Source organism: Telmatherina bonti (genome assembly GCF_933228915.1).
Source record: "Telmatherina bonti genome assembly, chromosome: 17".
Lineage (NCBI taxonomy): Eukaryota > Metazoa > Chordata > Actinopteri > Atheriniformes > Telmatherinidae > Telmatherina > Telmatherina bonti.
In genome coordinates, this window is record NC_136615.1 from 25997416 (window position 1) to 26069504 (window position 72089).

Genomic DNA, 72089 nt, shown 5'->3' on the forward strand with positions numbered 1-72089 from the left:
ACCGGCTGTGTGTGTGCACGGAGATCTTCTCCTGCATGAACTGACTGCCAGCAGGCTGTGTGTCTCCTCAGATGCAGAGGGAGGAGTGTGTGTGTGTGTGTGCGTGTGTTGGAAGGGGGGGGGGGGGGGGGGGGGCAAGAAAAAAAATCAGCACCGGAGCTGTCCGCCGCTGTCTTGGAGGAGACTCCCCTGCCAAAAAGGAGGGAGCTGCTACCGACTGTAATTTTCTCTGTGAGACGGAGCAGGAGGATAATAAACTGCTTTGCCATTTATCTTCCCTGAGGGGGCTCCCGTCGGTCGAGGAAAGGCGAACGGACTTCATTCCAGCCAAGTCTTGCCATGCTGGACGGCCGGGATTGAGACAGGAAGGATAAAGTCTCCAATAAGTCGCGCTGAGCAGCAGTCTTCCCTTTACGGTGAGTTGACATGGACACATCTGGTTCTCCTCATCTGGAAAACAAGACATAACAGCCTGCAAACTGGCAAGCGGAGGAAATGCTGCTTTAGGTGCAGTTTTATGTTGCTTGCACGGAACTAGATGGATTTGCAAGGGGAGCCTCGTTACAGATGCTTGAAACGGAAGAATATTTAGGTCAGCATCCTTCTGGGGTGTGGATGCACGGTTGGTATGAAAACTACAGGGGTTCTGGCTGTCATCCCTGCTTTGCTTATGGTACACCTTTCTTTTCAAGGCTTATGGAGAAAAATCAGCACAAACTATTCTTTTTTTTTTTTTTTTAAAGATAACCTGTCAATGCACCACAGGTTTCTGATGACCTCGTGCAATGAGATCCATGCATGTGGGAGATTTGGCTTCATGATTTTAAATTGGCACACTTTTTTCTTGCTCTGTCCACTTTTTCTCATTTTAGTTCCAAAGCGAGAAGCGGCTGTCCATTAAGCCCTTCAGCAGTTTGTCTTTGTTATCATCTTCTGGCCCTTGCAGCTTCACAAACAAGCCAAATTTGTTGTTAACCTTGGAGTGAGTCCTGCCCCTCATCCTTTGACAGATCCCTGCAGCCTGAGCTGCCTCACTGCTGCCTGCTCTGTGCTCATTGAAAAAAAACAAAAAACAAAAAAAAAAAACACTCAGAGCTTTTGGCTGGCACAGACTCCCTGCTCAGCAGTGCCTGAATGCCAACATGATGTCTCCAGTCTAACGATGCATTGAGATTTAAATTCCTCCTCCATTCAGTGGCTTCTCTTTCTTTTTGTTTTTGTTTTTTTGCACTGTTCAAAAGCTGAATTTCAAACCCTCACATGTAATTGCTGAGCCCTGAGCATGCTTTTTTTTGTGAATGTTGTTGTAAAAGGGTTAGACAGCAGGCAGTGAAATGCAACAGGGAATAGTTTTTTTGTGACACAGACTGATATATTTTATCAAGAGCAACAAGGAATCAGATCATTACAGGACAAGAGCAAGGAGACCCATCCTTCAGCCTTCTTTCGTTTGATCAATGCAACTGTGTGTCCGAATGCACCTACATTTGTGTGTTTTTGATGGTAGTTAATGATTCAACTTGCTGGGATCCGGGTGAACTCGTTAGTGTAATTAGTTCCAGGTCTTTGCTTCCCTGGTCTGTGGGTGAGATCCCCAGCTAAAGGCGGGCTCATTCCCATGAAAAAAAAAGCATGCTTTGTGGTCCTTCCATTCAAGCTACCCCCCTTTCCTCCCCTGAAACAAGGAATGAAAAGGATGGCTGGTTGGGATTCAAATCACCACATACCAGTGACAACCAGCTTTGGGAAGAGAATCATACATTCAGAGAAACACACATACCCCCGCAATGTGAGAGAAAGCCAAGTACAGCTTAGCATCCTTTTTATGTTATATGATTTTAGAAATGTGTAGTGTGTTATAGCATGTCTGAAAAATGTGGATTACATACAGCGATGGTTTGTTTGATTAAATAATTTTAGGTATAGGATGATGGCTCAGTGGTCAATAAAGACATTCCTAAAAGGTTTCTCTTAGTTTTCCTTAATTATGACATTTTTTTATACAGTACTGCATCCGTATGTCACCCCAAAGCTCTAAAAAGATTGTTGAGTGAGGCAGGCAGTGAAGGAAAAATTGAAATTTAATTCATTCATTTAAGGTGTCACAAACCAAAAAGTTTAGCAAATATACAGACAAATGAAAATGATCTTGTTATTTTTTACAGTATTAAGTTAACTTTCTTAAAGTGCTTGGGAAAGAAAATTATGAAGCATTAGGTTCTATGAATTTATCTCATGTTATCACACTGACCAGACAATACGGTTAAAGTATAGTATATAGGTTTATTATAATAATAATAATAATAATAATAATAATAATAATAATAATAATAATAATAATTATTATTATTATTATTATTATTACTGGCCCTGTGATGGACTGGCGAGCTGTCCAGGTTGTACCCTGCCTTTCGCCCACGGACTGCTGGGATAGGCTCCAGCTTCCCCGCAACCATGAACTGGATTAAGTGGTTAGAAAAATGAATGAATGAATGAATAAATTATAATAATAATAATATTATTTATTCTTATTCTTATCATCATCAATATTAATATTATTATTCATAATATTAATAAGGCACTTACAAAAATATGCCAGAAATTGAAAATTCTCTCAAACCTAGACCCAGTTGGTGATTTTTTCATGCTATCTTGCGTTTGTCATGTACTTCATTGAAAAATGTTGCTCATGTCTGCAGCATATTTCGAGTCCTTTGCAGGAGGTATCAGTGCCTGTGTTATGATTTGTATTAGTTTTTATCCCTAACAATCAGCCATGATCATTTTAAAACTTTGGGGGAAAAAAACACACACTTTTAACAAGTAAATATAACTAATAATGCCTAAACAAACAAAAAACCCAAATGCAACTTGTTTCACCTGTTCAATTTGACAACGGCTCCTTTTGTGATAGTTTCACCAAATGCAATAAGACTATACTTCATTATACAGTTGGATGTGTCAAGTTCTAATCTTAAAAACAATGTTTTTGGTAACAGAGTTGACCAGCTGCTCTTTCACATTGAAACGTCTGTCCTTAGACAATGACATTTTCCTTAGACTGTGAATATAGCAGCTCAATAACATCATCATGATGGCAGTTGAACAACAGAGGACTGAATACTAATAAAGACCTTAAGGTGCCCCCGTTGTCCTCTGCTTACAGGAGAAGTGGATTCCAATTCAAAATAATTTCCTGTTCAAACTCTGCTAGTCTGATCATAACGTTAGATAGCATTAGAACATTAGTTATCGGAAAGCCAGCATTGGGCGTGTTGTGAGGAAGTGTTTTTCCCCTGACATGCTACATATTAGTGAGATCTGGACAGAAAAACAATCACTTACAGGAAGAAACTAATCATGAGGATCTGAAGAGCACTTTAGTGTCACTGTCTTCCTAAATTATTGGTGTTTATACCAATATGCCCCACAAGAGCTTCATCAACTGAAAGCTGGCCTGCTGGAATTAATTCAGTGTAAATACACATCAAACCTGAACTCTTACCTTGACTCTCATCCAGGACAGAGTGTATAAAACATCAGCAAAAACAGGAAACATGCTTCCCAAGGAGTTCGTGTTTGACAGGACATAACAATGAGTCAATTGTTGATTTCTGTTTTTTTCCAGCATTGTATCTTGACTAATGTTTTCTCAGCCTTATACATGTTAGTTTCCACCCCAAGGAGAGGCCCAGTTTTCCCTCCCTCCATCCAGATCTTTTTTTTTTTCCCTTTCTATATCCGGGGGCATTTAAATCATTCAGAGGGGTCTAGGAGGGAAAGCAGAGCAAGAGAGGCAGCTGCTTCCGCAGGAGCCCAGTGATCTAAGAGCCTGGGGGAGTTTTATCCTGCCTCCTCTGCGTGTATTGCCCATCAAATGTAATATGGAGGGTAAATCTGGGTGACTGCTGAGCTTTAGTGAAATCATTTTTAATACAGTTGGTGCGTGAAAAAATGAAAAAAAAACAAAACACTGAAACAAACGTGATAGGCAAAGAAACAGATGAATGAATAGACTAAATAAGCAGCAGGGTTCAGCTAAAATACCTATACCTATGCATGCTTTTGCCCATGCGTGATAGATGCAACAGAAAGTGTGTGGTCAAAGTTTATTTCTATTAATCGTTTCACAATTATAACTTGTATATTAAATACACAGAAGAAATTATTACTAAATAATGGTTAATAAATGCTTTACTTGGGCTCATTGTGTTTACTTTGTGAAATCTTTTTATTTTAATTAAGAAATGTAAAGAAAAATTACTCAAGGTATTGTTTGACATGCTTTTGATGACTTTAGTTCAGTTGCAAATGCAGGATACTGCCAATATCTCACACTGACCTGATTTTGATATTGCTCCACTCTCTGTCTCTTTCAAAATTCTGTAGCCGCAGAGGGTTTTTAAGTCTACATCTTTACACAAGTGATCTTTTAAAGATTCTAACTTGGGTTCAGATCAGGATTCTGGGTGTGTCATTTCATTAATTCAGCAATATTAGCTTCAAGGCAGTGCTTTATCGCTTTTGAAGTGTGACAGGGGGAAATGCCCCATTTCACCCAGACTAATGAAATTGTTCTCCACCATACACATCTTACTCTTTCAAAGGCACGAAGCCTGTTTGTTTTGGAGTATGCAGAAACTGTAGTCAGTGCAAGATGTTCAGCTCTCTGGTTATTCTGTTTGAATGAGATTTAGTTACAAGCAAGTAAACAGTAAGTAAGCCTTTGTTACATTATCTACATTCTAAAGGCAAGAAAAAAGCTGCTGAATGTTGCTCCCAGAGGCCAAGTCTTCAGACTATAACTGAAAAGCTCTGAGCTTGATAATTTTCCTCCTAAATGGTCAGGCTAAAACTTAAAGCACTGAATAAGAAGCTTGTTGTGATGGCTGCGAGTGCATGAGGCTGTGATTGTGTGGATGAGGTAAATGTCATCATCAGAAGGTGTGCATGCAGCACTCTGTGGGAGTCTGCAGTTGTAGATGCACATATGTACTGAAATGTGGTCCTCCATGTTGAAGCTATAACAGGAACAAGTATGTTACCATGGAGGTCAGATTTATCCATGTGAGCTCTCATCACCCTCTTAAAGCCTTTCCACACCAAGTCTGCATTTTCATCCTCTTTCATGTTAAAACATAGCTAGGATGTCATGTTATGTCAGCCATATTTGCACACTTGCTTTGAAGCTGTAACCCACCATTTAAGTTGTCGGAACAGGTTCGAGTTTTTGCTTTTCTTTTTCATTCATCTAAGATTGTTTCGGAGTTGTTGAGCCACAAAGATGTTCACGACATATAAAAGTAAATCCAAAGTGGCACCTGACAAACCGATTAATTTCAACGTTGCACAAAGCACTTCATGATCACCTATTGTCAAGAATATATATGTGGATGTTATGGCAGGTTATTGTGGAATGTTTTGGAATAGGAAAAATGTGGAGGTTGTGGATTACAAGAGACAAAAGACCACAGTGATTATGTTGTTGGAAGTCAACTGATATCAATATCTGTAAAAGATGTAAAAGAAATGACCTGTAGGAGTCTGGCTGAAGTAGACTGGAAGATGAGCAATTACACTAGAAGGTCACTGTTTCATTGCTTCTTAAGACAAATACCTCATCAACCAATCTTATGACACTAAGTCAGTGCATTTAGGCTCATGAACATGGTCAAAATGACTTGGTTAAGAAAGGAGATTTAAAGCTGGGGTAGGTAACCTAGCTCGGACATTTTTTGTTTGTTTGAGTGAAGTGGTTCCTCGTCCGGATAGTAGTCTGTATATTTTGAAATGATGAAAATACAAAGAAAAAACATGGCTGAGAAAATGCAGGAAGGATTTCCCCGAGCCAGCTCGGTTTATTTGCCTCCTTCCTCCCGTTGAACCGCAAAGAAAAAGAAAATCGTTGGTGAAAAAAGCTACAAATAAAAAAGCCTTGGACCACACAAGGAGCAAAACCAGAAGGGGAGGAGCCAAGACAGGGTGTCACTATCAAATCTTGCTAGCTCCCCAACATTACCTACCCTAGTTTTAAGGGACTTGCAAAGTTGCTGGTGTCAGATGAACTGGTTCAGAAACTACTGACTTACTGGGATTTTCACACAAAATCATCTCTAAGGTTTAGAGAAAATGGTTGAAAAAAGAGAGAATATCCAATGATTGGTATTTTCTGGTCCATAATGTCTTGTTGATTTCAGAAGTCAGAGAAGGAACAGACTGAACTGAGATAATAGAAAAGCAACGACAACTTAAATACCACCGATGTTGGAATGCAATTTCTAAAAGTACAACATGTCCAACCTTGGACCTGAAACAGATGGGCTACATCAGCAGGAGACCACACCGGGTGCCACTGCTGTCAGCCAAGACCAGGAAACAGAGGATACAGTTTGCAGAGGTTCACTGTAACTGAACATTAGTAGACTGGAAAACATGGCCTCATGAGTCTGAACAGCTGCAACATTCAGAGGGTGGGGTCAGAAAACACATGACAGCCTGAACCACCGATACCTGCTGTGTAAAAACACTTCAGGCTGGAGCATGAGGAAAATGACATTGGATATTTTCTTGGCATATTTTTGCCCTTTTACTACCAACTGACCATTGTTCAACACCACAAACGAGCTGAGTACTGTTGCTGACCATGTCCATCCCTTTGTAGCATCTTCTGATGGCTTCTTCCAACAGGATAACGCACCATGTCACAAAACTCAAATCATCCTACTGGTTTCTTGAACATCACAATGATTTCACTGTACTCCCATGGCCTCCACAGTCACCAGGATTTAATCCAAAAGAGGACCTCCAGGATGTGGTTGAATGGAAGGTTCTCATCATAGATGTGGAGCCAATGAATCTGCCGGATTAGTCCAGTGTTTTTGACACCATGCTATCATGCAATATGAACTAAAATCATTGAGGATTGTTTTAGACACCATGTTAAATTGATGCCATGAAGAACTAAAGCAGTTCTGAAGCAAAAGGTTGTCCAACCCACCCCTAGCAGGGTGTATCTAAAGTGGCCAATAAGAGTATATTGATGTGAAAGTAGTTTAAAAAAAAAACATACTGTGATGCTTGCAGTAGATATACTGAAGAAATGTATCTAACTTAGTGTATAAACTCTTTGTGCTTAATGATTTATGTCAGATGATGGATAAAAAAGCATAGGCCTTAAGTCACTCTGGAATGGACTTTCAGTCTGAGGCCTGTCAGACGGGACCACGCAGCGCTGAATTAGCAGTTCCAGCTGCAGTGTTTAAACAATTCCTCATCAAGAGTGTCAGTCTGCTCTGTTGTACAGTTGCCTTTCATGGCCGTTCAGCAGTTTCTGAGGGATTTAAATGAATCTGTGTCATTTTTAAAGCCCCAGTGGTTTAAAAATAATGTTCTGGGAATGATTTCTCACAAAGACTGAAGGAGTTGTGGTTTGGGAGTGGCTCACCAGTTTTCCAAACTCAAAACATTGGCATTGTTACATAGTGAAAATGTTAGAAGAAGTCTTTAAGCATGGTGCAGTACAGTGTAGTTTGTCCTGATTTACAGAAGAAAAAAAAAAAATCAAACAACACATTTAATTAATGGCTTTAAATGCATACAGACAGTGAGTTTGCAATGCAGCATGTAAGTAACTCTTTACTTTTTATCTCAGTTGTATTTTTAGAGATGCCTCAACAAAAGCTTTGAAGTAAAACAACCCGATTAAAATTAAAATACGCGAGTTCTTCAAAAACTACTTGTATTCAGTTGCAAACTGTCAAGGATGAGAAACAAACGTGTCACCTATTTCTCTTGTGACTGGGGCGCACACTGCAAGAGTTGAGCTGCACAAACGTTGCTGTCAGACAGGCAGGAAAAGGACTGATTAGTTTGACAGGCTGGTGGTCAAAAGCTCTCCGATCTGAGGCTAGCAAGACGACTGAGTAGCAGGTTGTGCAGCGCTATTTAATGCTCTTAGGTATCAAAGTCAGGCACTGACCCATTTGTGTCACATTCAACTTGTACACACAGAAAAAAAATGCATGAGGCCCTTATTTAAAATTCAGAAGTTAACCTGAATCAGTGACAAGGTCTTCTCCGTGTGCAGATAATATTTTCCTCATCTTTGCATTGGCTTCACGTGCAGCTTTGTTAGAAAAATGCAAATTTTGAGAAAAACATCTCTGTCCAGCAAACTGCATCCTTCCATCTGACAACGTGTAATCTCAGCAAAGCCAATGTTATACTGATAAAAAAAATTAAAAAAAATTAAGTGTGGACTTCATTTATAAGGCTTAAAATGTATAAAACAGGCACCACTGTGTGCATTTGTGTTTGTTTTACAGTCAGGCAATTTGAGTTTAATTTGACTGTCAAATGGTAATCAGATTCATGCAAACAGGCTCTAACAAGTTTTATTTACTGCTGGTATTTACATGGGGGACATTGGGGCTTGTGGTTGCAGATAATTTATTATTGTTTTATTTTATCTACCCCCTTACTGTGTATGAAGACTATTTACTTGGCTGTTCATTGAGGAACAACTTGTTTTCTCTCCCCTTTTAAACTACACGGCCCATTTGCTGCTCTGTTCAATAACAGAGGATCCAGCTGAAGATCCAGCTGTGATAACGGCTCGACAGGAATATATCAGCCATGGTTAGCTTATTTTAAGCCCTGCTTCAAGCCATGCTACATTAAACTTCCTTTTATTTTTATGGACATTATTTGGAAATGGTTGAAGTGTAAAAGTACAGTTTGAAAGCTGGTCTTTGTGTAAATATACTAATCAGAAGATTCTGATCTGATCACGCTCACTGAGATCAAACCTTCCTTCCATTCGAGACAGGTATGTTATGCTGATTGTTGATATGATCAGCGTGCATAAAAACACAAATGGATTGAGATTGTCTTTACTGCACATGCCTGTTACATCAGTTGTGCATTGACATATCACTATAGATTTATGGTTATGTCTATGTCTTACTCAGTAAAGTTTATTAAAGAGAACAAAACCAAACCAAACAAAAACATTTGGCGAGGGGGGGAAAATGTGGGAATCAAAAGAGAGTTGGGTAGTATGTACTCTGGATTTTAAAAGATCTTAAATCACTAATAGGCAGAAACTGAAATTGGTAAGACAGTATTATATATGCACACAGCAGTGTTTACATTGTGAATCAGTACTTCTTCTACTGATGTTTTTAACTTACGTCATTATCAGAACAACATTACAGATCTGGTAGGAATTGTAAACTGATTGAAGAATTTTTTCAAAGAACTGTAACCAAGTGGAATCAGCCAATCTAATTAGCACAGCAGAGTCTAACAAAATGAAACAAATTATTTATTGGTATGGTTATTCACCTTTTATTAAACATAGATTCAATGTCTTCTAGTTTTATCTTTACTCATGCTACGGCATTCCTACATGCTAACATCCACTGAGTAAAAGCATGGACGCTTTTAAGGATTCTGGTGCAGTCTTCCCAAAATAAATTTGCCTTGCATTGTTAAGTAACAGGATTACTTAAACTGTCGAAGAAGATCCCTTATTATGGCATTTTTACATTACCAATGAATAGTTGAACTTGTGGTATCCTGCTACTTTGTTTAAATGTCATGATATCATTTATGAACCCAAAAGAAACTTCCATTAAATTCCAAAGACTTGAGGATATAATCGTGGGGAGTCTTTTTTTTCTTCTTCTTTGTTGCCCTCAGACTCATTTTGCATTCCCTTTGGCATGGGTGTGGAGGGTGTTAAGACTTGTGAATACCCTATAAAGGACTGGATATACTCCAAGACAGACACAAACAACAGATGTGCACACAGTTTTCATTCATCACACCGCAGTTTCCATATGCATTAGAGGCTGTCCATGAGCATTAGGTGCAAGAGGATGACCTCCTGATTTTATGCAAATTTTCAGATGACACACAAATTGAAATGCAAGAGTTTTTCTTTATTTTTGCGTATTGTGGAAAAAAATACAAAAAAGAATAGATTTATGTGACTCTGGATAAACAGATAATACAAACAAACAAACCTTATTTCCATTATATTTGAAGTTCAATTACCAGAGTTATACATTCAAAAGGTGTTGTACATCAAGTAGAAAACAGCATTGTGCCTCAAAATGGCTAAATAGAAACTACACATTTTGTCTAAATTAGTTTGAACCTGATAAATATGTAAAAGATTACCCTGCCTCCTTCCCTTGCTATAGCAACCAAGTCTGCTTTTACTCTGTGGAACTGCTTTATAGCAAACAATTGCCATTTCTATACAGGAGCAACACTTGTTAAGCAGCCAAACAAAATGCAGGGCTCTGGGCAGGTTAGTGCATTTAACCCATGAGAACCCAATGTGACATAAATAATAAATTCAGTTTTGAGACATTTGGCATCACTTTATGGTGCAAACTTTGCTCAAAATCCCACAGAACACAATCTGATTTTTGTCTTCTGCCCCTTAATGGCCTGAGACCATTAATTGGCGGTAATCACAATGGATGAACATGCCCCCTAATGGACACCGGAAAGCAAGGATTCAACTATAAAAGTTTGGACATATCACATGGTAATGTGTGCTAAATATCCCAAAATAAATTTAGTACTTTTTTATTTTAAACCTTTTTAAAAGGACAAATAAAGACCTCATATTCTAAAAAGCCTGACTTATCTTAACCTTGAAATGTAAGTTGGTCTTAAGTGTCTCATTGTTGAATGGCATTGTTTCACTGGCAAATACATACAACATGTAAAGAACCTTAAAAAGTATTAGTTAGGAACCTCATTTTCCCCAAGGGTAAATAAATCCATGTCACCAGTGATAAATTGAGGCCTTTGACATGTTTTCATATTCTGCCAGCTTTTAGCTGAAGGCCACACACCAACTGCCCAAAGGCTGCATCCAAAAAGGCCCCAAACACAGCAAAATGACAAGATATGCTATTGGAAAAAAAAAAAAAAATACTTGTGGAGCAAAGACTGTGTGGATTAATACATTTCAATTTTTCCTGCCCATGAGGGCACATAATCATGTTATCCTTGCTCTTTTTATCACAACCAAACAGATAACCAAGCTCTTGTTTGTCACATATGGTTGAATGTGTCACGGGCAGAGACCGGGGTGGGGAGGTGGACCCAAAAGCAGAACTCAAAGGGTGGAGGGAAGAACAAATGTTTATTTGTTTATTATATATGTTTATTATAAACAAAGATCTTGGCTTGGTCATGGGCCAGAAAAACCTTTTAGGATACTAAGAAGTCCAATGGGGAAGAGGGGTGGCTGAGGGGAGATCTCCGATTGAGGTAACAGAACTCTGGTTGGAGGCAAGATGAACAGGTATGTAGTGTAGTATGTAGGCATACACAGCGGGTTTAGTGGGTAGAGGAAAAGGTCCAGATTCAGAATGATTCCACAAGTTGCCCAGAAGGACTGAGGAGGTAAGGAAAAAACAAGGTGAGAGCACTGGAAAGGAGTCATATAAAGTCACTAGAACTGGCCTGATTACCACACAGCAAAGTGAGACAATCTGATGAAGACTGGAGCTCCTGCTTGTCCTTAAATAGCAGCGTGTAGCACAGGATAATCAAGCAGGATCATGAGCTGCAGGTGGTGGCAATTGAATCGCTAGACTCCACCCTGAGTTCCCACGGCAACTTGCTCATCCCTACCTGAAACTAAGACACACACACACACACACACACACACACACACACACACACACACACACACACACACAGTACACCATGACAGAATGATGTTTATCACTTTGCCTTTGCTTATTTTCTGGATATCTTAGAAATCTGTAGTGAATTAGGAAGAAAGCCTTGAAAAAACAAAAACTCACCCAAGTAAATATTGCTATAGTAGAAATTTAATTGTTTATTTATATTGTGCTATGTAATCATAATATTGCAATAAACTGTTACAAGCATGTATTTTCAGTATTAAGTTTGTAATAAAATTAGAAAGTCTTATATTTGCAAATTAAATTAGCTGGTCTATGAACATAAATTATGCCTGAATTATTTGAGATTGTTGAAAAAAACAAAAGATCTTTATTTAAAAAAAATAAATAAATAAAAAAAAATAAAAAATCAATGTTAATTCATAATGTCTTCAAATTCCATGTAATTACAGTTATGTATGCAGAACATGCTACACATTGTGTGTTTATACTCTTGGGATTTTTCAAGATTTATTTAAAAATTATCAAAACATTCTTTTCCTTCTTTTTTTTCTTATTAGACATTCTGTTAATCTCCCCTTTTGACAGGGAAGCCCACCAATGCACCAAAGAAGTGGAGGGAAACTTTTCAGTCTAATATGATCTGCATTAAAAAAAAATTCCTTCTAAATTTAATTTTATCCATGCAGTCAGGATAGTAATCTGTTAACTAGTGTGAATATATTACAGTCTGTTTAATTTATTAGCTGTATTCTCATCATGTTTCTGATTTGAATTGATCCATCTGCAAAAAACACTGTCAGCTCTTAAAAAGTGGTGTAAAAGTTTTCAAAAATTTTTACAAACCATGAATGATTTGGACCTGGAAATATTTTCATTTGAAATAAACGAAAGCTTAACACGGTGAGACAAGCGAAAAGCTTTTAAAACTGATACATTTAACATGGCTGATTGTGTCTTTTTGAAAACTTTATCCATACTGCATGAAACTGGAGAATGCAACGTCACCATGTGACATCACAAATCAGCGTTTTAGTCCCAACAGTGATGCCAAACATCATAAAGTGTGGCATGCTTTTAGAGTTGTAGCCTGGAAAAGGAAGAGAGAGGGAGAGAATGACTCCCTATTACACTTCACATAAATGTGATTAAGGTTTAAACAAGCACTTATGTGCTCCATGGATGCCTGGAATTGTATTTCAGAGCAAATACATGTCCCATGTGTAATATGTTATCAGTTTGAATCCATGATGTTTCCTTTTACAACAATGCAGCTGCAAATGAGAGCGTAGTTTATCTTCATATTTTATGTGGTTCAGTATGATACAATCATTTTATAATATGAGTACAACGGTCTAGAAATGCAGTGAAAACTGTCAATATTTTACCAAAAATTCTTATTATCATTCATAAATAATGTACAGCTGCCACTAAGTATATTTTAAATTTATAGAAGAAATCAGCTAACTTTAATAATAGCATTGTCATAAATGAAGTTTCTGTTTCAAAAGAATAGCTGTGTTGTACAGGATTGCTTTAATAATCTTTAAAATCCCTTATAAAATGTGCAAAAAGTTAAAGTGCAATTTCTCAATAAATGAGTAAATACTCCTTCTTTATCCTTCATAATGAAAGATATGTAGAACCAGCTAATGCTACCTTAGCAGGCACCTCAAAAAAGGAAAAAAGCTTACAGTTCATACTCAAGAAAACCTCAACTCTTAACACCCTTCAGGCAAATTTACAGAATTAGATATGGACATTGATTGGTAATAGCCTTCAGACCAAATTTAAAGGCAAATCTGTAAATAAATCGTACAACAAGAAAACCCATGTGTTTTTAAAATGACGTGAAGTTAATATCACTTATTTCTGGACCAACAAGTTTTCCAACCTTCACAGCAGTATAGTCAGTGGAATTTGGTTCGACTGGGCAGGGAAATCTGAAAATGTTTGCATCTTTATCTGGTTTGGTTAACCAGCCAGTAGATGCATGTAAATTATTCTATTTTTTTTTGTCATTTCTTGTGTTTTATTGTCACTTTGAATAGTCTAAATGGAGAGGCCTTTTATCACTTCATCTAAATGTGAACGGATACATGACACTCCAACATTTACATACTAATGGGACAAGTTGTCTAAAGCCCACTTGGTTGGTTTGAATCCCAAAGGCATTGCTTTCAGATATGCAGATTTTTTTTTGCTATTGTGAAATGTAATACTTGCAGGATGTGTCACCTGTCAGCCAAGCTTTCTGCAGTAAAAAGTTTTTTATTGTGTCTTTAATGCTTAAACATGATCTTTTTCTTACCTCCACTAATTACAATAAATAATAATAAGCCAGGGGTGTCTAAAGTCGGCCCTGAGGGCCGATGACATGCAGGTTTTTTGATGTATCCCTTTTCTGACAAACCAGTCAAACATTCAATGGGTCCAACAGCTAATGACATTTTGCACAGTGATTGATTCGTTTGAGTCACGTGGGTTGGAACAGGGAAACAGGGAAACTTGCAGGATTGTGGCCCTTAAACCAGATGCCTTCAAAGTGTACTGTCTGAAGGGAGTGAAGTAACATTCATAACCACTTAGTCCAATTAAGGGTCGCAGCACCCCAGCAGGGATAAGCTTTCTTTGGGGGGAAAGGCAGGGTACACCCTGGACAGCTCACTAGTCCATCGCAGGACCAGACAGAGACAAACAACTGCTCACATCTATGGGCAATTGAGGGTAACCAATAAACCTAATATGCCTAATATGCATGTCTTTAAACAGTGGGAGGAAGCCACGCATATACAGAAAGGCCACTGTCCAAACCAGCAACCTTCTTGCTGTAAGGCCACAGTGCTAACCACTATGCCACCGTACAGTCACAAGTCAATTAAATGAACAGTTAGAGAAAATAAAACTAAAGATAGAAAATACAAAACAAAGAAACAGGATTCTTAAGGCCGGATTTGAACAGCAATCTAACGCTTTAAAGTTGGCTACTTATCGCTCTTCCTTCCGTCTGGTTATGTGTAACCTGTCAACACTGCATTTTGCTGCTGGTATTTACTACTGCCACGGGATTACTGTCCTAGGAAAATGAATTCACACTAAGCAGACACAAGGCAGGTCCTTGTATTTCCTGAAAGAGATGTTGGAGATCTCTGAATTTAGAAAAAGATTATGTAAAAGTAGAAATCTTTACTGTTAATTAACTGTTGGTTAGCATTTTATTGCTTTTCACTTTTAATCCACAACATAATGAGAGCTGCATTATCTATCAAGACAAAGTTTATACTTCTGAATCAATATGCACAGCACATCTCACTCATATTAGGCTTTTGTATGGTAATAAAGTGAATGCACTCTCAAACATCTGGCACTGTTTCAAGAGGACTGAGGTCTTATAGGCGATTTGAATATTCTTCTGTATAAAATTTGCAATATAAAGTAGTTATTTCATTTACTTGCGGGACCTGCTTGTTAATCAAACTTAAATCTCAGTTATTATCCCGTACTTTCACATGTACTGAAATGTTTCCCGAACTGCTAGCAGCTTGCAGCATAAATATGGGAATGAGAACAGATGGGTTGGATTTATTAGTAATGAGTAGAGGAGTTCAGGGACAAAATATTGCAGCACATGGAATTAGGGTTTGAGGACCAGAGCTTTTTGTGCAAACATCCATTTATTCCACCAGTTAGCTGTTGGGCAACAACAGCAAGATATTTCATAGGATGAGTTTAATGTTGTCACAGAACCCAATAAATATTAATCTGTTAACTCATATTTAAGATTAAAATTGATAAAAGGATTTGACTTTGAAATGGCACCACTATAGGACATAAGGGTAATCCTTTATTTATTTATTGGAAGTTCAAGCATCTGTTCAAATACCTTGGATTTTGATAAGTAATAATTAATGTAATTATTAACTAATTTGATAATTAGGCTATATTTTTTTTTATTGAACTCTATTGTAGTACTACTAAAAAAGAAAGGAAATCTGATACTTACACCAGAAACTTTAAATAGCATGTGGAACTGACATTTTCCCAAAGCCCAAAAAAACATTAGTCCCAAAATCTCAAATTCCCCCCCCCCCCCAAAAAAAAAAAAACAACAACAAGAAGAAAAACAAAACAGCAAAGCTAAAAACTCATACATCCAAGGACTTGTATGAATATTTGAAATGTGTCTCACCTTTGTTTTTAAAAAGAATGTATTCATTCATCCAAAAATGCAACCATTAGTTCCAATACTGGTTTTACAGTACATCAACTGCATTTACAATTCAGATTGTATCAACACCAGTGCTGTTTGCTCCACTTTAGACAAACCCCTAGTCTGCTTCTATGGATAGAATCGTTTGTTTGAAGTACTCTGAATTCTAAATCTTATTCTGGAGTTGGCTAAAGAAGCAATCTTTGGTCCACCTCAATGATTGTGTTTCACGGCAAGCAAACCGTCGCTCATTTGTTACTTGTGTTGAAAAGAGTAATTTTTTGGTCTTCTTCTTTTGTTCTTGGTTAGAGGTCATTTTGGGTATATCGCCCTTTGCAAGGATCAGGTGTAACTGAATGACATTGTCCAGGTGGTTTGGGCCACTTGGGAAAAAATGCAGTAGGAAAGCAAACCAAACCAAAGGACTTTTTTAAAATTCCCTTTCCAATTAAACATAGTTCTACACATTATCCTGGTTTTAACGCTCCTTTTTTTGCATTGGTAATTCAACATCTCATTCACAAACATTGTACAATAAAAAAAATCTCTGACAATTGTGAAAAAAAAAGGTTCCATACACTTTTCTTTCCTCAATGATCTTTTAAAGCCCCATCCATTCTGACAGGAACTAAATCATATTTCTATGCTGATGATCCAGTCTTTTATCCAGAGGCACATTGAATCTTTAGTATCGCACTCTAAACTCTAGAAGAAAAGTGCACATGCTGCTTATAGCAAAGGTATTGATATTGGTATTTACAGGGCTCATGTAATTAACTTGTATTCACCAGTCATAAAGAAATAATAACTCCAAATCTGATGGCTGCTGTGGGCTTGTTTGCTTATGTTGCCAGTACTGTCATTCAAGTGCCAAAACGAGCCTGAGGGCTTTGATGAAATATAAATGGAGCTTATTTGTGTGACTGGACTCTGTTTTCTTTCTCTCTCCGTATTTCAGCAGCCATGGGAGTGCTTATGTCGAAGAAGCAGCAGGTGGACAAGGTCCAGAAATGCAATGCAGTCGTTTCTGCTTTCCAGGCGGGCATTAAGGACCGTCCTGCTGTTGCTAAACAGGCAGAGAGTGAAGTGGAGGAAGGTGAAGGGTCTGCCAAGACCTGCGTAAATCCTGATGAGAAGAAGACTGAAGAGGCGGAGCAAGAGGGCACAGACAGTAATGCTGGTCCATCAACGTCCCAACAGGCTGCTGCTCCCGTAAGAGACGAATGTAAAGTCAACCAGGAAGCTTGGTCGAGGTTACGGGATGGAAAAGGAGTGGAGCCGGAAGATCTTGACAAAAGCCATCAGCTCACGCCTCCTGCTTTTGTGCGACCGAAAAGGGAGGCCGATGATGACCAGCCTGTTGATGTGGAGCTGGAAAAGAAAGAGCAGGTATTAACAGTGAAATGTGAATCCTGTTCTTACAGATTCAGTATTTGCATTGCAAGATAAATATTTCTTATGGCATTGGGTGCAAGAGAAGTCCACAACATGATCAAAGCACTTCTGTTTTTAACAGTTGGAAAGGTGTTTATGTCGCATGTTTGTAGATTTTTTTTTTTTAAATTTTCTTATAAAACTTATATATTCCCTTTAGCAAAGTTCTGAAAGGAATACTTTAGCCTTGTTAGCTGTTCATTTTCTAACTTCAGCTGCAGAATTTTGAGGCTAAGAGCAACAAGAAAGCCTGTTCTCATGGCAAAAAGAACATTTTGGATGCCAAATCATGCGTTTTTGTAGTTTTGCCTTGTTGTAGTTTTGGATAATGTTTTGTAATTTTGCATAGCCTTTTTCCAACTTCAGCTACTTGGTGTTTTATTCTTACAATATAAAATGACATGAGAAAAGAAAACGTGCTTTTTATCCATGTTGCCATTAGATCATGTTGCATGCGCTGCTGTTGATTGCAGTTAAAGGCAGGTTTTTCTCTTTTTTTTTTGTGCGGTCAGAAGTTTTTTTTTCCCTCAGTCTTTGAGACCTCATCCTGACCTACTCATTTCTGTTACTTGATTATATTACACATACATTATATTAACTGAGGAAATGGCTACCTGAAACTGTTTTTCCTTCTTCTGCTTTGAGGAATTAGTGTTCAGAGTGCTAGAAAGCTGCTTTGAGAGGTCTGCATGCTGATTGCTGGGAATAGGTGTGAGTATTTTTACGCTCAAAGCCATTCACAATTGCAGAATGAGCATAAAAAAAACTATTTTCATAAGTCTTAATCAACACAAGCTTATTTGGTAAACATTTCAGAAAGTTTAACTTGGCCTCTTTTAAAATTATGCTTTATTTATTTAGGAACACCTTTATTTTAAATTATTTGTATGTTTTCTCACAGAACTAACAGAAACACCAGAAACAGAAACAGAAACAGCAAGAGCTTTGCATCCCATCTGATCAAACATGATATGTTAAAAAAAAACTGACAAGAAATCAGTGGGATTTAACTACATGATCTCAAAGATATTTTTTTACAGCAACAACAGATTATAATCTTTTCTTCCTCCCGCACATCAGCTGTTTGGACAAAGCAAAGGTGTGAAAATATGACTTTGAAGCTGTTTTTTTTTTTTTGCAAATGCATTTTTATTTTCCCCCACACTGGCTGTGATATGATGTCGGTGTGTGTGAGAGCTCTTCACAGTGAGCATCTTGTGGGCGGGCAGCTTTGGCTGGCTCTGAGAGGTGACTATCTCCAGGAAGATGCTGACAAACAGGGGAGCTAGTTCACAGAAGCACTGACAAGCAGCTTTGCTCTTTTGCACTGAGTAAACATTGCTTGACAACTCGATGCACCGATGCTGCGGCAAGACAAAAGTGAGGAAAAATGAAAGCAGCTCGTCTGTAGCGGTAGTCAGAAAATGAGAATAGAAATCAATTAATTCACTGGTATTTTTGGCTTCGATTATTCACAATAAACAGAGGCCTACTATGGGATGCTATTTGAACCTCACACCTCTTGCAGTTGCCATCTGTCACATAAAAATGTCAATTTCTTGATTCCCAGCCGTTCATCACACAATCATTTTAACATGTGTCTGTGATTATTAAATCTAAACATATTACATCTTGTGTAATATAGTACAGTATCTAGTAAATTGTAAAATTTTATTGAAATGAGTTTGTCCATAATTTTAGCTCTTGTTATTGATGGATTATCAACACAAAAACCCGGTCACTTTAAATGTGCAGAGCCCACCTCTGTGGGTTCCCTCCAGGACAGACGGTCTGATAATGTGGGATGTTACTGCCATATTTAAATGATATTGCGTCTTTGCCCTCTCTCTGACATCCAGCTTTTCACCTCGTCTTTGAATGAGGCCATTTGGGACAGCTATAAACACTCTTGCCTGCCAGTGGTCTGAAATCATGCATAATCCAGCTACACTAAGAGCAACAAAAGGCGGCTGTTACACTAAAACACACTTATAGTATTGTGCAGCAAATTGTTTGCAAGTCTGTGTTGATGTCTCTTAGTTTGGATTCATAGAATGCTGTTTAAACATAACATTTTCCTGCATTTACAGCTTTGCTGAAAATCTTGCAGCATATATGTCATTTTGACTGTGTCCACTGTGGAAGAAAAGTGGGAAATTTATTGTATGGATGACCAGCTGAGTGTGTCTCGGTTCTTAAGTGCATGTACAGTGAGTCTGACAAAGTCTAACTATTAACACATTATAAATATCAGTGTTATTCACCCTTCGGTAAAGGAAGATATACCACTAAAACAAAGATCTTTGTGGAAGTGGTACATTTTGAATCAGGCTTTCTGCTTTCTCCCCTCCCCAGCCACCAAGTGATGAGATGTGCGATGTTTGTGAAGTGTGGACGGCCGACGACCTGTACCCCTGCAGGATCTGCACAAGGGTGTTCCATGACGGCTGCCTGAGGGAATTAGGCTACCTGCGTGCTGAGGCCTTGCAGGAAATGAGAGATACAGCCCACACTGTCACTGGGTGGAGCTGCTACTACTGTGTAAGTCAGCACCACTCATTGCCACCTTGACTGTCTGGAAATGAAAACTTGCAACCGTTTCAAATGCAGAAATACTCATTTTAACTTAATAAATAAAATTCTATGTTGTCTCAGAATTTGCTTTGTAAGCATATGATTTTACATTTTAGGATCCACTCAAAACTTTAATATTTGCACTTTTATTCTAACTTACAAATATCCACAGATGCTTTATTTAACGCTAGTGGAGGCTTGATGTCAAGAAATATGGTTAAAATATATCTTAGGCGTCACTAAAAATGTAAACAAGGCCGTAGCAGTTATCTGAGAGAATAAACAATCTTTTATTTGGGCATGAAATGGAAAAAGAAAAACAAAACAAATAAAACAAGCAAACAACAACAACAAAACTGATTTATCACAAAGACAAATTACATCATAAATATACAAGGTGCTAACCAATGGCCTGTTGATTTTTACCTTTATAGTTTCCCCTCAATATCGGTTCCAATCCTGTGCTTAAATAGACTTCACTGCATTTTTAAACACTTACTTCCCTGGTGTTTGTGTAAGAGGCTTTATTTTGTTGAAATCACTTTTAAAATTATGCTAGCTGGTGTTAGACACTGGGTTCTGTAGGATTTTAAACTCAGTTTCTAAAGAAAATATTCTTGGGTAATTTCCATCAAATTCAGCACGTAAGCTGCTAAAGCTGAAGGAGAAAATTTGGAAGAGCTTAATATTTCTTTTAGGAAATCAGTTTTATAGCTGGCTCTAAACTGAATGCTAACATGTGCCACCTAGTTTGGAGTAGCTCTGCATTTCAATTTGTTATAGCTGGATAATCTACGCAGAGCTAAATATCGGGAATGACATCTGTCTCCTTTAAGCGGATATGAGTTGGGATAATAATTAGCTACAGCTGAATAAGTTGCCAGCGGTCGTTACCTTTGGTACGATAAGTTGTGCTGCCTTAACCCCCCCCCCCCACAGCCTCTTGTCAATATGCTGTTAGCTGTGATGTAAAATTACAACTAAAATGAAAAAATTGTAGATAACATTGTTGGTGGATCGAGGATATTTGGTTATGTGACAGGGATCTAGTTAGCACAAAGTTCTGTGCCTGATAGATAAAGTAGACTTATCGACACCGCAGTTCAGCAAAGTCAGCTCACTGAAAATGAATGAGGAGAAAAAGCTGTCAATCCCTTAAACATCCTACCTTTTACTGGACATGTGAGACATAGTTTCACCATGACATGTTGTCATGATAAAAATATTTCAGCTAGAATCCAAATAAATTTTGTGAGCATTTAGCACAACAGCTTCTCCAGTGATCTTCACCCTTTGAGTGGTTGATGCAGTCTGTTTTTAGTCAGGCATTTTACAGCTGAAGAGTGTTTTTGCTGGAGGGCTAGTGAAAGTGGGGGTACGGGCATTGCTGTCAATTGGTAGCCCTGAGAAGCTAAATCATTTGCCAAAACTGTTCAACAGGGGATGGATGTTTTTACACACTGAAAGAGCAGGCTGAAAGGTCTTTTTTTTTGGCTCTTTTGATGTGTTAGGAAGACAAGAAGAAGGAAACAATTCATTGAGGGGGAGAGAGAAATTTGTGAATTCGCGTTCTCTTGGCTACAGTGACCTACTACTTTGGCAGCCCTAGTCAATCAGCTGTTACAAGCCCCCCCTTCCCCCTACCTCATCACCCCCACCTTGGCCAGGTCTGACTTTTAATTTCATGCAAGCTAAAAAGGCTCCTGTGGGCAGATGGACTAAGTTCTCTTGAAAGCCAGCCTTCAAAGTAGACCGCTCCAAGTATGGCGGAGTCCCAACCAGTGAGAGGGAGGCAGGTGTTCATGCATACAGCTGATTCTTTTTTACACTGGCTTTAGTTGGGTGCTTGCAGTTTGTCCCAATGGGCTAAGGACTGAGGCACAATATGACATAACATTACACAGAGTTAAGAAATGCATTTGCATAGTTTAACAGACATTCAGGAAGTCTTTTTTTTCCCCTTGAAACATATATAATTATAAAGTTAGCATGGATTAAGATTAGGGCAATGGAATCTAAGTACACATTCATGAGGTATCTCTAATAAATCCAAGCATTCATGATTTTTCCCAACAAGAACATTCCATCTATCAACCAAATTCAATCTTTTGACTTTAAGTGGAACGCATTTGCAAAAACGGCCAAGAGGTAAATTTGCCTGGAGTCATTTTGCTCATAAAGACATTTTTCACAGTGGACAGCATGAAAAGCATGGGTGTAATGACTGGCAGTAATATTTGCTGAGTTCCAGTTTAGTGACCCAAGAAATTTAAACAATGCAGTGACAGCAGGACCTTTAACCCCTTGTTTAATGTACTGACATTATTATCACAGCCATGCAGATGTCAAGATGCCATCTGTGAGAAAAAGTATCCAAATTATACTTTTCACTCTATTAAGTATTTTTAGATATTCCATATAGTACTTTTAATGTGTTTCTTGTGCAGAAGTTTAAAATATTAATAAGTGTTTAATTACAATACCACCAGTTTGGTGATGAGGATATCTATTGCACTGATTTCAATAAAGTTAAACTTTGAAATTGTTACTAATATTCAAAATACATTTCTAAAAATTCTTAAAATTTCTTATAAACAGCTTTGAGTTGATGATGCTTATACTGAAACAAGTCATATTTATCGTGTGAGCCTAAATTCAGTAATCATTCGTTATTAGTGCTGACAAGCATCATGGAAACACAGTAGTTTCTTTTTCACCCTTATTTGTTTGTTTGTTTTATTCAAAGTAGATCATTCATGTGTTTTTTTAATACAATTCTTAACATTATCAAACTGCTTTCTAATTAAGACATTTAAAAAAAACTGAATATGACATAATCTTGTTATATTTGTATTGTCTTTGCTGCTTCGTTTGCTGGTTCGTTGACACACATACAGCTGCAAACTGCGTAAAAACAGATATAGCTGTGAAAAGAAATGGGGAGGGAAATTAGTAGTAGCTGCACAGTATGAAGTCATCTGGATTCATGTTTGATTTTATAGGATGAAGCCAAGTCCATCAGTCACCTCTTAGCTCTCGTTCAACACCGCCAACTCTCGAGGAAAAATGTATTGCTGGATAGATTTCTTGAGAATCTAGTTTATAGGCTTATCAGAGCTTTTTATTTTTAAAAAAAAAATCTGTTTATCATGCAACTTGGAAAAAGGGTTGAAGTCAGCACTTTTTTGGACCAGTGATAAAATAGTATCTGAAAAGGCAGGGACGACAGGAATTACAGGGTTTGGCTGTACAAAATTATCATCACTCAAGACATGATAGTGATGTAGTCTAGTGACTCACAATGAGCCACTTAGCATTAATTGTTGGCATATAAATAATTCTTGCACCTTGAAACTCAGGTGACTTCAAATGTAGGTTATATAAAGCTTTTGCCTTTCTTATTGTCATCATCGCACCACCGAAGCTTTCAGTTTTCTAACATGATGTCCTCCCATAACTATTTATGCAAGCCGTCAGCACAAGATTAGAATGCTTCGTTATTTTTATCTTTTATTCCCCGGGGTCCCTTTGTGTCCTAGAGAGCATATTTTCCAGATGCTGTCAGTAGGTGTTGCATAAATCCTTCAATCAATTCTAAAGTTTTTCTTTTTTTCTAAGCATAATGTTGAATTAAAATCTTATTTGACAGGCATAACAGTATCCTGAAAGCATGTATTTTAAATGAAATATTTTGATTGTTTCGCACACATTGGACGTTGCTAGCGGTGATGCTTGATGAATGTATTAAATTAATGAAGCAAAGAAATTATGTCTTGCAAAGAGCAAGCGCAGAAAGCAGTTTCCTGATAACAGCATGATGATTTTTTTTCCTGGTGATTTGTAATAATTAGTGTGCACACATGAATGGAAATTTCATGAACTGTTGTGGAAAAATGTTAACTCCCACTATAAGATGCAGATAAGCTTGCCAGTATTATGAATTCATGATTTTTTTTACAATGCTAACATCACATTTAACATCCCACATGTTTATAAAGATTAACTCAGACCAAAGGTTCTGGAGCCATTCAATAGCTGAAAGTTATCACCTGCATGTAAAGTGCTAAGTGATGTTGCTAGAGTGGTGGGAATTGCAAATGACTAATGAAAAATGCATTTCTGTTTTACACTCACCAGCCACTTTGTTAGGAACACCTTGCTAGCATCAAGTTAGAACCCCTTTTGCTCTTAGAGTGGCCTTTATTTTTTATGTCACAGATTCAACAAGGTGTTGGAAGCATTCCTCTGATATTTTGTTGCATATTGACGCGATAGCATGACACAGTTGCTGATTTGTCATGCAGATTTGTCTGCTGCACATCAGTGATGAGAATCTCCAGTTCCATCACATCCAAATGATGCTCTACTGGATTGAAATCTGGTGTCTGTGGAGGCCATTGGAGCACAGTGAACTAATTTTCATATTAAAGAAACTGACAGACTCTAACACAAGCTGTTTCATTTCAACATGAGAGTTTGATTTAATTTTCATCTTAACTTTAAAAGTTAAAAATATTTTCTTTCAGTTTTACAAGTGCTTTTTTTTCTTACATATTCATCCTGGATTGGAATAATTGGATTTAGCCAATGGATCGATAGTATACAATAGTATAAAATATCTATAGAAAGTCAAGAAGATGAAGCCATATACTTTAAAGACAAATTGCTTGATTTTTAATTCTTATTGTATCATTTCTTGCACTCATTTCTAAAAAAAGCAAAACTCAGTATTTTCATGATGCAAAACAGAGGCGGATACATAGACCAAAAAAACCCCAAATCATAATAGTAGCACAATTTAATTTTAATGGCAGCAAAGAGTGACAGCAGTAACTTACTTCAGCATAGCTTGTTCTCATTAGTAGCTAAAATATTTTCTTTGCACTCATTTTGTCACATAACAAACCCATTTCACAGCAATTTGCTGAGGTTGAAGGTGTCTCTGTCATGTGTTTGTTCAAGAGTGGGTGGTTGTGCACTTTATAGTCTGGCTTTTCTGAAGCCCTGAAAGATTGTATAATGGTTTAATAACTATGTAAACACACAAGAATTGATTTTCCCCAGGAATCCCAAAGAGACCATCAAGTTTTATTAGACCACTTTTGTGATCAATAATTTCTAAAGAATTTATGAAATTCACTGTTTCTTGTATTATACTTGATCTATGGATTTGCTGAAGTTTAAACCAAGTTAGAAAGCAATACACATAGACGTTCTGATACTTTCCTTTTAAATTCTATTACTAAAGGGGTTTATTAGTTTAATTTTTTTTAACAAATGAAATAAAAACACTTGTTGAAGACTGTTTTAGTTGTCAAGGAGAATATGATACTTGTGAAAATAGTGTATTTCATATTGAAACTAATCAAACATAGTAGCTATATGCACTTAAATATGTCAAAATATTTCTTTTCTTTAATTTTTTCTTTACTTATGATTCTAGTTTAAGGAGAATTGTCAGCAGAACATCACCAGTTCACACTTGACAACAGGACACCCACCTATGACTATGAACATACTTTCTTATTGATCATTAAAAAGTAAAAAAGTATTTCATAATTCTAAAGAAAGAAGTTCATATTTTGCTCTTGTCTCACCCTATCGTGCAGGACAATCTGAATCTTCTTCTGACAGAGGAGGAGATGTACAGTCTAATGGAAACATTCAAGCAGTGCAAAATCATTCCAGGTAAGTCTCTGGATAGAGGTTAGGAAATAGAGTTAGATGTTCAGTAATCCATGCTGTAGTGCCGGTTCCTCCGCCATCATATGAGTTCATCAATAATTTACACAAGGCTTTGTGTTAAGGCCATATCCAATGTGTTGGATATAAAAAATGGATGAATAACCATAGGTGAACAGATATGCTAAACTAAGATATGTATGTAACACCTCAAGAGGAACAAAAAAGTCAATCAAACACCTGTTGCAATCACAACGAGGTGTCTGCCAGCTTGGTGTTTACGACCATTTTTTACCCCATCTTTTTCAATTCGGGTGCATTGCATTTGAACAAACTAGTCTGAGTGGATTTAAGCGATTGACTCCAAATCTGGCAGGAAGCTTTGTGACAAGACTGGGATCAAAAGTCATTCAAATTTTTGTAATTGAACCAATGATGTTACCATGGCAACCCATGGAAAAAGCCTTCCCACCATCTTGTCGTTTACATCCATTTTTCCACTTTATATGCATTGTATGTTGGGGGGGTGTCTTCGGGATGAGGCTCAGACCCGATGGATGCCGCTTGTGGCTTTAATACTATTTGTACACTTAACATAGCAAATTTTCTTGAAATTTGACAACTTAATTTGGTTAATGATAAGGTCGCTTGTTCAATCCTTGGCTGGGGCAAGGTTTGGTCGGTGGCCTTTCTGTGTGGAGTTTGCATGTTCTCCCCGCATATGCGTGGGTTCTCTCCAGGTACTCCAGCTTCCTCCCACTGTCCAAAGACATGCATGTTAGGTTAATGGGTTACTTTAAATTGCCCATAGGAGTGAGTGTGAGCGTGAGTGGCTGTTTGTCTCTGTGTGGCCCTGCGATGGACTAGCGAGCTGTACAGGGTGTACCCTGCCTTTCGCCCAAAGCCAACTGGGATAGGTTCCAGCTTTCCCGCGACCCTGAATTGGATTAAGAGGTTTAGAAAATGAATGAATTAATGAATTTGGTTAATGCCAAATAAAAATGACACTTTTATTTTGATTTTGGAAATGGCTACCATAAACCATGACCATAATTGCTATGTTGTTTGCCACATTTTGCAGATATGTGCAACTTGTTGAGACTTTAATATACTGTTTAAAAGTAAAGCAAAGACAACAGCTTACAGCATACATGCTAAACCACATCAGCTGCTTCTATTAGCTAGCTAAGTAGTTAACATTAGCATCCCTGCTAATAATGCTTTCTGCTCTCCCTACTGACTGAAAACTGGTTCATTGTACTTCCCAATTTCTTTTATCTGCTCATCTTTTAAATCAAGTATAAGTACAGTAGCTAATGAAGGAGACATAAGCATCAAAGTACTACTGCACAGCTTGTCTAGACTAATTTAGTTTTAGACCCCATGATGTTGAACTCTAGGATGATATTTTGTCATTTCAAACAGTATTTAATTTATGTTTAAATTAGTTTAGATTTAATTTAGATTTAATTTAGTTTATTTTTTTCTGTTTTATTGAAGAAAAGCAACATAATATGATTATGTATACATAATAAATTGTCACTGTATTTAAACGTTTTAGGTCCTTTAAATTCTTTCTTGTGGGATGTATAAAATACGGAAATGACCACATTGCTTTCAAGATAATATATAATCTCTCTCCTTTGAATATAACAAGAAGCCTATATCCTATAGGCATACAAATATTAAAGGGAAGACAAAGCACATACTGAGTTCATATAGACTAGATATGTTAAAACTTTTCTTTTATCATTTTCAGGAGAAAACACATCTTTTCCATAGTGCCAATTTCAAATACAACTCCTTTATTTTATTTGGCTCCACCTTTTGATTATAAAAGTGGTTGTAATTTTTAAACTAAACTTAGAAAAAGAAGAAAAAAAAAACACAAAAAAAGATTAATTACATTCTTTTCCAGTATTAGATGTATGTTAATCAGCAATTTTTTGATTGTCTACTGTTTTGTGTAATTTATGACAATGACATTTGATACTTTTGAAATCTGTGTATAATCCAATGTATGACTCCAGTTTTGTGGTCATACTACTTTGCCAGCAGCTCAGTCAGTTTGTAAAGTAGTGGTATTATCCTACAGCTTGGCAGAACAACAGAAAGTGGGAGGTGGTCTTGCCTTTGTTGAACATGATTCATCACAAGCTAATAATATCTGGAAGACTGCTATGTGACTAATATTGTGTGATGTGATTAATTGCTCACTGTTATAGAGTCATGTCTGGTGTCAGATGAGTTGCTGCAGTACCGCCACTTTGCATCCAAGCAGCAGTTTGATAAGGACCTGACAGATGAACAAGAGGAGGAGGTCTTGGCCCAGTTTGCTGCTCTGGATCCTAAGAAAAAGGGTCAAATCGAATGGTCAGACTTTCTCTACTTTGAGTCTCTGGCTGTTTTGAGGAAATTGCGCACTGAGGTATAGTATTTGGTTAAAGACACAAGTTAAAAAGAAATTGAATGCTAAAGCAGCTTGCAGCCACCTTGGTTTTCTTATATTGTCACATAGTATTTTACGTTATTCCACATTTTTAACTACCTCATGAATAAGGGGTGTCAGATTGGGATGTCTTCTTGACATCTTCATTGTGTGGAGCAGTCCAGATGCTTTCTTATGATTCTTAGAAATCTCTTATCAGTCTGTTATGTTGTTATGTTATCCAGATCCAATTAAAATATAGAGTATCAAATTTGCTCAACAAGTTGGAAAGTTTACAGATGTGAAGCCACAACAATATCTATACAGATGAAACAGTGTAATAGCACTGTGATGTGTTTTTATGTGCAGATTTGGACACTTGTTTATTTAGTCTCTTTAAGTCTCTGTTTTTTTCCTTTATTTTTGTATTGTTTAATTTTTTTTTTTTTTTTTTTTTACGATTTTTGTTCTATATTTGTCAAAAGAGTTATATAATCTGGAGATTTGCATTTTCTTCCTTAAAGATGTGGAATCCTTTAGCTTTATGTTCACCTTTAACCTGAAAGGGCAAAAGAAATATTTCATGGAGAAAGCAGACAAAAGTTTGAATAATCAGAATATATGCCGAGACCGGCAGAGCATAAGTTGTAAGATATTCTCCCATTCAACACTGCACACCTGTTGGAGACAGAAGCCATCAGCTCAGGGTGGCTATTAGTTTTTTTTAGTTTTTTTTTTTTAAACAAAAATTAAAAGTGGAATTTATTCTGGCAAGGTGTCCCAGTACAAGTTTAGAGATCCTTTCAGTAGCACTAGTGTACAGTCATTAACTAAAAGTGGTATAAACAGAGGTCTGGATTTTGTACCAAACTTAAGTTTTGCTTGATGAGAAAGGTTGCCAGAACAAAGCCGTTTCTCTTTAAAAGGAATATGGCAGCATTGCCCTATTTTTTTCAAGAATATGATATGTCGTTTGATCAGACTCCTGATCAAACAACAAGACTCGTGAAAGACCTTTTGTAGTGATGAGACCAAGGTGGAGATATTTGGTCATATGTTTTTAAAAATTAGATGAAAACCAAACAACACACAACATACATCTCACATCAACTGTGAAGGATGGCAGTAGGAGAGTGATGTTTTGGTCTTGTTTTACAGTCATATGACAGCTTGCAGCTATCGAGTTGACCATTAACTCCTCTGTATACCACAGCGTTTGAGAGTGAAATGTGAGGCAATCTATCCAAGCTGTCTGACAGCTAAAGCTTGACTGGAAATGGTTCTTACAACAGATCAATGATCTCATCATTAACTTGAAAACTGATACATAAAACGTTCAGATTCAGTCAGGATGCTCTGTTTCATATGAAGTCAGATAATGTAGATTTAAGATTACATGCTAAAAAAAAATGGGTATATTGGAGCATTAATGCATTCAAATGATTGTATTTAATGGTATTTATATTATATTCATATGATATTAATTACTAAAAAAAAAAAGAAAAGAAAGTGGCACTCACCTGCTTTGGCAACTAGTTTTATTTCTGTTGTGTAGGCAAAAAAGAGGTATAATATTGTTGGTATGTGACTTGGGAGTAAATTTGGATTACTGTGTCTGTGGGGTAAAGCAGCGATGCAAGTTTAATCAAACAGTGCAAATATGACTGAAAATGATTTAGGCAGAAGCTGTGCAAAAATGTGAGTGGAATTAATATGATTAATGCTACAGCGTTAATTCAGCACACTCTCACACTAAACTCCCACTTCTTGAATTTATTCATTTTTTCTAGAACTCATTGGCACGTCTTTTGACTGCCAAGGAGCGAGACAAGGCGAGGTCCGTGTTTCTTGGTCTGGATCTAGACAAAGATGGCATGATCACTCGAGCAGAATGCCGCCAGGCCCAGCAGTCCTGGTTCCAGAAGCTCAAAGACTCTCAGTCCTGCAATGTGAGGTAAGGACACCGCATGTTACTTCTAATGGCAGTAGTTTGGGGAGTCGGGATCTCATCTGCATGCAGACAGCAACTGGCAGACGCAAAAGAGGATGGGATGCTTAGAGAATACAGCCAGTGCAAAAGCAAGGCTCGATAATGAGCCGTGCTGGTCTCTCATAACATATGCTTTATCTAGTGGACATAAATCACCATGACAATGTCCATTTTCATTGCCACGGAGTCGACCCGCACATTCTTACCTAATGACTGTTTTAAAAAAGTAGGGATACTTTACAAAGTGTATATGAAGCACAGTCTAATAATTGTGAAGCATTTGTATTTAATTGACGATAGTAATCAAGTGTTTAAATCAAGGCATTTTATTGTTCTTTGGTACAACTACACGTTTTCAATTCAGTGCAAGCTACGAGTAAATCTGTTACGTTAGAACAACAGTTTTTTAAATCAACTCTTGTTTTAAAAACTTTTTTGTTTTTAAGCATATGCATGTTCATTATGCTCATTTGACCTCATCTGGCATGCTGTTCCAAAACTTGACTACTTTGTCCAGCATTTATGCACTTATTATTTTGTTTGTGGTCACTCTTTGCTTTATTCCAAAGCATTCAACATCTGTTAATTTGAAACTAAAGATTTTACTATGTGATTTGACAGCCAATGGGAGATTGTTCCACTTTCCTTAACTTTTCAGATCCTAAGTAAGAAAAACAAAGGCCAAACTGTGTCAAAATGTACCAAAATCCATCTTCTTACTTCTCCAAAACATTTCTTTTACTATGACTCCAATATTATTTAAAAACGCATTTTTGGTTGTAGCGTATTATCATTAACGTTAACCTGGGATCCAATGTCTGAGCGACAGTGGGTGTTTTAATTATTAATTCGTTGTGTCCTTAGACAAGCGGACGATCTCGGGGCACCACCCAGTCCTAAATTTGTTATAGGCAAATCAGGCAGGGAATACTGTAATATGACAATGATATTTGTCTAATAACAGATAACCATCAGTCTCAAAATACGCTTACTGTAAGTTTTCGTCAGAGGGAACAAATCACTTCCTTAAAGATCGATCACGCTACCACAACTTCTTAAAGTATAACACACTATTAAAAACCACACTGGTTAAAATCATCAGGCACAAATTAAATTAATAATGGAAACCAGAAATAGTGTCAGCAAGCATCAAATACTGAATTAGCCAAGATGAGAGAGAGGGAGGGAGAGAGAGCGAGCGACAGAGAGAGTATGGAAACTCGAGCCGAGCCAAAACCAAAACTGTAAAATAAAATTATTAAAGGTAAAGTTATGTAAGCAGCTTACATAACTTACACAACTTGGAAGGTTGAAAAAATGGCAAGTCTAATGAAGTTAACAAGTCCTATGTCAGGGTAGACTATCAGGCGGATACCGGGGGAATGGATTTAAAAATGGCAGCTTCTGCTCAGACATCAGCTGGATCGAAGACAGTGGAATAATGGGTTGGCCTTACTTCAGCGCCTTGGTGGTCGAAAACCCGAACCTTGGGTCCAGTGGGCAAGGATTCAGTGGTCGTCCTGATATTTGTCCAAAGGGGACCTCCACAGAAGTCAGGAGCTCGCCTGGAACCGCCTGGTTCGACGTCTGAAGCTGGACCCAACTCCGATTAGAATCCACAGGTCACGGGTGCCGGCAAAGTCCTGGGTTAGCTGGAGTAGTAACGTTCGGGTTGTCCGTACATTACTGGTCACAGTCTTTGTGGCCCGGGAGAGCAGCTTCGATGGTGTGTCATAAGCAAAAATTGTTCAGCCAGAATTGGATGAGTTTTCTGGTGTTAACCAGTTGAGCGAGCTTAATAAAAATGAACACGACGCCAGACGGACAAAACATGACTAAAGCAAACATCAAACGAAACGAAAAGAAAACAAACCAAGAGAAAAAGTAAGACCAGAGGAGAAAAAAACAAGACGAAAAACAAGAGAGCGAGTTCTGGGAAGACCCGCAGTTAAATTTGCCGGCGATCTGGGGCGGACTTTAGATTATCCAATCAGAGCGCAAGGGTCCAGACATGGGGTCTGAAGGTTTGGTCAAAATTCTAAGTTCTTGGGGAATTAAACTTAACATTTTTCCAACCTCAAAACATGTCTATAAAATCCATTTATAGATGAGAAGTATGAATGATCATTATAAATATGAACCTTAAAACAGTTTTGCTGCTGTCAAAAGGGGAAAAGGTTTGTTAGCAGGTACCAGACATTTCATAAAGACATTTCAATACACTTCATCAATGACTTTCACTTTCCACGGACCTGGTGGGTCAAGAAATCATTTCCACACAACAAGTTCTTACGTTGAGTCAGTGTCGTTAATAACAACAGCATATAATGTTAATCACTGTGTATTTAATCAACCTGAAATGCATATCTCAACCTGTTCGAGGGTGTCTGCTAGATGGTGCCATTGCTCCATCCAAGGAATCACAGAAATTAACTAACTTGCTAACTTCTGTGGATTTCACATCTGAAAAACGGTTAAAGTCTTGGATTCATTTAGAAAGGAAGAAGAGTCCATTTATCCAGGTGTGCTGAGGATACATCCAGTATTTTATACAGTTTAGAATTCAGAGCTTAAAGGTCCTGCTCTGGAATTTGGTCTTTGTGTGCTGTGGGTACAAAAGGGACCTCCTGGGGTGATGGACAACAGGCTCTTACCAGGGTCCAACTTCAAAAGGGTGCCATAGTCTGTCTGTGTAGACATTTCCTACCAGGAACAAGATAAAACCAGCAGGGTTCCTGGTTTAAAGTGGAGGTCTGTCTACTCGGATTAAGATGGATCTGATTTTTAGGGCTTTCATTGAGCTCTGTTTTGGGGATGTGTGGATGGACTTCCTTTTGAAGTGGAAAGTCCTGCGTCCTTATCTGATTCAGGGGTTAATTCGACCTTGGGAGGTTGCTACAAGGTGCAGAGATGTATTCATATATTTTGTCATTGGCTGTGCCATTTATGAGCAAAGGCCTAAAAAATCACCACAGAGATCCAATCGGTTGATCAGATCACACCAAAACAACCCTGAGTGTTTGTTTCTTTGCTTTTTGGATACTTCTGTGAGTTGTGTTGGCTGATACTGACTTTTGTAAGTCTTCCTGAACTCATGCAGGCAATATCACAGAAAGTTCTGTATGAAAACCTGAAGTTGTTCTCATCCAACACTGGTTTTCATTTGATTTAGTAGTTTTCCCCAAACTCCTCTTATCTTTTCATAAGTCTACAAATTCTTCAGTTTTTGTTGAAAACCATGAATATATTCTTAAACTGTTGAAATATTTTCTAATTTTCTCTCTCCATCTTCTCTATAAAAGACTCCGTATCTTTGACATTTACTTATTTATCCATAATCAAGCATCTCTGCCAGTAATGTGTTGTGGTGACTAAATTAAAAATACCCATAAATGCTTCCGAGAAGCATGAACATTTGATATGCTGTGTAAAAAATGATCTATGGGTTAAATGCCTTTTTTCAACAAAACACCTAACCTTTCTGCAAATAGGGCTGATGTGAAACTAAAACAAGTTCGTTTGTTGTTCACTATGCCTCGTTGCGTTTTTCAACTTACATCATTTTGATGTTTGCACATCCTCAGATTTAACATCAGGTACATCAGATATTTAAATACATTTTTCAGAAACAGTTTAAAAATAGCTTAAAAAAAACTAATACCAGTCTCAAAGCTGCTGCATGAATAATACTGTTGTGTGCATGTCCATTTATAGTCTGTCATGTATTCATTGTATGTGTTAGGAAACAACAGAGATCAAAATTAAGATTAAACAGACTTTCTTGTCACCATAAACTTGCAACAAACATTTCACTGATGACAGTTATTTTGGCAGCACGAGGAGTTAAAAGATGAAGTATATTTGAGGTATCTTGAGATGAACAGCAACTGTGCAGTATCATAGCTGACATGTCGCAACCAGTATGTTTTATGTTTCTCCAGATATCTATATCTTTATTTTTATCTCTATCTATATCTATATCTCCTTAATTTTTCCAAGATGATTCTGTTATAAATTCTTGAAGCTCAGGATGAACTTATGATTTATGATCAAATAAAAATAACGCCAGCTTGATAATTTTGGTCCAGATTTGAAAACAAAGTCATATTAAAGTTAAGACATACTGTGCTTCTTCTGTGTTTGCACTGGAGGAAACATTTATTTTTTAGCATGTTTTCTGGCAATCAAAATAAAAAAAAGCACAGATCTGGCCCCTCTGAGATCCATTTTAACTCAAAGTTCCTAAGGCTTCTCAACAGCTCGACTATCTATTTCAACCTCTCACAATCATCTCCAAAAATCCCCACCCAAACCCACGGCCCATTGTTTTACATCGGCACTCAAAAAGGTATGACTGTCCACCATGCAGTGTTAGATGTCTCTGTAACTGTTGTTTTCCTGTCTTAAAACACAAAGCTAGATGATTCAAGACATTGCTCCAGCTTGGTATAAAAACTGTGTCATAACATTAACAATAACTGCTCAAGCCAATAAATGTGGTAAAGCTAACCTATTTAAATCATGCCTAAAAGAAACACTTAGAGATGAGAAATAATTTTTAAAAAAAGCACATGTAGTCAGCTTTTTCTTTTTTAAGGCAGAGGCGCCAAGCTTCTTGACAATGTGATATTTAATGAGTCAGACAGTCTGAAGCTGTTGGTGTGCTAACTTTAAACCGAATGTGAGATGTGAATAGGGCAACATGAACGCAACAAGGCTGGACAAGCCTGAGCAACAATCTGACAGCAGAGCCCACCTTTGTGAAACTTTTTTTTTTTTTTTTTTTTTTTTTTTTTTATGAGGCCAGATCAAAGGAGAGACAAAATAAAAGATCACTTTCAAATATTACTCAATCCAGTGCAACATCACAACAAAGTCAACACATCTCTGGCTAAACCTTAGCAAAATGTGAACAACATGAACTTCAAAGCAAAATTGAAGAGTTTTTGCAGAGTTCCTACTGTACCACGGAACAGGTGGTATTATGTTAATATATATCTCAACACATTCCTTCCACCGCTGTCTAAATATGTATGTAGGTGCTTGTGTGTTGCTTAACATCTTGTGCTGTCATACCATTCCATACTTCTCACCTATTCCCTACAGCCTCATGGGATTCTGCTCTCCTATGAATTGTGGGTGAGTGTGACTCAGCAGTGCATGGCTCTCCTCTTCCTCCTCCCTTCAACAGCTTCCAGCCCTCTCCAGCCCTCAAGCGTTCTCACACAAACCCTTGATTTAGATTTTTAAAAGGAGAGAGATAGGGGGAAACCGCTTATCTCCAAAGTGACACTCTTTCTGAGCATAAATCAATCAAAGATGCACGTAGTCCTGGAAGAAGTTTAACGAGCAGAGTGCAATCTTTTCATATCCTCGGGTCTTGTTATATGGAGACATGGATGAGATTCAGTCTGGCGTCTAATTATAGGGATCAAAAGAAAGCCTTTTGTTCTCTTTAGAGGAGTTTCTTTTTAAGCCTCACTTAACGGAGGACATGGTGGACGGCTGGAGGTTGTGAGTCTGCACGCTGTTCATCAACCCTGTGACGTGGCCTCATTCATGCTCATTAAATAGCAAAAATGCATATGTGGAATATGTTAGGAAATACAGCATCCTTAGATTGGGAGTTAAATTAAAACATGATGGTAAAGGGGGAGTTCACAAGGAATCCCCAGAGGGATCATACAGGAAATTAATCTGGGTTTTAAATTGAATGAATATTATTATCATCATAACTTGTTCAAAAAAACTGTTCAGTTTTACCTAAAAATTCACTGTAAAAGACGTCTATCTACTTAAAGCCTTACTGTGTGCCTTTCCAACATTAAAAAGATGCATTCCTGGCTTGTTTTATAGCATTGTCACATTTAATATGTACATTTTAGGAGCAGTATTCAGAGGTCAAGAAACTGCACTTTACAAAGTTTGCTTTCTGTACATTGTGTAACGTTGCAGCGGAATTTTACTTTAGACATGCTAGCAAGTGGATATCAACATGGCGGCCATTTGGAATACACGCATTGACTGATTCAGCAAAGAAACCCAAGCAAGGATTGTCTGAGGAAGAGAAACAGAGCAAGAGATAAGACAAGAGTTAACATTGTGTGGACTCTTGTTGTATTGAGTGACATCACAGTGCAAGTAGGATGCAAGATGGATGCTGAATTAACTGTCACAAGGTGGTACGTTACAGAGAAAATCTGCTAAACCAAAACAAACTCCCTTTCATATCGGTTTAATTTACGCTCTAAATGCAGGTGGTAACCCTGGAAACATATGAGCAACAGAGGTTGAGTTTCAGTTCATCATATTCATAAAATAGTGAATAAAAACAGGGGAAAAAAAAAAACTTCTACCAACATGAAAAAAAAGCTCTTTAGAGAAAGTTGTTATTCACATTGGAGGAAGTGCAACTAGCTTCATAAGAAAGACTGCTGTTCTGCAGCATATGATATAATATCCTATAGATTTCCAGAAATAAAATTATTTAATTGTTAAACAAGTGATTTCAGCATTTTCCTTCAGCGGGACATCCATTGCAGCTGTTGCCAGCTACTTTTTTGTTCAATTTATTTTAGTCCAGTCAATGGAAATTCACCAGAATTCATTTGCTAGTCAGTGGAAACTTGGCCACTGTAAATCAAGAACTGGTCAAAGCTGGACATGAAGGAACTTTTTCTTTCTTTACCTGATTAGTTGCGTTAAATAATTTCTTTTTAATGATTAAAACAAACAAAAAATGTCAAACTGCCACAATCTTTGTCAAATGAATATACTTGACTTGTTTTGTGCATCAATAGTCAAAAACTCAAAAATTTGTGGTCCACAAATCCATGAACTGAAAAACTACGTAGTCTTAAAAAATGATGTGTGGATTCAGTTTATCAGAGTATTATCACATCCAAGTACTGGACAGAATGAAAAGGATTTAGATACATTTGCCCTTTAAATGTCTCTTTTAACAATTTGCCCCTTTTTTTGTTCTCATTTTCTTTCAGTGCAAGGACCTGTAATGTTCCTCACTGTGCTGTTGTCACTTCTACTAATTGCCTGACACACTTTTCATCTCTTCCCTTCTGCACAGTATAAGTCATGTTGGCCCCATATGTGAGAGCAGTCCAGCCAGCTCTGGCAGCGACATGAGCAAGACTGATGAAAGCAGGTTGGTCCTTTTATATTTAGTGATCGTTTGTGGAAACAATTAAAGCTCTTTTCTCACCAGGCTTCACTGAGGTTTAAAAATGCCTTGCTAAAACTGTTGCCATAACACTTCTCCCACATGGTTTCGTGATCCCACAGCGATTGTTTCTACAAAAGGACTGTAGGCTTTTCTTGGACAGCAACATTCATTTCGAATGAAACGATGCGACCCAGAAGGCCCCCACAAGGACAACGATGAACTGCTCGCTTCAAGCTTATAACTGCTTTTGCTAATGACTTCAGAGTTATCAGAACATGAAGGCAATGCTTCTTTGGGGTAACATGACTTTGGAGACTTTTTTTTTATGCTGCATTACAAGATTTTGCAACAGCTGAATATAGAGAAACCCTAATATAAAGGATACTGCCAAACTTATTAGGTGAAATACTAAAAAGCAGATAATGTTTCATTTCTGTAGCAGATTTCTTTAAAGCATAAAGCATATTTTCTAATAGCTATATCCATGATGTTATTTTTTCAGACAAAACCTTGGCATTTATATTGTGGAGGGTTGGATATATTCAAACTCAACCAGGTTTGATGCAAAGCATCACTGCACAGCATATTCAGGTTTCAGAGACAGGGTTCGGGTCACCTCTGTGTTTTCTTGTCCATATGCAGCACTTTGGGATATTATCTTGTTGAAACAGAAAATTCAAGTATAACTGAAATCCAGAGCAAAAAGGTTTTGATTTAGGTTTTAGGTTTGCTAAAATTGTTCTGCGTCCATCTCTCCTTCTATACTAACTCAGGTCTGTAGGAATCCACCCCAGCAGCATAATGCTGTGATAACTGTGGTTTGACTGTAGGGGCCATAAGAAAAAACTTTTGTTCCCAGTGGGCTATCATGGAGTCATTCTGGTCTAGCCAGTCTGCAGCTAGGTGGAAAGGTGGAAAAGCCATAAATCTTGCTGCGAAGGGTTTCCTCAATCCTTCGATGGATCTTTGCCTTCACATGATCTTGTCTCACTGGTCCAACATTTAATTACCAGACAGGCTACATGTCAACAGGATTGTGCTGTTTTATTCTCAGTTAATAAACATGAACAAGTGGTAGTGTCTCAATGACCTCAGATATAAGATATTGAGTATTATCAAAAGCACTTAATGCTTGTAATGTTTGTAAATATGATGTGTATGTCTTGCACTATATGGAAAAATAAAACACTCTAAAAATGTGGAAGTTAGCTCTGATCAAGGTCAACTTCTGCACCTGGTAAACAATGATATCTGTTGGAGTAACATAGCAACTACATCAACATCACCAGTCAGCTTGGACAGTGTATAATTAGCAACTTGTGACATGCCTTCCCATGTAAAGAAGTATCGCTCCAGGGATGAGCCCTATATAAGTGACTGGCTTTCTTCTGAAGGAGGCCTTCCCCTTGTCCCGCTGAAGCTGTGTTAGTCTGTAATAAATGTAGTCCCCTTCTGCAATCATCAGCTGCTGCCAGGTCCTCTCTGTAGCATCAACAGCATAGAATATTCCACAACAGATTGGCGAGCCAGCCAGGAGTCAAACCTAGAGTCGAACCTAGAATCTTCTGATAGTCCTCAACAAAAACTGCTGTCTTCTTGTCACTGTGAAAAAACAGAAAAAAAAACACCATACGAAAAATGCTTTCAGGCATTTGCTATAAATAGAGAATGAGTTCAGCTTTGTCGAATCTTTGATGTTATAACAAAACTATCTTCAAACATGAACCTAGTTATTAGTTTTAAAGTCTGACTTCTCCGTAATAACTCAGAAATCTTCTTTGTGTTCCACAGGCCAGTGACCTGGGCAGACTTTCTAAGAGAGAGTGCCATCTATATTTTGGCTGCTCGGCCCAATAGTTCTGCCTTGCACATCCGGTTGCCTCTATAGTCCAGGATCCTCCGCTGCGGCCAGCAGAGAGAGGGAGCCTGATATAATCCACGGCACAGATGAGCGGGGGAAGTTAGACATGCTGACACGATGTCATGAGGATGGCAGCTGAGGAAACTGGTTAAAGCAGATCAAGCCACTGTCGGAATCTCTCATCCTCTGCGTCACCTCTACACCACAACACTGACAACACACATGATGACTGACACACTGACTGACGATCCAAGTGACGGTAACTGTCACTGGTCCCAACGCAAAATCCTGACAGTTTCCAATCCATTTGAAAAACAGGACGGGGGAAAAACAACCACCCACTCAAAATTAGTTGGTTTGTTATGTTACTGAAGTCATGTATCAACACAGAGAGGAAGCAGGGATTTTCACAGTAGCACTGTGTAAGCTTCATAACACACCTTCTCAAGTGGGTATGCGTTAGTGTGAGAGGCTAGTACTCTTTCAGATTCAGTATTCAAGTCTTTGGTTCTCATTGTATTCTAATAATACCTTCATATTACTGTAATAGGATTGTGTTCACCATCAAAATTTCTTTGTCACTTTACACGAAGGCACATGCAACTTCATTATTGGTACTGTTTAATTTCTGTAAGGAAATTAATCCCGCTGCTGCCATTATCATAACACAAAAAGAAGAATGAAAGCTACAGTATATACACTATATTATAAGAGAACTGCTACACATACAGTATAAATTATTATACATTACAAGCTGTATTTATTCCTGTATCCTCTATTGTATCCTCTGTTTTTCCCATTTTCATCCAAGGATCTGTGTTCTTCTAATACTAACTGTGAAAAGGAAGTAAACTTTAATCAAAGCTAAGCTTGTGTAGTACTCATTGTTTCTGTTGTGCTCTCAGAACTGCACTATGACAAGGTGGAAATATTGTTCCTACTGTTCTAATGTTATTAATTGCACCTTGGGAATGAGACAGTACAGACGGAATGTTGTGAGACGTAATGTAAACACTTGAATGAAATACGGAGAGACAAGGACATTTTAGACTTTGTTCATTTTCCCTTTGCTGATGTCCAGAAGACATTATGGAAATTCTTTAATGTTGCATAGTGTACATGAACTTAAATGCACATGAAACTTCCCTTTGAATCACTGAAAATATAATGTAACAAGTATGATTTTGTGTTGTGTTTATGCCATGTAATGAAGGAAATATGCCAGGTCCTTGTAGTGAATAAAGAATAGTCATGAGACAGAACCTGTTGCTCAGAAGGATATGTCACAGTAATGAAATAAATGCATGGCATTTAGACTTCTTTGTGAGAATCTTGAGTTGTTGTTTTTTTTCTTTTTGTTACATGAAATAATTATTGTCACCTGTTAAAATTTTTCAAGCACTAATTGCAAAATAAATATATTAATAAAATCAATCTTAAAGCCCTGGAAAATGGTCATATGGTGATGGCTAATTAATGCCATAATGTTAACAAGAACTTATTTGCAATCTGTCAGGCTGTATGTATTAAAATGTAAAATAAAATGATAGAGTTACATTACTTACTACTTGGATCAATCCAGCAATTTTGAAACACATTTTTAATTGTATTATATATTTCAAATTGTAATTCTTAACAATATAACATAATCATTATTTTATCTGCATCCTGGAAACCTTCCAAATCTTGAGTTTTTCAAAAGGAATGAATATGTATTAGTTGTAGAACCCTAGTAAGCTGTGATATGTTTCTAAAAGGGACCTCATTTACAATAGAAGAACCAGATGAATTGAAGGCATTTTTTTCTGATTTTATTCTGCCCTGTAATCCCCAAACCAAATGTTGCTTTCATAAAACTGCTCCTAAAAAATAAACATGTCACACATCTGTGCATCATGCCCTACATGCAGTACTAGCCAAATGTTTGGTCATGCTTTCCCATTAGATGTAATGGCAAAAAGTGTCCAAACGTCTCACTAGTACTGTAGATTTAACCCCAAAGAAAGTGTGTGATTGTGATTTCTATTAACCATAAGGTAACTCAAGCTAAAGTTCATTTGAGAAGTAAAACCATTTGTTAGTCTGAAGATATATGCTACATGCTATTTAAAAAATGGAAAAGACAAGTGTAAAAGTACTATGAAATTGTAATGAGAAGATAAATATATAGAAAGCTTATACATACTATGCATACATATAGCTTTGAATTCAACTTTCTGTAATGTGTTAGCAGAGATGGGGACTTGAGTGTAGTAATTGGACTGGACTCACTCTTAATTTCCAGTGACCTATGGCAGACATTTAAAAATAGCTCATTATAAGTGACTTGCAAATTGACTTTGACTTGATGCATAAGACTTTGAACTTGGCTTGGAGTTGTGACTTGAGAGCATCTCTGCATGTCTGTAGTCCACATACATGTAAATGCTATTTTAAATCCAGACGCTGCAGACTATATTACAATACAAACATTAAATACATTTAAAAAGAGTTAAAGGGATAAAATGTTACTTTAGTTAGATTGAGCTTTCTGTACAGTAATTATAGCTTAAATGGTACATCTTTTCAGGGCTCAATACAGCCTTAAAAACGTTGTGAATATAATTTTATGACATTATTCATGCTATAAACAGGCTAACTAGCTTAATCATGCAATGTGGCTATCCTCTTCATAGTCATGAGACATTTACAAAGTGTTCATTTGTACTAAAAAGTCAGTTAGCCAATCCCCAAAACTAGTTTGAATGCTAGTTAGCAAACAGCTAACAGCTGTTCTTAAAATCTGCTGCCAACAAATGTTGACATATGTCATGTTTGCTTCTGTATACTGAGTGACTGTGTCAAAATAATAGAAATAGAAAGACTGAGGGCTGTGACACTCATTTTAAACAAAGACTGTCATTGTTAAAATCTGTAACTTTTTCAAATTATATTATAAATCAATTATGTTTTTTTTTTAGCATGTGTGCCTGCAGTACAACAACATACGTGGCTGATGAAGCCAAATAAATATATGGAAACTGTGGTCACATCAAGTAGGGTACGATATAAACCTCATGGCATCAAGCTAGTTATCATGTCATTTGTTGGTATAGCAAGACTTATAAGAAAGTCCAACAGGAGCATTAACTTAAAAGTTCAATTGAATGTGTAATTACTGTAAAGAGAAAGCCAAGTACACAGAAAGTGTAGGAGAGTGATTATTTGGATGAGGATTATGTAACTGTTTTATAACAGGTCCAATAATAATGTTCTTGACCAGAGTAATTGCTACATTAAATGCAGAGTTGAATTGGAAACTGAATTAGTTCAAGGTCATCCCATCCAGTTATCAGAAAAATACTATACTGATTAGAATGACTGTTGGAAGGCCCATTGAAGCAACCCATGTTGTCATTTGAGATAATAACCTTATTAAGTTATGTTTCTAATACCAAGAAAGAGAAAAGGATCATTCTTAACAGTCTTAAATTGGAAATATTCCAGAATCTGTGCTTTCAGATATGAAAAAAACATATCAGACAGAAAAAAATATTAAAATGTCATTTCATTGTCAGACCCTATATTTTGAAAATATGAAAAACCCATAACACAGTAATTCAGGTACCTCCTCAATAGAAGGCTGAAAATGTGGAGAAAAAAATCACCTTCACTTGCAGAAATCATTTCTATTTGAAAAATGTTTGATAATTGAATAAGCTGTTTTATTATGTTATGAAGTATTTGCAAGAGTGACAATATAATTATTACTTTGCATATTATACGACTCCAACAAATCCAAGCCTGCATGGTTCTTGGATTTAATCAGTTTCCAACAGGGCTGTTATGGCTGAAATGGTGAAGGAAATAGGCCTTTTTCTTGTATGGTTTATTAACATTTCTGTGACATGCTTTGGTCAAAATGGCAGAGATACAGTCGAACAGATCTTTTTTTTTTTTCTTTTTTCTTTTTTTTTTTTTTTTTTTTACCATGAATTTATACCCTTGTTTGTGACATATAGTTTGAGATGGTGGGGTGGTCATTCCACCATGTTTCTGAAAAATGGACCTTCATAAAGATCAAAATTCAGCTTTGCATGATCATGCAAACATATACTGGACACAAATAACATCCAACAGGCCCTAGCCTGAGAGGTCACACTAGCAAACTGAACCCTGCCACAACATCACACAGGAACTCATCAAACCCTTAATCTCAATGCAGTTATTCTCTTGGGTTTTGAATGTTTTTTTAGGCTAACATTCAGAATTACTGCTAATATGAATGTTATTATCAACTGGAAAATTTCAATTTATAATAACTTGTTTCACTACTTCATTAAAAAACAAAAAATCAAATCTTAGAAAGCACTAACAAGGTCAAAATTCTTAGTTGTGATATAAAACATTTAAAAAAGTACTAGTACAACATTTTAACTTGGCTAATTAAGTAATTAGTTTGTCTCAAAGAAATTTTGGATACAGGTAAATGAGGATACAAACTTAAAGGGGTGCTATTATGGTATTTCAAGTTTTCTGAGCTTTCTACAGTGTTACTGTGTTGAATCCTCATCAGACATGTAAACAGCACTGTTTTTTTATTTATTTATTTTTTATTATTTATTTATTTTATTTTAGGTCACATTATCACCTAAACGCATGTTTGAGTTTGAGTTTGAGTTTGAGTTTGAGTTTGAGTTCCAGCACTCTCGTCGTTCGGTTTCCATGGCGACGAAAAACGCATCGTTTTAGAGAGCTTTTTCTACTTCGAAATCCTTGTGACGTCCCGGGGGATAAGGTTCGGTGATTGGTTACCTTCTACTAGTTAACAAGGCCACTGAAACAACAAGGCAATGTCCAAGACAAGGCATTGCTTTTATGGTATCTGATAGCTCTCCATTATTCAAAATAGATGTCTCTACATCAATGCAAATCATCCACACCATGGGCACTGCTGGATCCTTATAACATTTACAAATGTCGGTTTGTGTGGCTTCTGTTTAAAACAGAGACAGCCGTGTGTTCATTTTTCTTTTTGGCGTATAAAATGAGCTACAAAGTAGCTAAAATGAGAATTAATTTGACCACAGATCATGCGCCCACTGTCTTTTTTTGTCCATCTGAGATGAATTCATGCTCAGACTGTCAGACTGAGATGATTTATGGCATCCCGCTCATGTATTTCAGATTTACTTTCTGGTTGCAAAAGTTGACTGTGTTCAGTCAAATTGTTTTCTCAATATATTCCAAAGCCTGTGTGGTGAGTATGTAAATGCAGATCCCCAGACTGTCTAACCCTTTTTACAATGTAATTTATTTATGGAGTTTGGCACAAAGGATTGAGCCACTCTTGCAAAGACAAAGCATTTGGTGGAAGCTTTCGATATTCAAAATCTCCCTTTCCAAAAGCAGTTTGTTGGGAGACACTCATCCTTTGCACCAAACTATCAAGATGATTATATATATTTAAATTACGTGTCAATAAAACAATTACTGTCACAAAGGAAATATTATTTAATCTCAAGGCTACTGTTGTGTGAAGGCCTCAATCAGCAGGGATGACTAATGTTAACAGTAGCAGTATGGTCATGGCTCTGGGGATGCCATGGTGGGATGAAGCCACAGAATAGTCAGAGTATATCTATCACCATGGTGTGAATTGTATGGTTTTTGAGTCCATATGTGATTCTGTGAAACTGTCTGGGAACTTTCTGTTTTTCTTGTTTCTCAGGTGTTGGAAATTCAGTTTAAGTAATCCATCCATTCCAAGGCATTCCCAGGCCAGCCAAGAGATATAATCCCTCCAACGTGTCCTGGGTCTTCCCCGGGATCTTCTCCCGCAGGGACTTGCCTGGAACACCTCTCCATATAAATTAAGAAAGAAGGGGATCATGATATCTATAGTGCTTACCCCTGGCAAAGTACATTTGCTAAGCAGAATACAGCATGCAGATCATCATTCTGCCTACTTAAATGCTGGACAAGACAGAAAAAAAGAGGGGGGACCAGGCCTCCCAATCACTCCCCTTCAGGTCTCACTGTGATTCCCCACATACGCATTTAAGTCCCCCAGCAGAAAAATGGAGCCAAGAGCGAGTGTCCGGGCCTTCGCCTATGGGGCCCGGTCTAACCCAAAAGGGTTAGATTGGCACCATCTCCCGTGGGCTCACCATCTGTGGTAGGAGCTGAGGGGGTCAGATGCAATGCAGTTTGAGGAATCCAGTTGAATAAATCTGAGGTTTGTTACCTTAATTTCATGATGTGGTAAGTGTTTTTTCAGTATGTCCTGAAAGGGTGTACTTTGTTTTTCACATGATTATGTAAGCGATAAAACTAAGAACATTTCAATAGCCCAATGACCAAATTATCCAGCCTGAAAGTCAATGTCAACACAACCACCTGCTTTGCAACACATAAAAACTAACAGCAAGCCGCACCATGCAACTCATGTATCCAATCACATTTTAAGATCCACCCCCACAAGCTTGCAAAAATCTCACATTCCACCTCCACCAGGGAGACCAGCTTTTTCTTCAAAGCCTGCTCAGTCTCTAAAGCTGACACGAGCCAATTACTGGTGTCTGGTTGGTTCCAGTGCAGTCAAGTTTGGTGCACTGCTCTTTTTTTGCTCCTTTTTTAAAAAATAAAAAAATAAAAAAATAAAAGACCTCGGAGTTGTACTGCAAGCATCTTTCTACTGCTTTGCCTGGAAGGAAACACGCCTGCATAGGGCTGAATCTGGCAATAACAATCATTTGTAAAAAAAAAAATAGCAGTCATCTGTGTGGAAGACAACAATGCTTGCTGTATATTAAGGCATATGAAGGAAATATAAAATCTATATAATTAAACAATGTAGACAGACATTTACATATTTAGAGCTATGTCTGCTGTGATGGAAAACATATTCCTCAAGATAAAATGGTCAAACGCTGTAATTACTTTTCATTTTCTTCCTCTTCTTCTTTTTTCAGTATTTTTATTTTTCACTAACAACTCATTAAGCTCAAAATCCTTCAGCATTTTCTGCCCCTATGTATGGGTGAGAATTGTTTCTGGATGAACATTAATTAAAAGTTTTAAAAACTGCGTCAAAGATGCAGACATATAAGAACTTTTATTTTAATTAATGCCTTAATCCAACATTTGCTGCTGCATAGCATGACTGGGAGTCACAAATGATGGTGTAAGAGAAGGTTTACATGCTTCATAGTTTAGTTTGTGTTCTATCCTGATTCCAAAATTGGCTTTTGGCATCAAGTGATATATCAATAACCACAACTTTATGAATAACAGAATCAAACATAAGACTACTTTGCAAAGACTAGTTATTCTACAAAAAGGCCCATAAGGGTTATCAATCATGCAGGCTATAAAGTACGTTGCCTCAAATTTTGTAACTTGGTTTAGTTTAAAATAGCTCAATTTATGTTCAAAGTTCAAAGTAATAAGTTGTTGTATAGTACAAAAAAGATGTTTAAAGAAAGAGTTGCTGTGTACAGTCTGAGAGGTAAAGTTACGTTACAGAAACCATATGAACGCGCCGCCCTAAAAAGCAGATGTGTTTCCATTTATGGAGTAACTTTATGGAATGGACTAAGTGATGATTTAAAATTATGTATTAATATTATCCAGTTTAAAATTAATGTACAAGAAATTGTTATTGGATAAATATAAAAAAGAAGAAAATTTATAATATATTTTGCTTTCTGACTGATGATTTTCAGTATGTAAAAGTTGTCATATAACTGTGTAAATTAAAGACTGTAAATAAGGAGTAGTATTTAAATATGCCTTGGGCTTCCTTCTGCTCCTTCTCAAACAAATGTGCATCCTTGTTTTGTACTGTATATGTGTTTGAGATAAATAAAGAAAAACAAGCATGGCATGCTGTGTACACATTTTGCTCACTTTTATGTAATCGGAATTGACGAAGTATTGCACCGGTATTGCGGCTTTCTGAACTTTTTTTTTTTTTTTCAGAAAGCTGCATCATAACCAATATATAAACATACATATTTCATTTTGACAAATAACAATACAATCATCTCCATGCTGCACATGAACAGCATTGCTTCATGTACGCAGGAACCGTGAGTTTGGTATAAACTCACTCTTTTTAGTAAATGCTGCCATCTCCTGCTGGATACATTACATCTTACCCCAAAGAGGTGGAGAAAAGCGTCTTGCACATGATATCAAATAAAAATAAAAATATATACATTGATATACTATCGTAACGTTTCAAACTGGTGATCAGATGATGCGTGAATACATTTCTTTTTAATCCATCTCTCTCTCTTTTTAATGTCTGTTTTTTTTTTTTTTCCAATTTGATCTACTGCGCATGATCAGAGGCGTTTGTTTATCAGGACCATCTAATGTTATGTTTTTGGTTTGGATGCGATGGAGTTCACGACCTCAATCCGATAGCTGCGACGTTAAACGTTTGTCAGGTAATAACCTAAATGTTCTCAGTAGTTCATAGTCGGTGCTTTCGTGTTTTAATTTTTTCCCCTGCGTTTAGCAGCCAAGAGGTTCTCATACGGTTTACAGTAAGGCTAAATCAGCCGGCTACACAACTCACTGATGCTAGGTGCTACGCTGCTAGCTGCTGAAAAACATGCCGTACATTTACCATCAGTAAATAACGGCGTTATAGCGTAAAACTAGGACTTATGAAGGTTTTTCTAACCATAAGTCACAGTTTCAGGTTGCTAAAACGTCTATGCAATTTGGCAAGAGTGAGGCAGAAGGTGGCTGCTTATCATAACCATTATTATCTTCTCATAAATTATATTTTAATGCCATAGAGAGGTGGAAACATATTTTCCCCAGGGCTAAATAACACATTTTATAACACACACACAGTAATGAATATAAAGTATACAAAACCCCAGGCTTAATATGGTCACAAAGTGTTGCAGGAATTTGTTCATGCCATAAAAGAGATTATGGAGATTAATATTGTTTATGGTTTAACTTTAATAGACTTGCATTCCAGCTTTATCATAAACTTCTTTCTAATACATGTTTATTTTGTTTTAACATCTCTGGTTTGTCTTCTCACAGTGTTTACAGATTATTTCACGTTTCGTTTGTACAGTGTAAGACTCGTTTTGTTTCTCACTGGGAAGCATGTGATGTGCAAACTAATGATGATGCTTTTTGTGGTCTGTTTTGTTGATGTCAGTATTACTGTTGACATTCATACATGACATTGGAGGCTGACAGGATACAGATATAGAAAATATTCTACATGTTTTTATAAGGATGACTTCTCGGCAGGTTTGTGATCTCTTTGTTTATTTTTGTTAGGCTGTAAAACAAAATCATGTCAGAGCTTTGCAGTAGTTTGTGAATTTTTCCCACAGCTGTTATACATCTTACATAGTAAGTGATAGCTTTAACAAACATCTGCTCTGGACAAAATGACCCGATCACACAAACACAGCAGTATTTGTAGAGATAAGATATCATGCAGAGAGAGATGTTATGAGGATCATGTTGAACCTAACATACCATACTAACCAGACTTTCATAATATAGAAGCCAGCTGATTTATTGAAAATATACCACTGTTGTCCAGTGTCCACTTGGAGGGATCACACAGTATGCCAACAAATCCATACTGTGCAAAGTTATCATAGGTTTTGGTGTCATATGCGATACAATGTAGTGACAAAACCTACCAAACAAGTTGGGATCAACAGTTATCTGTAATGTCTAATTGCCACTTATATCATAATGGTTTGTAATAAAATGTCTTTTTCAGAGCTGCTTTCTGACTAGTATACAGCATATATTAATGATTAATTACATTTTCAAAGTGTTTTTCAAGTTTCTGGTTTGCCTAATGCAATTGGCCTGACTCCGTTAATGTACAGTGACCTTGTAGCCCACAAGAAGGCAAAGCCATGGGGAATACTAACAGCGAGAGGGCCACTATGGGCCATGGAGAGAAGGCTCAGCGAAGGGACAGCCGAGGAATCAAGGAAGGAGAAAGGCCAAAAATCTTGATGGACAGTCCGGAGGATGCAGATATTTTTCATGGAGAAGATATGAAAGTATGCACAAATGCCATCACACTGGCAATATTCTAGTGCAATCACAGTTTTTTTTGTGCATTTCATTTATTCAAACCCAACTTTCAACATCATTTATTCAAACATAACTGCTTTGTCTTTCAGGCTCCTTTAGAGAAAGAGGAGTTTCTTGCATGGCAGCAAGACTTAGAGGCGGAAGACAAAGGGCCTGCTCTAGATCGACCAACAGTCTTCCGCTGGACTGGAGACGGAAAGGAAGTGTTCCTCTCTGGATCTTTCAACAACTGGGCCAACAAGATTCCCCTTATTAGAAGGTGAGAGCATGACCTAAACTCAGGGAGATGGTGTGTCTTTTAACTGTGTCTTAAAACTTGTATGTTTCTTCTTTCTTTTTTTTAATTTTTTTTTTTTTGTTTTTGTTTTGTTTTATAAGAATACAGAATAATGCCTTCAGTAAAACACACATATTGTGAAATATTTTTATTGAATGAGGAGGAAGTTTGCATATTGCATATGTGTACATTGGAATTCAAATACAACTTTCATTGATTTTCACACCTTGCATGTGTTTTACATGGAATATTCTGTTCATTTTCCCTTTTGCAGGTTACAGAGGAAAGTTTTATGAATGACTCACACCCTCATTATGTCCTGCTGTGCAACTGCAGCCATCCAGTCTTTATTATATCCATATCTTTAAAAACACAGCACAATAACCTACCCTAGTTTCTCCCCTGTCCTCTTTAATTACAGCCTCCTTGTTCTCCCCTGAACTCTACCAAAGCGGCGGTCTGAAACAATTCACAGTCGTCTTTAGAAACAAGCCTATATTTACACATAATAAACTGATCTGGCTTCTGCAGCATCAGGAATGCAGTTTGTCACAAATGACTGTAAAAACTATGTTAGGATGAATTAATGCAATAAAGCTTCACACAGCTGAATTAAATTTTTGCTTACTTCAGACATGACCTAATACTTGGAGTCAATATGTCATAATACGACTAAGGTATTGAATAGACGGACCGTTAAAGGTTTGGCTTTACATTTACACTACATACTAGCATGATTTGTCATCATAACACAATGTTGTACACTCAGACAGACAGGTTTTATAAGTCCTGCCGTCTGTTCAGGAATGAACCAGTTCGGCTGAGACAAAAAGCAAAGGCTCAGTGGTTCAGTTGATAAAGGTTTAGTGTTTCTTATTGAACTGCTGCTGATCTAACTTTAAGAAGAGTGAAAGATATCTGCAGCTTGATGAGCCACATTGCCTACAGTACACCCTGCATCCTCCTTACACTGCAACTAATGTCATGTTGCCAGTCTCCTCTCCTCTCTGCATCAGTGAGAACCTCTTGTTTTGTCAATGTCTTCTTTTTCTACTTTTCATTTCTGATGATTTACTACAGCTTGTCTCATCTGTGGAACACAGTTCTAGCTCTATGCACTTTTTTTCTTTTACAGCTTTACATTTTTCACTGTATGGAAAATGATGGATTAAGCCAGTACGGAAGAAAATGGGATTATTCTGAAATGCACCCAGGTTGTTACTTCAGTCCCTGTTTCTGTCCAAAAGATACCAAAATGGTGTTTTTCACTCACACTCTAAAAGACAACGTAAAGCTCCTCAGTGTTAAATAAGTTATGTGTTAGGTTAAGAAGTTTTGTTTGATCTGAATTATTCCTAATTAATCTTTTTTCTTCTTTTTTTTCCCCATCTGTAAAAGTCAGAACACCTTTGTGGCGATTGTTGATTTACCTGAAGGGGAGCATCAGTACAAGTTTTATGTGGATGGACAGTGGACCCATGATCCAACTGAGGTAGGACATTATCGTCTTATTCCAATTTGTCTCCCAGTCCAAACAGGCCTTTTTACAATAACCTCACATTTTATACTTGATATATGCAGTCACATATCATGAAAACAATTAATCATTGAATGGATCAAACCTAGCCTGACTTTTTGTTATTGCCAGATGCTTCAGGGCTTTGTTTCACTGCATCTTATGTCTGCGTAGAAATTTCCCTTCATCTGGCTTGCTTCTAATTGAACCTTGTGGATTTGTTTGCCACTTGCCTTCACAGCCGGTTGTAACCAGCCAGCTTGGCACAGTCAACAACATCATCCAGGTGAAGAAAACTGACTTTGAGGTGTTTGATGCTCTGATGGTGGATTCACAGAAGTGCTCTGACATGTCAGGTGAGTGCTTCATCGGAACAAAGCCCACAGTCTGAGAATAACATCCACCAAATGATAAATATGAGCAGCTTTTCTATTTGTTTATTAAATATGGAGACTATTCACTCCACTGGCAAGTAAATATTTTAATAATCCTGTAATTACATGAGTGTAATACAATTGAGTGTTGTACAATGTTTATTTATTTATTCACTGTGGATCAGCTCAAATGCTGACCTTTCTTTAGCCATCTTACTTACAAGCTTACAAGCATTAACCAAGCACAAATAGTAACAATCGCAAAACCATACAGACGTAAAATATACACAAGTTATACAGTAAATAAGTTTGAAAAAATTTATTTCATAAAGGTAATATTGAGGAAGATAGATGAGAGCTAAGCAACCTGCAAGTTCAAAGACTTGACGGGACTCATGCAGCTGTTGTTGTAGAGCTCACTGAAATGCACTGAATCAAGTACATGTGATTCAAAATAGCAAAAGAATGTGGTTATATAATGGCAAGTGAGGTATTAAATCAGGTAGGGACAGTTATTGTCTGACAAAGTACACATTAACACACTGAGTTTAGCTGCTGTGTACAGATTTATCTCAGCTCATATAACTTATCTCCCCCTACTCTTTTTGCCAAACATGTCAAAACTACCTGGGGTGGGAAAATCAAATAAAAAAATCGAAAATCTGGATTTTTTGCTTCACAATTTTAAAATTTTTTTCTTTTTTTTTTTGTTTAAAAAAAACTTTTTTTTTCAAATAAATACATTTATTGTCATATATATTGTTTTTATTGATATTTTTACTTGTCTTCTTGGGCATTATAGCAGCAGAATGATGGTCTGGCTACTGTGCTGTTTTTTTCCTGTTTGAAATCAAGAAAAATGACGAGAAAAAAAAAGTTTTATACAATTTTTTTTTGGTTTTTAATCTACAAAAATCAGCAATATCGAAGAATTGTGAGAATCACAATTTAAATGGAATCAGCACCCAAAAAATTGGAATTGAATTGAATCGGGACAAAAGCATATCGTCACAGCCCTAAAATCTACAGTTAGCTGATATAAACATTTTATTGAACAAAGTGCATAGACGTGTCCACTGTCCAAAACTTTACGTTGCTGGTGATATGAATGATAAATTATCTGTAATGTGTCAAATTGGGAAGAAGAATTAGCAGAGGGAGGCACAGTAAACCTCTTCATCTTTTCTACTGAGTAATTACATGCTAATAATTGGGAATCATAACTCTTTAACTGTGCAATAACCAAGATAGGTGTGAGTAAAAATGAAAAAAAAAAACATTTCAATGTGTCAGAGGCAAATAATTTGAACATCTTTAGGTGCACTTGAAGTAAATTAAAGTTGTTCTGTTCAAGTTTGAAGCCAAGTGTTCCAGATTCTGTCTTAGTCATGCTGTTCTGCTCTTTCTTTATTAGACCTCTCCAGCTCTCCTCCTGGACCATATCACCAGGATGCTTACGCTCCAAAACAGGATGAAAAGTTTAAGTCGCCACCTATACTCCCTCCTCACCTCCTCCAGGTCATCCTCAACAAAGACACTGGGATTTCTGTGAGTGACTAAAAGGGATTTAAACCAGGTTTATGCTCATAAACCTGGTTTTTATGACCATTTTCTTGGAACTTTCTTTCTCATCTTTCTGCAGTTTGTATAGTGTTGCTCCATGAAACAATACTGAATGATACTTATTTTGTAAAGAAAAGGCAGTCATTCATCTGAAACTGTGCAGAATAAAACTTACTTTGTTGTTGTTTTTCCATCCAGTGTGATCCTGCGTTGCTTCCAGAACCGAACCATGTCATGCTGAACCACCTGTATGCTCTTTCCATTAAGGTAAGGCTTCTAATTTACCAAACAACCTCACATACCCGACATTCTTGTCTGTGTTCAATAGTTTCTCACCTAAATGGCAGCTGATGTGGGAAATCTTTCTGTGGACATACTTTAAAAATGACCAAGTTTGTTAGCCTCTTTATTTATTTATTTATTTTGAGAAAGTTCGAGCTGCCGTAGTGAACATGTGGCTTGTTGTACAAATTGCATCTGTGGAATTCCAGCAATGATAACAAGCTGTTGAAGGACACGTAATTGCCCTTCTTTCAACATTATAACAAGAAAAGCAAACGAAATATGCCGGTTGTCAAGGTATAAATATGGACAGCAGTGTCAGAGCAAATGGAGAAAATATAGAACAAACAAGAAGAGTTCTCATCGCCTGTGGATTCCCACCCTTAAACAAACAAAATTTTCCATTTGAGTTGGTGCTATTTTTGACTTTTTTTCCGTTACGTCTCAGCTGTAGTGATAAGTTGTAGTTTTAGTTATGTCATTCTGCCAGTAAGAGAGACAGGATTAAGGATTCACATAGATTTATAGGGAGTATATAAAATGCTTTTTCACTTGAAAACCCCCTTTTTTTTTTTTTTTTTTTTTTTTAAAGTGTGGTTGCATTTTTACATTGTTTCTCTGTAATGAAACTACTGAATTGTCAGCTGTTGCTCTTTAACTTAAAATAAAATAAAACTGCGGGAAGGTGTCCTTATCTATGGCTGAAACCACTGAGCAGGTACCCAATGCATGAGTACAGTTAGGAGGCAGGCTGGGGAATTAAATAAAGACTTTAACAAATCACAACCAGATAGATGAACAAAAACCAAAAGCCAACAACCAAAACCAGAATACGAGTGACTAAATGACCGAGTAGGGGGAAGCAATGAAGATCTGCCAAGGACCAAATAAAACCAGGGAGGGTTCAAACTCATTGAGATAATGACTTCGTGGAGAACAGGTGTGGCAGTCGTGTGTGGGGCTGGAAGCAAAACTAACTGGAAGAACAGGGGTTGCTGGAAGTACAATATACAACAGGAAGCATCTTTTTTTTTTTTTTTTTTTGTCTTGTCCAGCATTTAAAGGGGTGCTATGATGGTATTTGGAGTTTTCTGAGCTTTCTACAGTGTTACAGTGTTGAATCCTCATCAGACATGTGAACGGCACTGTTTTTTTATCACCTAAACGCATGTTTGAGTTTGAGTTTGAGTTCCAGCACTCTCGCCGTTAGGTTTCCATGGCAACGAAAAACGCGTCGTTTTAGAGAGTTTTTTCTACTTGGAAATCCTTGTGACGTCCTGGGGGATAAGGTTCAGTGATTGGTTACCTTCTACTGGTTAACTAGGGCATGTAAAAATACATAGGCGGGTGGAAAACGTGGGATAAAGTTATTTCCAACGATGGCTGGTGAGTTTACCAAAGAGAGACATCCTGCTGCATTCGTTGCTGTGGGTTGCTGTTTTCCACTTCGTTTTCAGGGTCTGATTCAGGTTCCAACATGTAGGGCTGTATGCTATGTGTTGACATTGTATTTTGTTTTTTTATTGAGTTCATATGAGCCTAATCCTTCTGTTTATGAGATGTTACAATGACGGCGAAAGCAGGTGCGGTGCGCGCTCCCGATGTAGTGCAGTGGCGGGAGGCGGGGCTTAATGCGGAAGAGTCTCAATCCACTCGTTTTGCCCGCAGGCTGATCTGACAGCCTACGGAAAGGGTCGGTCTGAAGTAAATAAAGCGATTTGTGACAATAACTCAATCAATCCCAGCCCTTCTGGTCTCAGAAATAAAAATAAATTAGCCTGAAATGCACATAATAGTTCCACTTTAAGCAAGCAAAAAGACTTTTTGGATGCTGTGTTCTGCTTAGTAAATTTACTTTGCCAAGTGAAGCATTATATCTATAATATATAATACTTCCCATGATATTCTAGATTCTTATTTTATTTTTCTATTTATTTTGCATAATTGTTTGTATTACAAAGTTTGTACTGCAGGACCGGACTGGAGAGGACAGAAGAGGGACAGAAAGATATAAGAACACCCTGTAGAGCGAAAAAGAGAGGAAGAAAGAAAGAATGAGAGAGAGAACAACCTACATACATATGTATATACATAAACACACATACACCCGCTGATATATACACACATACACATATATAGTCATGTTCCCCCTGCAGGAGGACAAAACCATCAACTGTCAGAAGAACCAGAAATAAACAAGCTAAACCAGAAAGATAGAAAGAAAACTAGGTGCTGTTGGTAAATAAACCTGCAGGCGACTCAGTGACTGTGTCACATGCAGAACACACAGAGTGGAACGTGTGATCATGCCAATGTGACCCCGCCCACACAAAGGCCAGAGGCAGGCCAGGAGATCCCCGAGACCTGGGCAGCCGGCAGCCACCCCCAAGCACAGACCCCAACCACCCCACTATGGAGCCAGCCATGCACCCACCCAGGAGGTGGCAGAGTGGGGCTCCAGCCAGAGTCCCCCACAGTCAAGGGGAACAGGCCCCAGAACAGGCCCCATTGGGCACCAGTCGCCCAGGGCAGACAGAGGGCTGGCCCCAGGGCCCCAAGAGCCTGAAGGCGACCCCCACAGGAAGAGGGCCTAGCCCACGCCAGCGGAGAACCAGGACCCCCAGACCGCCACCAAGCAGCAGCCAGGCCGCACTCCAGTGCACCAGTTGCACTCCCCGGGCACCAAGACCCCCACCGCACACACGCACACATACAGACACACTCCCCCTCTACACACACCCTATCTACCCCGTCACTTACACACACCCCATCTCGCACTCTCCCAACTCTCTGTCCCCCCTCACATACTCCCCCATACACACATACACACCCCATAACATGTCCCCCCTTACACACTTCATCTTGACCCACTCTCACACTCCTTATCACGCAATACTCAGTCCCCATTCCCACACTCCCCCCGCTTTACACACACCCACCCCTCCTCCACGCACCCATTCCTCCCTACATATACACGCACACCCCACTGCACCTTTTCACCTCCATTCATACACTGCCCTCTATACATGCCCACACCTCCCAGCCCATCCCTCCACCTCTTTACATAAAATGGCACAAAGCATAAATACAAATGACCACATGAAAGTTATTTACATCTTAACATGTAAATGCTTGGATAGACACACTAATGGTGGATCACCAGAACTGCTGGCTTTTATTTAAATTAGTTTCGGACGAAGGGATTATCATCTAATGATTGTACCTAAGTACTGTCATTTATGATATAATATCAGTGGAGCAAAAACATTTGATATTTTCTATTAATTTCTTCTCTTGTAACTTTTTCAGACTGCGAGAAAAGCCTCATAAATAACATCTGGATGAGTTTAATGCTGTTAGACTAAAAAAGGCCCAATGAGTCCAGTTTGTGGGGAGAACTATAGAAATGAAAGAGCATAAAAATCAGCACAGTCACACTTTAAAATGATAGTTCAGGGTATTTAAGTAAATATATCACCCCAGCAACAGATACCCAAGCCACTTGTGTGTAAATGTCATGAATAAGGCTCTTTTGTCTGGACAAGCTAATGCGTCTTGAAGTCAGTAATTTACTTTAAAAACTGACTTTACTGTCCTCATAATGCTTGGCCTGCTGGACAAATGTTTAGCTGCTTCGGCTGAAAACGATTTTCTCATGAGGTCTACACGCATCATAGCTGTAAGAATGTGTTTTATTTTTTTCCATTTGTTTCAAAAGTTTGTGCTATTTAAATTTGATTTTTTTTTCTGTTGCGATTTGTTTTCTGTCACAGGATGGCGTGATGGTGCTCAGTGCGACACATCGCTATAAGAAGAAGTACGTCACTACCTTACTGTATAAGCCCATCTGACTGCAGGCTGCCTTTCATTCCAGCTCTGTGTGTTAACTGTGCATCGAGTGTACGAAATATGACTTCCACACATTTTTTTTTTTTTTTTTTTTTTGGTGTTGTTGTTGTTTTTCTTAAAACGGAGGCTGGACAAAGCCACCTTATTCGCATCACAGGTCCTAGCTGTTAATCCTGAGTTGATGGAGAAGCTCTGAATGAGATGGAAGCAGGATTAATGAATGACTGGGAATTTTGTTAATTCCCTAAAGGACCGATCATTTCTGGATTATATGATGCATTTAGAAATGCATGCATAGGAAAACATCCAGCTGATGAGGATGCCTTCAAAAAATGCTTTAGGATGTTAAAAATAACATTTCATTTTAGCTCACAGAAGATTTGACAATCAGGAAGAAAGTTTGGAGAATTTCGTTATTTCCAGCAGTCTTTTAAAAAAAAAAAAAAAAAATCACCTATTATTGGTCTTTTCTTTTAAATCCTAAATTATGCTGTGGTGCCTGGGAATTAGTTATCCTTTAGAATTTGTTTTATTTTGGCAAAAATACCTAAAACATGAAATTATTTTAAGATTTGAAATTGCTTAGTTCAAGAAATGAAAACATCGTACAAGGGACGAATTTAGGAATGAAAAACAGCTTTGTGGAGGGATTAGATTTTGTTGGATCATCCCAGAGAGGTGACATGAGCAGAGAAAAGAGAAAGGATGAAAACCCCTGCAGTCTAGATGCTGGTGGTGGATGACAAGGGATCAGCTGTAAGGGTGGAGCAAAACATATGATGTAGCTTGGTAGCTGGTGCAACAGACATTTGATGAAGGCTTCAGGAAGCAGAGGATGTGGGAAAGAAGCTGATCACTGACAGAATGAAACGTAGTTTTAAAATAACTGAATAAAAAGAGTTTCAGCAGCATGAGAAAACATGTGGCAGGGAATGAGAAGCAACCTTATTGAACTTGTATCTAAGATTATATGTTTGAAAGCTAAATGTTGGGATGTTTTGAACACGTTTTTCTAGCAAACAGAAATTTAAAACATAATAAAATACAGCTTGAGCATCAATATCAGTTTAAACATCGGTTTAGCCTGTTGTCAAGTTTACAGGTTTTATTTAAATTTTTTCTCCCTCACCTCTTCTGCCTCCTCGCGGATTAGCAAGTTATTCTCATATTGATGTTCTGTTCATTAATTACAGAGGACTGCTTCATCATGTTGTTAGAATCCTCAGTTTATTTTCACATTTAAATCGATATCAGAAACTGAAAAAGGATCCATGATCTCCGGATCAGGTTAGATCTCATGCCACATCCTGACAAACATAATGATTAAGTCCCAACCTTCATACCAACAGCAACTAGTTTATAAGTGAGTTGAGGTTGTTCTTCGCAGAAACACTCTGATGTACACAAACAATCTGAAACCATAAACTTTTTAGCTTCATCTTTCCAACTACATTCTCTGCATTATTTCTTTTTGGTAGGACTGTGATATTTTCTAACTTATATGTGGAGAAATGTGGAAATTCAACAAAGTTAACTAACAATCAAGCACCACTGAAAGGGAGCAACCGCTCTTAGATACCTTGTACACTCTTTGTATATCCTGTTATTTTACACATCTGATTAGGAAGGTCGCTATCGCAATCATCCCAGTCCTGTTTAATCTGCCTTCACTTGTTCACAGACCTCCTCTTGTAGTTTTCTTCGCTTGGTAGGAAACAAAGGCAATAATGGTGATGGGGTAAGAGGCTGAATTGATTGTAATCAAAACGTATATAAGGAAATGTGATGCTGGACAAGTACTGAAAGACCTCAGCAGAAGAAAAGGTCACTTTTATCTTTGGTTTGATTGAAAAGATTTTCAAAAAATCATCTCAATCAAGAATGAAGGATCAAAGACTGAGAAGATGCACTGCAGTAGTTTTTCATTGTTTTATTTGCTATTTATGTTTAAACTTATCTAAAACATGACAGAGTAGATGGATAAATAAGTGGTGCATTTTTTATTTTTCTATTAGCTCATAGAGTTGTTCCTGTTGTTTTTAGATGTTATTTTTATAAAGCTGGTTCCCATGTCTGGTAAAAAATTATTTCCAGCCAAGACAGAAGCAAAATGTTTCATTTGCACGGTTTTATTTAATGTTTATGTGCACTTACAGAATGACGACGTATCAGAGGAGTAGCACTGAGCTCACTTAGCACTTACGCAGATGTAGATATACCATATTATGATGGTTAATCCCTGCTGACTTTGATAATATGATATTATTTGTCTGTGCTTCCATCAAGTGATGTTTTAAGCCATGATTGGTTTAAACAGAAAATGTCAGTAAATGGAAGACACTCAAATACAGCAGAGCTTTTTACTGTTTCTGGTCTGTAGATTTCAGGAAGTCTGAAGCGCAGTAATGCTTGAAGTTAAATGACTGAAGTGGTATAAATGTATCGTTGCCAGATTAAGTTATTTTCCAGCTCACAGATAAAGACATAAGGCTAATTTAGGCCAGCACATGCTGAGGTCTCATTTGTTGCACTAACATGGTGACGATTTAACCACGCTAAGTTTGTGGACATGGAAATTGATTGCAGTATCATTAAAGAGGTCATAATATATTTGTTGGGTTTTCTTTTATCTTCAGCCTAACCGCTACATTGGCATGCCCCCAAATTAACCTCAAGAGTGAAGATGTGGAGAAGTGTGGCTTGTTATTTAGAGAATATATAATGTTATTTCTTTCTATGTGCTTCCAAAGGAAGAATGAATAGGTGAGTTTTTATTACTGTTCTCGGTAGCCCAACCTCACCCTGTTGTTGTGTTTTCTTTCATTTTACTGATACCTGCTTCCTGAACTGGGACAGTAGAGAGCAAGGCAGAATGGGTTATTTATTTAGAGACAGTGTATTTTTGTTTTGGCACGTTTAAGCATATAAATCTATTTTAGTAAACCACCTAAATAAAGGAGTGTATAAGTATAATATGGCCTCTTCAAAATGAACCCTGTAAATGGCTTTTTATGTTTAAGACACATGGAATAAAGAGAAATTTACAAATTCATTCGTTTTTTTCTTGTCTTTTTTTTTCTGCAATGGATATAATATTGTCATTGTCTGACTGACGTGGGTTCACAAAACATTTGATATACTGTATATGTGCAAGCTGCCGTACTTCACCATGATTATCATTGCTGCAAATCTAAGTAATCCTGGGTAGCAGTTGGGAAGGGGTTAAGGGTCAGGAGCCCACAGCATATCAAGTCTCTTGGCACACTCGAAAGGAGCCAGTTGAATTGGCACGGGCATCTGGTCAGGATGCCTCCTGGACTTCTCCCTGGTGAGGTGTTCCGGGTTGTCCCGAGGAGACCTCGGGGAAGACCCAGGACACCCTGGAGGGATTATATCTCTCAGCTGGCCTGGGAACGCCTTGGGATCCACCCCGCAGAGTTGGCAGATATAAGGCTGGAGAGAGAGAAGTCTGGGCTTAGGCTGCTGCCCCTGTGACCCGACCCCGGGTAAGCGGCGGAGAATGGTTGGATGGATGCATGGCACACCAGGGATTCAAACCTGAGTTCAACCATACTAAAATCCACCCTGGTTACCACTCGACAACCACTCCTCCAAGTATTTTTTTATGGCGTGAAAGCAACATCAGAAAACTGTCTGACAGTAAAACCTTGTGCTTTGACTTGTTTTGACAGCATGCTGACATTAATTATGCACAGGCTGAGAAACTGCACTTTATAACTTTTGTTCCTGGAGCATCAAGTGACAGATGTGTTCTGTGAAACTAACTTTCAAGTCTGCATGTACCGCAATCATTGCTGCAAATTCTTCAAAGCTGTTCTGATGACAAAGACAATGTAATGGGATGAGAAAGCTTGTTTAGAAAATGTATTCACTTTAGACTATTCAGACCTGAATGGGAAATGGAATACCCGTGTGTTGCATCAGGTTTGAAATGGCTAAACTAGCAAACTATGCAGAACTGTTTTTCTTTTTCTTCCTTTTTTAGTCATTTTCAAATATTTTAATCAGGAAAGCAAAGTTTTAAATAAAAAAAGTATAAAAATATGCAATCACTCATTTGTGTACCCAATAAACCATAGCCATAAATTATATGTAAGAAGTTCTGATCAAAGATATCATTTGGTTTTACTGTTGTAGAATTTTTACACCACAGGTGAGCTCCAGTCCTCGACGGTGAGTATTCTGCAGACACATGGAGCATTGGTCAAAACATTGGCTGAAACAAACAAATAGGTTGACGAGAAGCTGTTAAATTTATTTGATTCAGATGTATTTGTGCCTGTTAGATACCAGCCCTCCCTGCCTTACATTTATTTAGTTTAGCAACATTGACCTTTGGGCTGAGAAGCACCTGGGAGGGACCATCACTCAATGTAAATGGATATTGCGGCCAGAAGAATCAGTACTGTAGATCTGTTTGGATGAAATAAGCACTGTGCTCTCAGAACCAAAGGACCATCAAGACTGTTATTTGCTTTAAATCAGCAAAGCAGGTTTGCAATGGTAGGGAGTTGTGTTATTGCCCTAGCAAAGTTTATACACTCTCACTGGCAGCCTACGTGCCAAAAACTTCACTGAGATTTTCCAGCAACATAAGCTGCCTTAGGGTGATGTGATTTTTTTTAGGATGACACCCATGTATTTGTCAACAAGACCAAACAAAACCACATTCTGCACACTATAAAGAAGTGGGTTTATAAGACAAGGATAGAGGTGCGGACTGGTCTCTAGAGACAATACTGAAATTAATATTATGACAAAAAGTATTAGTGTAAACTTTAAGACTTGTTAACAGGGATAAATAACACCAAAAATTCCTAAATTATATAATATCCCAGATGGTCTAAGGTTTATTACATAACAGACTTTGAGTGTTGTTTGTGATCCTGTTGGCTCCCTCAGTCCAGTGCTGTGTTACTCTAATCTAGAAAGAAGTCTATTTGGCAACATGTCATGAGGTTCAGAGCCCACAGGGTGTGAGAATGGTTGCCAGATTTGCATATGTTTCTTTGCGTTAGTGTCAAGAGTTCGTGTGACCCCATGTTGTATGAACAGCTGACGGGCAGGGCCCCACACCTGACGTATAAAGAGGCCTTGTTTTAGACTCCGAGCCACTCTGCGATTGACCGTCTCGCTTAGAGGATGAATGCCTTTCACACTATCTTTCTTTTGGCTGTAGGCCTCTCTGTGGGTAGGTACAAATGAATAAAAACTGTTCATCTGTGCACATTGTTGTGAACAGACCATTGTCTTTGTACAATTTAACTACAATTGTGCCCTGTTGTTGCGCTACAGCCAACACTTTGGACTACAGGGCCCTCAACCAGTTCAGGAGGATGATCCTGTGCCTGATGCCCAACAGCTGGCCGGCTCTTGACTACTCCGACTACGGCTGCTACTGTGGACTGGGAGGCTCCGGCACACCCGTTGATGATCTGGACAGGTTAAAAAACACTTCATACTCTAACTATGCTGAAGTTAACTCTTGATTTTTGTCTAAAAAAGCTTTTGTTTGACGTTTTCACCTGCAGGTGCTGCCAAGTGCATGACCAGTGTTACAGCGACGCTATGCAGCATCCTGAATGCTGGCCCATCCTCGACAACCCTTACACTGAGTTCTATGACTACACATGCGATGAGGAAAACAAAATAATCACCTGTACAAGTGAGTAGATGAAAAGAATAAGATTCTTTTTTTAAATGTTTTTGTGTTTTATTTATTTATTTTTTCTATTTTAGTGTTTCCTTTTTGCTGATCGGAAACTGAAACTTGCCCCTTTCTACTTTATCTGATTTAGACAAAAACAACGAATGTGAGATGTTCATCTGTGAGTGCGACAGGAAGGCTGCAGAGTGTTTCAGCAGATCGCATTGGAACCCCGATCACGAGCACCTTCCCAGCGACCAGTGCCAGTAAAGTCTTCCACAAACAGCTGGATCAAGCAAAGACATTAAGCCTCCAATCTTTTATCCTTTAAAAGTATCCTCCCTCCAGGGCCGCTGCTGGCCATACTGGTCTAATGACCTAAAACAAGCATATTAATGAAGAGAAAAGAAAGATCTGTGTAATGTCTAAGAACGTTTGTCTGTTAAACTTGAGTTTAAGGCTAAATTGAACAGAACAGAGCATCTGAAGAGCGTGGGTGAGACAGGCTTGTTGGGGTCAATATGATCCATATTGTAACAGACTGTGACATATTAGCTTACATGCAACTGTCATGTTAACATTGTTACCGTTCTCACAGAATCAGTTGAGCTGTGATGCAGATATTCTGTCACTGCTGCGGTGGCATTTACAGAGTGTCATTGAACATGTCAGACGCTTAATCAATACAGTGAACGATGACGTGTGTCATTTAAAATCCGTTGCAGGGCTGCGTTTTTCTGTGTGTGGAAAGAAGACGAAGTGAGGCGATGCAGGGTGATGTCACACCTGTAACGGCTGATAGTGGAGCTTTGTTGTTTTGTTTGTTTAAAAGTGTTGTCGCAACCCAAAGCAGTCTGTGTCTACCTGTCAATCATCACCAACATTTGTCCCCTCTTTGTAACATTGGACATGCTGTGATTATGTCTTAAACCATAAACCTGTTTTTTTTTAAATTTTTTTTTTTTTATCCTTTTTAAAATTCCATCCTAAATCTTCATGTATTATTTATTATTTGATTGGCAGTTATTGGCTGGAATAGCCTTAACTTGTATCAGCAACGGAGGACACCTTACCTTTTACTTCCTGGTTTGCAGGAGGAAATGGGGAAAAGTATAAAAGATAAAAAAAAAAAAAGCCATCTGCTCTGATCCATGGCAGCTGTTCTGTGTGCTTTGTACAGTACAATCAGATGAATAAAGGGTGTTTCTTCTATAAAAGATTAAAATTGTTTTAATTTCAGCCTAAATTCATCAGGATAACTTATAGCAATGTGTTTTTTGCTATTCTTTAAATAATTCACTTAATGGATTTATAGCTAGATTTCAGTTCATTTTATACAGTTTGTAATGCTGCTTAGTTACAAGACCTTTGCCGACAGACAAATGCTGGCATTATTTTATTTCTCTATTTGTTCTGTCTCTGCAGCGTATTCGGTTGTACGTTGGGAGATGAGAGGCCCTTTAGCAATCTAAATATAAGTTAGTACATTTTAAGTTTCGAGAATAACGATCTGCATTTCAAACATCAATTTGTCTTTTTATTTCCAGCCTTGTTGCCAACATGACACCGACCACACGTTGCCGAACTGAATAAATAATACAGTGCAATGTATGCAACAAGGTGTGTAAACCCACGTGAGAACAGCTCATGTGCAAATTAAACCAAACTGTAACAGTTCCCAAAGGTGAAAGTGAGGTGACAATACCCCGAGGAGGAATAGAAACTGAAGAACAAACACGTTTAAAGGCGTGGTGACAAACAGGGAATGGAACTAGAGAAGCAGCGACGGGCAATTTCCCACTGCGGTTGCTATAGTATCCGATGATGACTCCACCCTTGTATCTAAACAAGCCCACACATATAAACTAAAGAACACGGTGGCCTGGATGCTGCCATGGTTACGTGCGCTTTGCCAAACTAGTCATGTACAGTACAAGAAGAAACAATTCCTGGAGTGTTGTTCTCCTGTCCTGTAAGGTGAGGGAGTGCCTGACTTGAACAGACTGTTCTTTTCAAAGTATTTAGGCTCTTTGCCCAGGAGATCCTTTACTTTGTTGACTACCTCTGTCTGGTATGCATGACACAACTGAAGAAAACCCACACTGAGCTTGAGCATGAAAGTAGAACAGTTGTTTGAATACAAATGATGCACACCTACTGTTTACATGCTTGGATAAAATTGTAAGTGGATGTAAATAAAAACATGGAGATGGAAAAACTGGGATTTCACTTCAACACAACGTAAAAAAAACAAAAATAAAAAAAACTTGATCAGAATATTATTCACATTTCAGTGGAGTAGTTTGACTCAGCAATGTTATGATTAAAAACATCCATTTAATAAAGTTCATGCTTCCCTAAACCTCTCCCAAATGTAAAATTATGACATAACAGCATCATAACTCAATGGTCTGAGAAGCTTTACGCTTGCATTAAATTCACTGTTCTTAGCTGAGCACAAGTCTTTCCACTTTCTGTATCTGCTTGACAAACACCTCTGAAGATACTGCAGATCAGCAGAGTTCTGCACACAAGCAGACACGTGTGACCAAGCAGGTGGCTGGAGCTTTGAAAGTGTGGGGTAACAATGGCTAGGGTTGCTTTGGCTCGCACTTGATCCACCTTTTTCCATGCACACTCTGTAATTCTGCCCCCTGTTGTCATCCCAGTAGGGCGTGGAGCCAGGTCCCAGCCTGAAGGAGATGCAAAACTCAGTTCGCTCCTTTGGATCTATGTTTGAGGGTAAGCTTATGTCAAAGGAAAAAACATCCACATCCAAACCACCGCAGCTCTGATGCCGCAAGAACATGCAAGGAATGTCGTGATGACTCCTCCAAGAGTTAAAAGTCACCCTTACATGCACAGTCTTTTTAGTACTAATGTGGGAGACCCACACTTTGCCGCTTAAGTTGTGCTCTGAAAGACTACAGCTCTCCAGCAGTACGCTCCTCTCTCGCAGACGTGTGAGAAAGGATTTGAAGTCCTGTGTGGGAGGAGGGCAACCTGGCTGCAACTTGTGATGCAGCATTTTGTGCAAAGTGGACTGCTGGCCTTCAGGTTGGGCAGGTGAATTCCCCATCAGTGGGGCAGAAGTGAAGGGTGGTGGCTCGGGGATGAAGAGATAAACAGCAGTGAGTGCCAATCCTTTGGCGTCTGCAAACACCACACGTTTCTTGTTCGGGCCACTGCTGGTCCTTCGAAAGCAGCTCCGCAGTTTTGAAGGCACGTGAGGCAAGGGCAGTGATGAGAAGGAAGGGGCGAGATGAGCAGAATGACGGCTGGGTCTTTGATCCAAGTCTGTTGGTAAAGAACAGAACTGTTTGGGCTTGAGGGGAGAAATGGAGAGTAGCTGATAAAAGGGCTGGTGCTGACTCAGACACTTAGCCAGGTCCACTGGTGTTACTGCAGACTGGGGGTGACTAAAGGCATGAAGAACTCTGAGAAGGAAAACAAACACATCATTATTTACAATAAGATATGTCCGGACAGGTCATGGGAATATTATTTGTACAATAAAAAATAAAAGACCGTTGCCTACCTTGTGCAGTTCATCTTCACCCTGCAGTTATCACACTGTATATGTTCTCTGCCTCTACCGATATGCTTCAGCAAAGTCAGTATGATCTAGAATCAGAAAGCCAACAATGAAAACCAAACTTCTAGGTACATTTTTACAAAAAGCAACCGCAAGTGGATAAAACACATTCAAATCTGTAATGACAAATATACTTACAGACTGTAGAATGCCATAAGATGAAGCAAATCAGAGAAAAAGCAAGAATTGTCGTTGGAGTCTGTGTCTGCTCTCGCTCCTGCCAGTGTTTTGAGTTTAGGGATAAGGATCCACCTTCTGTGACAGCACATTGCACAGGGGCAGAGTTTAGCCAATGAAAGAAAAGTTGCTTTGTTTATGTCCCGCCCCTTGCAGAAGTGTTGAATGAGAGGTGTAGTCAGAGTTTTCCTTTTATGGAAGTCTTCCTCTATGATTAAACATCTGCTGGATTTATGATAAAGCTTCAGTCTAGTTTGAGCATCTTTGAGGTCTGTCTACTCCTTTGTAAATGTGATTGTGAATTTTGCTTGCAGATGCAAGCAAGGCTTCCATTTAGAAAGGTATGTTAAAATGCACTCAGATCAACATGTGCTGCTGTTCTCACAGAATTCTTTGCCATAGCAAATAATTATAAAGGAGAAACTTAAACACGATTTTTGAATAACCAAAGAACTCATGTCATTTAACATGCTAAATTTACTTTATAAAGCATTTCAAGCCAAATCATGTTTTCGTCAACATACTGTATGTAACTGTTGTACCTTAAGTACAAGGTTTAGAGCCAAACCTTAATATTCTATAAAACAAATAAAACAGCTATACAAGCTCACATGAATCGGCAATAAATTATTAAAATGGACATGTTGTAATTTCCTTGCAGTGCTGAGAAGCGGCTGTTTAAAATTATGCATCACGTTCAGCTTCTCTGGAAATCTAGAGACCTGAGAGTTATCCCCAGCTCAGGCGACAACGTCTTGATCCGCTTGGCCAGTTGTTTTCAACTTTCTGGATCGTATGCTGCTGCACAGCCAATTTGATGGATAGAAACACACATTACTGAAGAATCTTAACTTCATTAAAACTGTAGGATTCACTCTGCCCACTGTTGTTGGTCTTGGTATTGTTTTTCAATTCTGCAAATCTACTTGCCTTTGTGCATTCCTGGAAACCACAAACTTATTCTAACTTTTTATTTTCACTTATTCTTCATGCATTTGCATAACTTCAACAGGCCATGCATGATGTGCTTATTTCATGTTTATTTCTTCAATTGTGAAAGACACCAGAAATGATCAGTAAAGTCAAACAGGGCCTTATATAATATATATATATATATATATATATATATATATATATATATATATATATATATATATATATATATATATATATATATATATATATATATAAGAAGAATTGTTTATTGATTCAGAACAGGTAGCCTGAAGAAGAGCAAATACATAACAGGGTGTGAGAAGAATGTCAGACTTGTACACCAAGTACCTGTGTTTGGCCTAATTAAAATAATAAGTTCAGTCAAACAAATATCTGGTGTTACACAATTTAATGATGTAACTTCTGCAGTCATTCCCAGTTTTTTTTTTTTATGTCAGTAGAACTAAATGTCCTAGTTTATTTAATTCAAGGACTCACTTTGCAAAATGGGCTTTTTAGACTTTAAATTTAGAGACAAGCTGTCTTCTTTCAGTTATAGGATATCACATAGAAGAGTTTTTCAGGTTATTCATACTCATTTCAGCTTTGTTATAATTTTGTTTCACTGACTGATAGAGCAGGTAAATGAGAAGTTGACTCAGTCCAAGGTTTTTTCTTTAGCCACTAGCTTTACTGAAAACTGTATTAATTACACAATACATTAACCCATTAACACACACACACACACACATTTAAGTCCCTTGATATCATGACACAGAAGAGAAAGTTACCCATCATAGATAACCACGCTGAAAAGTAATTTCAGCTATGTCTGCTCTTGGTTTCTATACTTTGCACATTGTATGTAAAATGCATCATGATTCTTAACTTGCATTCTGAGACAGTCACCAAGAAAGATGGAGCAAAACTGAGACATAGTTAACTAAAGACATCACACACAGACTTTCACAGGTGAGGTGAGGTCACCCAGTGAAGCAATGAGTAAGCTATTATCCAGTCATCACCTCCTCCTGGAGCTGTATCTGTCTTCTGTATGTTAAAGCCACAAATCCTTTTAATGCATGAAAGAACTGGTGTAAAAGAAAAACTAAACTTTTTTTCTCATCTAAATGATTTCATTATTTACTTATTGATAATGAATATAATGACAAGACTTTAGTGGAAGTTCATCAAATGTTTAGTGACAGTATATTAAAAGTAATATAGAATCTGTTTGGCATGACACTTGAGGTTAATTAAAGTTTATGTCTGGTTCATGTTGGTTTCATAACCACTGCATATAGAGCTATAACTAAAGACGGTTACAATGTCTTTACCAGCTTCACACAGCTAAAAGAATGTATCCCTACTCTAAGAATTACTTTATTTCTTGGTGTGTTTAGGAGTGTGATCCCACTCAGAGTGGATTAAACAATGTTGATGATAAAATAAACTGTTTCATGGAAACATTTAGCAGTGGAACTGATTGTTTTATGCTTCAACACTTTGTCCCCTAAGTGCAAGATTAATGAAAGTGATTGCCCTTTAAGTGCAAATAATACAGACCCACAGAGAGAAGAGAAATACCATGTATAGAATTTAATGAAGGAAGAATCAGCCATCTTCAGAATCTTATTATGAATCGTCCTCTAAGCTTGAATAATATACATTTACTCTGTGCTTCGCATTAACACATCATCTCTTCAGTGTCAAATTATGCAGCACAAAAGCAATACGGTTTCTGGAGTGTCAGGTGAGCACACTTAAGTTTTCCACTCAACTTCATCATAATTTGGCCACTTTTCTTTAAAAGGCCATGTCAGAACAGTTCTGTTTCCAATAAGAGTCTACATTTCCAGTCAAACAAAAGAAAATACCTTTTCATTCATATCATGTGAACATTACACAGAAGGTAACAGAAGTAGCGCTTTTAAAGACCCAAATGAATAAAAAAGGTGGGATAATGTTGTGGTAATTTCATGTTCTAAATTAGATTTTCATATATTTCATAATTCTAAGCATGTATTCATTTCTGATTATGGCTTTGTGGACTTCCTGAAAAAGTCCTGATGAATTTAAGAACTTAAGATTAGTTACATAGTGTCTGCATATTCCCCTTACAGTCATTGCTAATGTGTAAAGGCCCTGAGATGTCTGCATTCAGACATCTGAGATCTGATTTATTAGAACACTCTCTTCCTTTAAAGAGTTTTACAGCTAAGGAAGGAGATTATAACTTAGGGGTCAGTCTGATCTAACTTTTTAAGCAACAACAGACATTTCTTGTTTAGAATAACATAGGTTTATGACATGTACTTTACATACTGCAGGCGAGGGCTTAAAAAATGAGTTTTATGTAGAACTCTTTAGAACGTTTCAGACTTCTGCCCTGTTGGACCTTTGGGTTGTGTCTCCAAACAGCAATTTGTTTTATTCTGTTCTCTCCTATTTTCTGTTCAATAAACTTTGCAATCTTTATCACTTCAGAACCAGACTCCTTGTCCATGACATACACCAATGTGTAAAATGTAAATAAAAGCAAGGATTTACACATCTCATAAACTGATGTTTCATGTCCATTAGAACATAAAAAGATATGAGATCCTGAAACTGACATTTTACCATTTTGTTCAAAATATTAACTTATTTTGCAGCAACACATCTTTTAAAAAAAAAGTTGGAACAGAGTGATATTCACCATTATGTAGCAACACCTCTTAGTTTTTAAAATAATCACCACCTGGAAAGTAAATAGACCAGTTTCTGGAGGTTTAGGACATGAATGTTGACCCATCCTGACCTGATGTAGTTTTCCTGTTGCTAAGTAAATTTGGACATCCATTGAGTTTTCAATTCGTGCCAATAGGTTTCTGGTGAAAGGTATGAACCGCAGGCAGGCTGATTCAGCACCAACACTCTTCTGAAACCATGCTGTTGTGATGGATGCAGCATGTGGTTTAAGATGGTCCTGCTGAAATGAGCAGGTTGACCCTCTCCTATCCAGGCTGCAGGACATGGCATCAGTGCTGGAGATCATGTATAATAATTTTAAATTTACATTCATCTGGCCACAGAACACTTGCTTCACTTTGCTTTAGACAATCTTTGCATGCATTTGGAAGTGGTCCTAAGCCCATGCAATGATTTCTTGTAGAGATCAACGTCTGCTTTTAATGGAATACCACCTGAGGACACAAGGATCTCAAGCACCCATCGTTGAGCTCAAGTCTTGTCCTGTGCATTCAGCGATTCCTCTTGATTCTGCAAATCCTTTGATGATATAATACACATCAGATGGTGGGATCTTAAAAGTCTTCACAGTTTAACCTTGAAGAATATTTTCCTGGATTTGTTCCACGGTTTGTCATAGATTAGTGAATATTTGCTCATGTTTTAATGAGAGGCTAATATGCTGAGTTTATGCCCACTCATGTTACCAAACTGCTACTTCTCCAGTTCGTTTCAATTTAAAACTATTTTTCCACTTTTATGTTCCTTTATTCCAACTTTTATTGAGATGTGTTGTCACCATCAAATAAAAAATTTGCCAATATTAACAAGAAATGGCCAAATGTCTCAATTTGAGCATTTCATGATGTTTATGCTCTGTTGGGAATAAATACTGGCTCATGACATCTGCAAATCTTTTATTTTTCATAAAGCCTCCCAATGTTTCTTTTTTGGAATTAGGGATTTAGAAACCCAAACAGCCATAGCTTTTTAATTATCGATCACATTTGGTGGCCATTAATTCAATGAATTAATCAACACAGTTTTCAAACGATGCTTTCCCTTTAATTCAGCTTTTCTCACCAGTATATCATATCACCTTATGACACGCAGATGACTCCAGAAGAACACGTGCAAGAATAAACTGCTCTGTAGGAACTAGCCTCCTTCTGATGAATGAGACAACCTGGCCCAAAAGTTGTTTTTTTTTTGCAAACTGTCTGGTGTATGTAGACTTGAATGAGCACGCATAAAGTCATACAGCACATCTCAATGATCTCATTCTTTTCTAAAAGCATTTGTCTGTGTGTTTTCTGTCTGTCTGAGTGTCTAGAGTTCTTCTAACACACCCTCTGTCTTTTTGTGTATTTTTACTAATATATATGAGCCACACTATAAAATACATGCTGGTGTACCAGGGCTGTTGGTTCGGACTTTCTAAAGGTTATCTGTCTGTACTTGTAATAGTAATAGTGTCTCTGTAGGAATCATGGCTTTAAAGAAAAACATAAACATGACAACTCTTTGCTATATACACAAAATGCAACATTAGATATGCAAAATGTGTATTTGAGGAGTGTTACGGCTTTCACTGTGAGCCCTAACAAGTGTGCATTTATTCATTTCATACTTGTTTCTGCCTGTCCTGCTGATTAACTCCACTTTGCCCTCCAAGCAAGTAGGATAATGTGAAAAGCAGTTGTGAAGTTGCAAAACCAACCAGATCATGATATCTTGTTGTTCCCAGATGAACTTTTGCCAAAAGTACCGTACAAAGTACAACAAGGTGAAAATAAGGCATTACACAATATGAGCTCATGGAAATGTAGAGAACTAGCACACAAACCTGGGAACTTTCTTTCTTTTACTTTTCTTTACATTTTAAAGTTTAAATTTAACATTTATTATGAAATTAATATGCCTCACGGTTTGGGTAAAAGTACTTGTTAGGTTGACATGCTATAGATTATTAAGATATACATACATAGTGGTCAGATATATCACT

The 72089-nt window shown here is 37.7% G+C and overlaps 4 protein-coding genes across 4 annotated transcripts; 3 read left to right on the forward strand and 1 right to left on the reverse strand.

Moving 5' to 3' along the window:
* Window positions 1-16851: 16851 nt before the first annotated feature.
* Window positions 16852-40257, forward strand: phf24 (PHD finger protein 24; the record flags this gene model as incomplete). The annotated part of the gene is made up of 8 exons (XM_079257078.1): window positions 16852-17277; window positions 19678-19863; window positions 25506-25584; window positions 27804-28006; window positions 29797-29960; window positions 35103-35135; window positions 37081-37158; window positions 38968-40257. 8 exons carry the CDS (start codon window positions 16852-16854, stop codon window positions 39062-39064), a joined length of 1266 nt encoding a protein of 421 aa, XP_079113204.1. The 3' UTR covers window positions 39065-40257.
* A 7128-nt stretch (window positions 40258-47385) lies between these two features.
* prkab1a (protein kinase, AMP-activated, beta 1 non-catalytic subunit, a) lies at window positions 47386-59998 on the forward strand. The gene is made up of 8 exons (XM_079257106.1): window positions 47386-47472; window positions 48904-49083; window positions 49207-49376; window positions 50793-50886; window positions 51152-51266; window positions 52699-52832; window positions 53046-53114; window positions 56903-59998. Exons 2-8 carry the CDS (start codon window positions 48934-48936, stop codon window positions 56978-56980), a joined length of 810 nt encoding a protein of 269 aa, XP_079113232.1. The 5' UTR covers window positions 47386-47472; window positions 48904-48933; the 3' UTR covers window positions 56981-59998.
* Window positions 59999-62141: 2143 nt separating this feature from the next.
* LOC306768671 (phospholipase A2-like) lies at window positions 62142-62916 on the forward strand (the record flags this gene model as incomplete). Its single annotated transcript, XM_079257086.1, has 4 exons — window positions 62142-62190; window positions 62295-62442; window positions 62531-62664; window positions 62798-62916. The coding sequence occupies 4 exons, from the start codon at window positions 62142-62144 to the stop codon at window positions 62914-62916; spliced, it is 450 nt and encodes a 149-aa protein (XP_079113212.1).
* A 2177-nt stretch (window positions 62917-65093) lies between these two features.
* Window positions 65094-66198, reverse strand: ppp1r3c2a (protein phosphatase 1 regulatory subunit 3C2, duplicate a; the record flags this gene model as incomplete). Its single annotated transcript, XM_079256374.1, has 3 exons — window positions 65094-65152; window positions 65260-66083; window positions 66185-66198. 3 exons carry the CDS (start codon window positions 66196-66198, stop codon window positions 65094-65096), a joined length of 897 nt encoding a protein of 298 aa, XP_079112500.1.
* Between the last annotated feature and the right edge of the window lie 5891 nt (window positions 66199-72089).

What these genes read in the sequence shown, in the direction of transcription:
- prkab1a (XM_079257106.1), top strand. Translation starts at nt 48,934, where the DNA reads ATGGGGAATACTAACAGCGAGAGGGCCACTATGGGCCATGGAGAGAAG. An exon ending in AAGATTCCCCTTATTAGAAG is followed by an intron (nt 49,377 to 50,792) that starts GTGAGAGCATGA and finishes CATCTGTAAAAG; the next exon opens with TCAGAACACCTTTGTGGCGA. An exon ending in GAAGTGCTCTGACATGTCAG is followed by an intron (nt 51,267 to 52,698) that starts GTGAGTGCTTCA and finishes TTTCTTTATTAG; the next exon opens with ACCTCTCCAGCTCTCCTCCT.